A 72089-nucleotide genomic window follows, 5' to 3' on the forward strand; every position below is an offset into this window, starting at 1 on the left:
TTTCTTTCTTTTGGGCATTTATGAGTTTATAATGTCAACAATCTCACAATCTTCACATGAAAAAAACATTGGATCTCATGACTAAAATCTTAAATAGGATAATTAAGATCTTATATATAAGAATAAGGGTAGGTGTTGAAGGGTACCCTTTAGAAAATGCCATGTGTCTTTAGGGTTTCATGGAGTTTATGCCTTGTAAGTGTTCTATCATTTTGTATTTAGATATTATTTCTTTATTTCTTTGTCCTACGTGTCTATACCATTTTAAGTCATTAGATTTCAATATATATGATTCGTATTCTCATAACACACACACATAGAGATTACATTTTTGAATTATTTAAAATCTTAAAATATTAATTTAATTTCTTGAAAATAATGTAAAATATCTTAAAGATTTTGGTTGAGATTGATTTTAATTAAAATTTTTTTATTAAAAGAGTTTTAAAATTTAGTTAGCGTTTATTTTTTTGGTTAAATAAGAACTTTATAAATATGTTTTAAAATTGAGGATTCTTTTGGGTCCAATATCTACATAATTGAGTGCACGTTATTACAAAATGGTATTAGGATTGATCATCAATTTAATGTGAGAGTTTATTTGGATCTGTAAAGGGTGTTTGTCTACTTGATTCAATAATTTCAATCCTATAAATTATGATGTGTACGGATAAAAGAGAAACATCTAACGGAATTAACAAATTCATTTGGACATGTTTATTGATATTATTAAATTGTTTTTTAGCTTAATAAAAAAATAAAATATTATAATTTTTTATTCAGTAAAAAAAATCTAATATTTAATATAAATTTAAAATATGTTTATAGTAATAGTTTTTGCAAAATATTATATGTATATAAATTTATGAAAAACACTTATCATTTCAAACGATAAGGTTATTAAGATAAAATTTAAAAAATAATTATTAAAAAATTTGTTAAATATATAATTTTTCACTCTTGCAGCACCAAGCTTATGATATCAAGTGCCACGTTTTTTCCTTTTTAAACGAAGGTGAGAAAAAATCCACGTTTTTCTAAATTAGAAGGTTTTAAATATGTGGGGGGTAAAGCACGTGGATGGCACGCGCAGAACGTGGAAGCAAGCTACGGATCGGCGGAGGGCCGCAACTTGGGTGGCGGGGAAAGAACACGCGGCGTGAAGCGAGTGGAGCCACGGAGGGAAAGAAAGATGAAAAATTAATTAAAAAAGAGAGAGAGAGAGAAGGAAGGAAAGGAGTTGGGGGAAATGAATGAATGAATGAAAGGTGTCATGTGACTTTAGGGAGAGCCACCATAATCTTACAAAAACTAGAGAACAAAAGTCTTTATGCCCCCAATTTCTCTCTTTAGTCTTCACTACTATATACTATTACTTGGTGTGATTATTGGAGAGAGAGAGTCAGAGAAGAGAGAAGAGAGAAGAGAAAGAGAAGAATACATGAGAGGAGGAGACGAACCCACCTCAAGTTTCGCTTTCTAGGAGACCAGAGAGGGAGAGGGAGAGAGAGAGAGAAGCTCAGAGCAGAAGAAGAAGGAAGATGATGATGATGATGATGAGAGAGAAAGGTGGGTAATCAAAATAACAACAGAAGAAAGAGAGAGGGAGAGGGGGAGAGAGGGGGAGAGAGGGGCTCAGAGGGGGTTGGAGGTGGGGGGGCCGGTTTGTTGCATATGTGTATTTATTTTTATGTTTCTTTTTTACTTCTACCTTCTATCTATCTATATCTCTGAGCTGCGTCTGCTGCAGCTGCTGCGGCTTTCTCTTCCCCTTCTGCTCTGAAGCGAAACTCCAACTCACAACTCTCACTCGTATAAATTTTTATTTTCCTCTTTCAATACCAACTTTTTGTATCAGAAAAGCCAAGTGACAGTATTACTACTAGTATCTACAGAAGCAGACTTCCAGCAGCAGTGGTCTCAGCACTGCTGTGCTGCCCCCTCTTTGCTTTGCGTTGCTTTGGTTTTCTTTTAGAGAGGGAGAGAGAGGTAGAGAGAGATAGAGATAGAGAACAAACTCACCTAACCGACTACAGCAACAAAAACCACCCCCAACACTACAAATCTCTCTCTCTTTCTGATACAATTTCAGAGACCCCACTTACACAAAACCTTACATAGATACATAGATAGATTTTTTTCCCCAAGATTTTTGAGTGTTTTTTTCCCCTCTCTCTTTTTTCCTTGTTTGTAGATATTATTGTATATAAAGATTGGATTTGTTATCAGAATCAGCAGTTGTGGCTACTACAAGGAGACTGCCTTCAGATTCTGGCGCTTTTGCTGACTGGGTCGCTTCTTCTTCCACCGGCCGTGCCGCCGATGACCTCTCTCTGGGATTCAATGCTGGCCCAGCCGCCGCTGGAAACGCCTCCTCTGCCAGCGGCGGTGGAATGTGGTCTTCCTCCACTCGCCAGATCAATTACGGCCTCCCACATGAGATGGGCATGGTGGGTCTTCGCGACGTCTTCGTCGTCGCTCCGGCCTCCTCCTTCCACCCCAACAACCAGCACGACCCCATCATCTCCGATCCTCACGCCATCAATGGCTCGAATGCAGCCACCGCTCTTGGTGTTGGGGTCGGCGTCGGTGTCATCCCCCTCCTCACTGCCGCTCCTTGCCTCGCTCCGTCGAGCATGGGTGGCGTCGACGAAGCAGATATGCTAGGCCATCGAAGCAAAGGCGGTGGAATACAGTTGTGGCAAAACCAGCAAACCCAGCACGCCAATTATCTCAAAAAACCCATGATTCTCGATCACAATAGCTCTTCCAATTTGCTCAGCTGTGGCGTTGGTGGAGTCGGCGCTTCGGGTCCTACAACTGCGGGTGGGACGACGTGCCAGGACTGTGGAAATCAAGCCAAGAAAGACTGCAGTCATCGCCGGTGCAGAACTTGCTGCAAAAGCCGTGGTTTTGATTGCGCTACTCACGTCAAGAGCACATGGGTTCCGGCCGCTAGGAGGCGAGAGCGACAGCTCATGGTCTCCGCCACTCCCGGAGCAGGCTCTTCAGGGTCCACCTCCGGTGCTAAGAAACCTAGGCTCATCACTTCACAAACTACTACAACATCTCATACTTCCACTTCCAATACAACTCCTCCAAGAAGCTTTGATACTAGTTCGAGTCATCAAGGTCTGAATTTTCATCATTTCTTCTATATTTGATGTGATTGCAGGCGTGCTGGTGATGCAGTGAATTGAAATGGGTGTTGTTGTCTGCAGATGCGAGTTTTAAAGAGGCATTGCCGGGGCAAGTCCGAGCCCCGGCCGTGTTCAAGTGTGTTAGAGTGACTGCGGTGGATGATGGCGAAGACGAATATGCTTACCAGGCAGTGGTGAAGATTGGTGGGCATGTGTTCAAAGGGTTTCTATACGATCAAGGGTTGGAAACAAGAGATGGGTTTCCCAATATCTCAGAGCTGCATTTGGGTGGTGGTAGTGGTAGTGGTGGCGGTGGTGGGGCTAGGAATGGGGGGACTTCCTCCCCAATTCTCGACCCTCCTGATGTCTATGCGGCTTCGGGAGGAGGCCTGCTTGGAGGTTCAAGCTATGGTAACGCAATAAATTGAAATTTTCTTCAGGGTTCTAAGATGGTGGATGGATGGAGAGAGGCTCTCGGTGGAATGACATTGTAGTCTAATTCCTCTTCTATCTACTAATTATTGATAGGGTTTCGGTAAATTGTTCTTGTAGACTTGTATCTTGTTAACATATATATCTCTCTCCCTTCTCTCTCTCTCTCTCTCTCTATTTGCTTCGGCTTTTTGGTTCATGATATTCTTGTTCCTGATCGTTTCTGTTTGCCTTTCTCATTGCACAGAGAGGATCATTGATCATTTGCCGAAGAAGCTAAATTTTACTACTGTTTATAATAATTCTTGTCTAAAACGTATGTCGCTTCTGAAAAATTTGACATAATAAAACACTGTTTGCTACTTTGTATTTGCTGCCTTTTCTTTTCTTTTCTTTCTAATCCTTCTTTTTGGGTTCTCTTTTGTTCATTATGGTTTTGTTTGTTAAAGGTGAAATCTACAGTTGCAGGTATTATTCATCATCAGGAGACATTTTGGTATGAGTCTTAGCTTTTTGGTGTTACAGTTTTGTCTTGCTTGCAAGCACTGTTTTACTACTGTGTTGGAGTCTATTATTGATGGTATTTCCTTTAAAAGTCGTCCCATTCACAAAGTGTTGTGTGATCCCTAACTTGCCTTTGCATTAATCATGTCTTTATAGGTCTAAATGAACACTGTGTTGCACCAGTTCCACTTCTCGGCCTCTTTTGTTAGTTTGGTTAGTTTGGTTCATTATAAACTAGAAATTAGTGTGGAATTCATCATTATCGTGCTGCTTTAGACTTTAGCATGGATGGTAGTTGTAATGTCAACATCATTATTGCTAAAGAAGAAAAATCATTACATGGGTGTCCCTTTCAGTTCCCTTTGCTGCTTATATCGTTTTTGCAATGCGGGCAGCCTTGCAATTGCATGCATTCATGAACACATGATGCACTTGCTTTTCCTGGTGCCTTAGAATGGAAAATGTTTCCGCCCTCACATTTCAATAGTAAGCTTGTATCTAACTCTTTATGTCATCAATCTCTTAATCCTTGCAGCAGGCCTTCATTGGTTTTGGTAAACATTCATACTGAATCGTTCACCCTTTGTCCCTCATTTCCGATATCCAATGTGCTGTTTCTGTACTTGCGCCTGGATTTTAATGGTCTGGTCTTTTGCTAACATGCATCTTTGGCATTGTGCTGGAGAGTGGCTGTGTGCTTAATTTTGTTCCCTGTATGGTATTCTTTGGTGGTGACCAAGTTCTCTGCACTGTATGGAATATCTTGTGCATTTATTTTTAAATCATCTTGATGTTTTCTTTATTCACAATGTGATCTTGGGGGTGCTTTTTTGGCTTTTATTATTACTTTATCATTCTTTGAAATGCTGCAGGAATATGTCTCTTGTATTTTTGGCTCTAAGCCCGCATGCAATTGTTGACTACTGTGAGTTGAATAAATTGATATCATCTATCTGATGCATGCTTGCTTGACTAATCCTTTGCCTGATCCCATAATTTCTTGATCTCTTTGTTATAGCTGAGTATTTCAGAAATAATCAGGTTCTATTACTGATGTATGTTTTATGATTTATGGTTCAGATATCAGATTAGCTAACTAGGTGTTGTTTGTTTTATGCATGTTGCTAAAGAATGTCAACTGGTTGGTAGATGTAAAGACTGGGAATGAATTAATAGCTTTTTGCTTTGATGACTGGGTTTCTAACCCATGAAATAAGGGCAGTCCTACTGTTTCCTTTCTTGCCGTGCTGGACATTTATATTACAGACTCTCCATAAGTATTTTTCACTTTAGGTGTTTTTAGAAGTTTTTTTATTAATGACCTCATTTCTCTGTCGGGAACTGACACACTTGTCTGTCCTTGTAGCATCATTAGGATCAATTAATTGTTAAAACTGTTGGCTGGTAGAAACTTTGCTAAAAAACAAGCTGTATTTCATGATACTTGTGTAATACACCACAGTAAATCTTTCTTTCTCATCATTAATCGGTCAAATCTAATGTTGGTAAAGTGTTAGAGAAGCTAAACAATTTCTATTTTTGGGGTTTGGTAATGATCAACTTCAATTTGGCATCCAGAGGTTATGACTGTGAAATGATGAGTACATGAGCCCTTTTTTTCTTTTTCTTTTTTTAAATATTGTTTGCTTGAAAGTTTACCTCTGATAATGCTATATGCTATGATATATATTTGGTCGCTATCATGAATCTGGGTGAGTTTTTCCCCCTTTATATTATTGGTTTTTATTCTTCAGTTTGCTAATCAGTGATTTTATTTATGCATTTATGTGAGTTAACGATAAAAATGAAAGCGCTATACTATTAAAGAAGGGGTGCTTTAGTGGATTGAACTGATTTTGTTTAGCAAAAAGCATTTTCCTAGATTGCAAATGTGCCAACTGATCAACATCTTGAGGTTTATCCTTAATATGTCATAGTGAATAATTATTTGTATCTGGTTACTAACGTGTCCCTGCCCGAGTTCATTGCCATATGTACTGTTGGCTTTGTTATGTTAATGAGTGATTTATTTTTATGTTTGCATGACTTTGATTTTGGAGGGGAGAAAATGAATGCTTTATGCTACTTGAGAAGGCAACCTTGTTGATTTATTCTAGCAATCTTTCCCAAGATTTTAAATGTTAAAAGATTTCTGATCAACATCTTGAAGAGTGCCAATTCTTCCCTATTAGTTTTCAGCATGACTACATGGTAGAAAAGCTAGCTGAAACAACCAAAGCTCGAGATTTCACTAACTGCTGAAGTTAGTGATCAACATAGATGTGTATTGCCAACATAGATATGAATGACCAACATAGATATGTGTATTGCGTTCTATCAAATACAATGGTAACTTTGAGTTGTTGGCAAGGCTTACTGCCTAAGAAAAGAAAAGGAGATCTCATCAGTATGAAATCTACCAAAAGGACTACAAATTAACCCATGTTGGTTCCACTAACAAGATAAGAGTACCACTTTTTTCTACCCTTTCAATGTTAACTTTACATCTCTTTAGTCTCATGTCTAAGGTTCATAGTGAATTTCTTCCTTTTTAGTTGCCTATGCAAAGTTTATTAAAGTTTGGAACTAGGTTAATTGTTTCTGAAATTATTTGTAATATTCAGTTTCAGTTTCACACGCAAGTGTATGTTTGTAATGTCCATTTGGTGTGAGTATGCCAAATCTTATTAAAGTATGAACTGCAACACATGATTGTATGTAGCATGAACTTCACCTTGAAAGCATAATTAAAACTAGTATGGATCATTATAGATGCCCATACATAATTCTAATTTCTCTATGTTGATCAATCGTGCATCTAATGATTTATTGACAAAAATTGTGATCTATGCAATATACCAAATAAAAAATGGTGGGTTTGGAGCTAGCTGGTTCTGTTTGTTCACTGATCAGTTTTAGGATCATGGCATAATGTCCATAACAAGAGGTGCTTGTTGACTTCTGCTGTCAAAAGTTGTAATGTTCTTTGTGTTATTTTGAAAATTAAAGAAAAACCTCCATATGATATGATATTGTAGACCTTTTTATCTGCATGCAGGTTTTCACTCTTGAGTAATGTGCAGTATTAATTCTTGGAATCACTTCTGTAATGCGATTCGGGCATATATTTTTGCTATGATACTAGTCATGGTTCTATAATATCTGATATTATGTCTGATCTCTGGGAATATTTTCTATCATATTTTATGCCACATTGTTGGATTTATAGCCATCCTAGGTAGCCCATTAGATTGTGGATGCTATTTGAAAGTAGTGAATCAAAGATTATGTGCCTAGTTGTGTTCCCACTTGTGTATCCTTGGTCAGATTGAAACTTTGCAATTTTAGTCACTGTTTATAAGTAAAATTTGGTTGACTCCCTTTCTAAGATATGCTTTTTTTTCCTTTAGTTGTTCTTCTTGTCTTTGTACTGGTTGAACTACTATGCACCATTGTGATGATTATATCAGTGTTAAATATCTTGCTTTGGTTGTGGAATAAGGCTGGGAAAGTTGCTAGGGAATCACTATCAAACTGGAGGAAAATCTGAGTGTTCCATAGCTGCTAGAGGGCTTGTTTGACCAGCTTACTTAGTAATACTGTGGATCATGTCTCACATCCCAGTAGGAATTTGCCTACTGTGGATATATGATGCAGTGAAAATCTAAATGGTGCTGATACTAGTGGAAGAAATGAGATTTTATCTTCATATCATAATCTTACAGGTAGCAACAATATGATTATGCTAATTTTGATACATGGTTTTGCTGATGTTCTGATTGTTTTGGGTAACGTGTAAGCAATGAATGATGGATGAGTAGATGTGCATACATTCCTTGTGTTTTAAGCTTCTCTCGCAGTTCTCTTGTTAATGGTAGGCCTTGTGAGGCTGAATGATGATAATTCATAACCCACTGGTTTTGTATGCATCTTGAAATGGAGGGCTATACTTAGAACATCATGATATTGCATGTGAGGATATTTCAACTTGGATGTTCAGGGATTTCCCATGGGAATTGTCATCTTTCCATTGCAAGCTGCAACAAATGAGATGTATCAAACACAGGATGACTGCCATCGGAGTTGAGTTTATTTTTGTTGCATGGGGCGGATCTCCTCTCATTTACTTAAATGTCATTTTAGAATAGCATTTGATGTGTTTTGTTATCTTGCCATGGAAATTGGTGGTGTGGTCATGTTTTGAAACTTGTTTTTATTTTTCATGTTTTTTTATTGTTTTTAAAAACGGGTGAAAACAACTATTTGTTCTTTAAAAATTGTCTTTTAATTCATTTCGTTTTTAAAAATTGTTTTTTGCTCAAAGCTTCTTGAAAACAGTTTCATTTTTTAAGGAAATAGAAATAGAAAATAGTTTTTTAAACTTGGAAAGTATGTTTGTTGAAGTTTTGGAGGATTTGTGTAGAAAACATATTCTAAAGAGTAGATAAGTTCTTGAGTATGAATATATTGTTTTCTATTTTAGAGAAGTGTTTTCAAAAATTAATTTTTGAGAATCATTTGGGAAACATTTCCATGGGTCAAATGATATCTCAACTTTGTGTGTGGAAGCTCCACCATGAATCAAATTCCACTGCATCTATGCATACGCCAACACCTAGTAATTTTTGGTTGCATGCGGATGGATCTTTAGTACACACTAAGAGATAGAATGGGTAAAGGTGAAGGCTTTAGGGAAGGATTCTAGGGGTAGTGCAGCATTTCTTTGAATTTAATTTTGATAAAATAATATTCCAATGGGACTGTGGGTAGTTGATTCTTATTCAGCAAAACGATAAAAGAGAAAAGGAGTGGGTGGTCCTTGGAGTTTAATCCCAAAGGATTCTGAGTGAGATAGATGTTGATGATGACCCATGAAAAGGATAATTGGTAAAGGATGATTTTGATGGTTAAAGGAAAACCTGCGCCTTTCAGTGCCTTCATAATCTGTGGGATTTCATCTTCTTTATCAAAACTGGTATTGGGGTCTTATCAACCATCACATGGATTCCAATATCATTTTTCTCTACCATTTTTTTCCTCAATTTTATTGCCCACCCTACACTTTTTCTCTTCTTCTTTTCTTACCCATCCCATCCCATCCCCCTAAAAAAAACCCATTTCTTCTATATATATATATATATATATATAGGAGCTAGAGACCACCCCAATGAATTAATTTATGTAGTGAGTTTGGTAGCTAGTGATAATGAGATGGGTTCCTTTTCTTGCGTTGTATGAGTGGAATCATGAACCTCTTCTTTAATGAAGAATCACAATGTACGGCTAGGCTTCAAAAGGCTAGAGACCTCATGAGACCCCTACCCCCAATTCATATTTTGTTGAGGAGGTCATAGCTAGCCTCCCTCCCTCCCTCCCTCCCCTCCCATGGAAAAGAACCTTGAACTTTTTCCACCATCAACAATAAAGTACTATAATTGAAGGATATGATCATAAGGGTTTATTTATATATTGGTTTGGTTTTCTTCCTTTTCAAGCTTGTTGGTTCTAGTCCTTTAGTTTCTTCAATTGTCCATTTTTGTTCATTGAAGTTCTATTACTATTCAGAAATTCCAAGTGGGTAATTTTTCTATCACTTGTACACCAAGGGGTTTCTCATGATCATCCCAAAGTGGTAGGGGTGATATGAGCCTAGCTGAGATAGAGTTATATTTAGGCCTTATTTGAAACTCTTTCTTAAGTTCCATATTTACATAGAGGAAAAGATTTGAGTAGACATTTTATGGTGGTCACAAATGGCCACCACTAGTAAATTCCTCATCGCACATCATCTCTACGAATTCTACGGAGGTCATTAAAAGAGAGCTTTATTTATGGTGGGATTACTCTAAAGAGAAGATAATGCAAGTCTTAATGGGAAATCAATCAAACCTTTATTTTAAAAAAAGAAATTTGGGTTGTTGAGAGAGGAGTGTGAGCATTAGAAGTGACAAGAAGGGCTCCACCAACGCCTGGCCCAGACAAAGCTCAAGAGAAAATGGTTTCAGTCTTGAGACGTAATGACTGAAAATGTACTTAAAGATTTCAGTCTCACCCAAGGGTAATTATGGACCCATATTCTTGTTTACCAACTCAACAACAAGATGGTACACATGTTCTTAAATATGCCTCCCCTCAACTGCAATTTGTAACATTCTCGACTTAAATAAATGCACTTGTCCTCTCCCCACTGCTCCTTTTAGTATTCTTTTGGCTCCCATCATAATAATATGGATTTAGCGATTCAAGTCTTGCCTTCATAATTACTACTCAATACACCAACTCTTACTATATGTTTAATTATTGAATTTTTAAAGGAAATATAGAGAAAATAAAAAAAGTTCATAAATTAATTTTTTTATACTATTTTAAAATCGAACCGGATTGGCTAATCCAATCGTCGATCGGTCTAATGAGTTGAACCGACATCAAACTGGGTGAACCAACGGTTAAACTAACGAACCAGACGAACCGATCAATTCCCTTCAAATCGAACGATTCAACCCTTTTTAATTCCCCTCCCCCCACCCCTCTCCTTACTTCAGCTCCCCACCCAACCACTCTCCTTGCAACAAATCCATTTTTTTGTGGTTGTTAGCTATGAGTTTATTAAATATTACTAATAATTTTTGTGGCTCAAATCCATTATTTTGGGGCTATTAGCTGTTAGCTATGGCTCAAATCCATTTATTAGTTTAAAACTTAAGTTTTATTTTTGAACTTTAATATTTAATATTTTTATATTTTATGTTTTAATTTTTTGTTGATTTATAATTTTTGGTTGATTAAAATCTGTTATCTTTTTTTATTTATTGCATATTGAAATTTTTGTTGATTTATTTATTGCATTTAAAATTGAATCATTTCCATATTTTATTTATTATTATTTATTATTTTTTAATTAAATAATATATAAAATATATATTTATGACGTCACCAATTCGATGGTTGGTTCAACCGTAGTTCGATTGTCGATCTGACCAGTGAACTGTAAATCAATAACTTTTTTAGTTTAATGACTGGTTCAATTTTGAAAACATTGATTACGAAAAATAGGTGTAATAGAGAATAAAGAAAATAACAAGAGAATATATAGCGAATATGATTGTGTATAATCAAGGTAGAGATGGGAGATACAATATTTGAGTGAGTAATGTGAGATAGATTGAAACCAATGATTGTGAAGAATAGGTGCAAAAGTAAATAATGAGAATAACGAGAGGTTACATAAAGAATATGATTGTGTATAATTTTTTAATATATATATATCTATATATATATATATATATATATATATATTTCATAATAAAACCAGAGAAATTTATTTTTTAATAATTTTTCTTTAATATTTTCCTAGAACAAAACATAATGATAGAAATTTGAAATTTAACCAGTGATATTAGAGTTTGATCATAGATTTGAGTTGATAATAATCCTTGTAATCAAGATCTCATATACTCTTTCTAAAATCAAGTTATACATGGAAATGGTACACCAAATTAATTATTATTTACACAATGCAAGCTTAAAATAGGCCAATTGCAAGAAGCTGCATAAAAAGGAACCGTTCTAACTATTACAAAGACTTGGGAGCTGGAGCGAAAATGGAAAAAAATATATATAAATAATAAAAAATATTTGTTAATATTATAAATGTTTTTTTTAATACTTTCATTTAATGATTTAGATTTTACTAAATTTATTATATATATATATAGCGGTGGAGGAGAGAAGGTTTGAAGAAATTTGGTAAGTACATGACTTTGTTTTATATTTGTAGTAACTTAATAATTTAATTTAAATCATAAAGTAAATTAAAATGGTATGAATTAAGGTAAAAAATAACTTTAAGTAAAAATAATCAACTTATTTTTAAGTATATATTTTTATTTTACATTTTTACCCTTATTTATCCTAATTACCTCCAAAATCTCTTTTACTATCTTACCATCTTTATTATTACTCCACCTTTTTTTTTAACCCTCATTATAATTTATTAGAATAAATATGTCAATTTGATGACTTTGAATCAGTTTTAAGTTAATTTTATTGAACAATTATAATACTTAAAATAAGAATTAAATAATAAGTTTTAAGTCAATAATTTAAATATAATTTAATTTAAAAGCAATTTAAATCATTAAGTAATAAGTTTTACCGGCTTTCTTTGTATTTAACTTTTTCATTGATTTGTACCCAAACTATTTTATTTATATAGATTGTAATTGGCCTAAAATAGCAAATGGAAAAAGGGATTTGCTTTCATGATAGACTCTAAATTACAATTACCACCAAACGTAGAAACTTTCATATTGACTACACCCCAACGAATAAGTAGTGTGAAAGCAACCTTAAAACCATAAGATCCAACATAGCTTTCACCCAAGATCACTAAAATGACTTTATAAATTTCTTAAGCTAAAAAGTAAAGAACAATATATAGCCCAAAGAGGAGAGCTTCATTATCATCCCTACTCACCAAACCAGAAACGAATTTGGCATCCACATTGAATGAAGCGGGTGGTTTACATCTTGCCTTCCTCCATACGGAAAGCTTTGGTCTTCAACCTTGAATATACAATTTTTCTAACTTTTTTTAAAATTTTGTAATATTCATTACATTGGGTTCCCACTTAATTTCAATTATTGAATATTTTAAGAATGAAATAATCTCAACCTAAATAAAATCTCATTCTTTCAAACTCTATAAATGTTCGGGTTTGTATTTTTTTTTTATATTTTAATTTGTAACTTCTAACTTCTAAGGCATGTAACATTTTTAAACATAACAAGTTAAAAATCAGGAAAATGTGACTTAGATGATTCTAGAAAACGCTTCTAGTCTTTCTAACAGTTAAAATGATACAAATTTTTAAGTGTTAAAAAGGATAAAAACGGTTCCTAAAATCATTATCAAACTGCTTCTTAGTAACTTCCTAAGGAACACCTAAAGTTCATGACATGGAAAGCGGACCTCAAGCTCATAAGCCATCCAAAACTCCTTTCATAGTTCTCAACATGTCAAAACCATTAGTAAACACAATAGAGCGATGAGACCCCCAACTCCACCAAGACAGTATATTTACTCAAAGTGGGTAGTTAACCATGAAAGAAAGAGCTGTCACGGCTCACTAGGAACGGCGAGAATTCGCTCACCAAAATTTTCAACAGTTTCAGAAACCCCAATGCCAGTAAGTTCAACTTGTGCCACAGCTGCATTAATTGCGTCAATAACATCCATCTTTCCCCTACTCACTGCTTCATCCATTGGAGTCCTCTCATGGCTGAATATCATCCAATGCCACAATGATTTATATGAGAAATAAAACATGTCTTCATACCAATAATTTCCATATAAGGAAAATAAATAAACAACATATAAGATCATAGACAGCACACCTATTTAGTGCAGTTACATTTGCTCCAGCAAGAATCAGATTTTTAACAACCTGAAAAAAAAAATTAAATGAAAAAGAGAGCAATGCTTAATCCAAAAGGCTGACATATATATATATATATAAAATTATAAGTGACTATCATGCTTAGACAAAATAAATTATTACCTCAATATGCCCATTTAAGCAAGCCCAATGAAGTGGTGTATTCTTCTCCACATTAGAAGCATTAAGATCCTGCTTACATAAATGCCCCCGGAAACTTAGAAATTTTTAACAAAGGATAATTATTTTTATGAACAGCAAGGATCAAAAGAGCGAAATTCAAAAGACAGAATAAAACAATTTCTCTGCCTTCATAAAATTGTAAATAATGACAAAAAAAATTGAAAGATGCTTGAAGCTCAAGAAAATGTACAGAGAATAAGGAATTTAACCATCAAAGGTACACTAGTCGAAATTGGAGAAAAATAGAGCTTAAAACCTGTGAGGCAGAGAGAACAAAATGTTTAAACTCCACTAATTGCAATCTGCTCAGAAGATATAGGACACGAAATTCAGAATTTATGTACAACTACTCTGAACCCAAATACTAGTTTGGGCCATGAACTTAACTGATTGTGATACTTGCTCAAAAGACATAGGATATGAAGAAATTCAGAATTTATGTGATATCCGAGATGATGATTGAAGGTATGAACAGTGCTGAATCAACATCATGGGAGCAAGCCTCTCTCTCTCTCTCCCCCTATGTTGAAGATGATGATTGAGAGTATGAACAGTGTTGAATCAACATTGTGGGAGCAAGCCTCTCTCTCCCCCTCCCCCCTTCTCTCAACATAGACCAATAAAACTCATCTCAAATTCAAGATGATGATTGAGGGCATGAATAGGGCTGAATCAACATGGTGGAACATGCCTCACTCTCTCTCTCTCTCTCTCCCTCTCCCTCTCTCAAAATATACACCAATAAAACTCCTCTGACCCTCAAGATGATGATTGAGGTTGTAAATAGTACTGAATGAAATTGTGGGAACGTCTCCCTGCCCCATCCTTATCCTCTCTCTCCCCTTGTTCTCTCTCTTCCAACACCCCAACCCCCTGCCCCCTCCCTCTCTCTCTCTCAGTATACATTAAGAAAAGCTCATCTAACACCAAAGATCATGATCGAGGGTGTGAAAAGTGCAGAATCAACATTGTTCAAACAGGCCTCCCTCTCACATGGGCTAATAGAATTCATCTGATATTCAATATGATGACTGAATATATGACTAGTGCTAAGTCAATGTTGTGGGAAGAGGTGTAGTGGCTTCAGAACCCCATCATATGCAATGTTTCTATCATATGCAATGTTCTTCAAAGGTTTGAAATCATCTTTAAGGAATTCTCATATGATATATTAGATTTGGAAGTGCTTAGTAGGTAATTGTAGTCAGAGTTGCCTATCAAAAAATGTAATTGTAGTCAGAGTTGGAGACTGTGTCTTCATTCAAAGATAGTCAGGTTTAGCATTGAGAACGCTCAAAGGGTGATATTTTATCAGGTCTTTTGAGTTTGTGTTTCCTTGTTAAGATTGTGGTGTTGGGTTTGGCAATGAGAAAGGCCTCAAAATCAGATTGGTAAGGGTCAAGATTAAGCAACAAGGTGATGTTTCATCATGCCTTTTGTTTATGTAATTTCTTTCAGAGATTGGTAGTGCCTGGTTTGGTGTTGGACAGCCCCTCAGCAGGCCCAGGTTTAAGCTACTAGGTGATGTTTTATCATGTCTTTCATTACTTATTTTCTCCCAAAGATTGGTAACGTCAGGTTTGGTATTGACAATGCCCCTCAAAATCAGTTTGGTGGTTTGTATTGTTTCACCAAGTTTTTTGGTACAAACTCTCTTTCAGACTGTCCAGCTTTGTCATTATGTAATAAGTCTAACTCAAGATTTGTTACAAAATTCTGGTGCTTTTTTAGTGATTATTCACTCCTGTGTAGTTTTTGGTGCATAATCTATATTTTGACATTTCTAGTATGGTGTTGCCCAGGTTCATATGTAAAGCATGCTTTAGTAGTTTTGAATATCCAAATATTTCATATTTGTGTTTTATTAGAGGGTTAAATAATTACAACCAAGTGATGTCAAGATGGTTCACAACTCCTATTCTGAAGGTATTTGGAAACTTGGGATGATATAGATAACTGAAGTTGGATTGAGCTAATTACTTGTCATGAGCTTAGCTGTGAGGGTTTATCTTGAGGCAAAAAGGACTTGGATTCTTTCTATTATCCATTGAATTTTAAGAGATGATAAGCATAATCCAACTGCCAATACTAGTATGATGTTCTGGATATCATCAAAGAAGTGAAAAGCAGTCAAAGAGATGTATTATATTGAGAACAATGCTTCTCATGACTATGGATTATATGAGAATCCTTCCACAAGGAGAGAGGAAATCAAGTGAGTACTGTGGTGCCCAGTGCTTTGAGGGGAGTGCCGGACAAACCATATGGGTACCATCGCCGAAATAATTACTTGGAAATTTCAAAGAAGTCGCAAGAAGAGTTTTTAAGTTTTCAATTTGCTGTGGGACTTGAGCCACATCCTGTGTATTAGAGGAAAGGCTTTGCTTGTAACAGTATCATTGCATCATTTGGTAATTAGAACTCTCCAATTTCAATTTGATAGCACTATTACGTTATCATCATCATCATCATCTAGTTGTCTCCCTTCTTTTCTTTGTCCTTTTCAGGAAGAGAGAATTTTATTTAGGTAAACTTCATAGATTGACAGGATTCTTTCAGAGGCAATGAGAAGCTTAGTGGATATGGTGGAATCAAATTTTTAATTTGGTGGGTACCATGATTGTGGTGGTCAGGATTATGGTGAAGATCAAGATTAGAATTGTTTGTTAGGATAGAAGAAGAGGAAAAGAAGAAAAGAGAGAAATGACACAGATGCAGACACACACAGATGCCTAAACACATGCTTTCTTCAAGCAACACTTTTCCTTTTCCTAAAGCCTTGAATCCTTATGGTAACATTTGCTTCTGGACACACCCCTACATAGACTTTCTTCAAGCAGCAGACTTTTCCTTCACTTCCTAAAGCCTTAAATCCTTAAGGTGAGGATAGGCATGTCCGACACGTATTGCATGCCCAAATCTTTGTCACCTTATGTCATGTCTACAATGGGTACTTCACATGCTATAAAGTGTCCATAAGCACCCAAAGGACAAAGAGAGAAGGAAACAAAGCAAAGGATGAATCTGTAATCATTGTCTCATATTCAATCATAGAACAAGGCATGAAAAGAACAGGTTGTGGATAAATTATAATGTGATTAAAGTTGTGAATGAAGGGCATCAAGAAAAAAGGTTTACCATTAAACTAGTATTAGCAAGTTGAAACATATAAACATGTAAGATGACAAGTAATTTTTGTAAGATGGCTTGCTTACCACTCCACTACTGATAAGAAACTCCACAACATCAAGATGTCCATTAGCTGCAGCCATGTGAAGTGCTGCAAGTATCAGTTTAACCAGTTAGACAAAGATGAAAGTAAAGCAAGAAGTGAAATTGAAATTTTTGATAATATGAACACAAATTTTATTGATCATCACAGAAAAGGTGTTAACATTTAACCGGAGTACAAATTTCAAAGGAATTCCCAACTCAACCCATTACTTGGCAGATTTGGGAGCATTTGTGGAAAAGATTATGAAAAGAAAATCTGAACACACATTCAGAATCTATTATAGCATCATATTTATTTAATCAAGTAAAAAGGCTTAAATCATATAATGTGCATTAAGATATTTTTTTTTAAAGCATCATGTACCCCCATTTTAACATGATAGATAAATTTAGAAATTTACTTTCTAAAACTTGTTTGATGTTATAACCAATGCAATGTACATAAATTTTAAAAAATAATCAATTACCTATTAATCCCAAGAAACCCAAAGATTCACTCAAACCCACCAATTTGAGCTTGGGTTGAAAATCAGCAACCTGAAGTCAGGTTGGGTTGGGCTTGTGTCAGCTTCCTTCCAACCAACCCAACTAACATGTACAAGTTGCAGCCCTAATATTTTCTGTTAATTCCATACATGTTTGTGTATAAATCATATTATTAACTGTATTCTGCAATCATGTGAGAATTCTCTAGGTTTAGTTTCCAGAAAATCTCCCCTTGAACAAAAAACCATTTTTCGTAAAAGAATTTGATGATGACTTAAAATTTTGGTCTTTGAATGGCAAGGATTAGATCTCTAACTTCAAACTAATGGAAGTGGACTCTCTCTCTCTCTTTCTATATATATATATAAGAGCTTTTATTTTTTTAAAGTTGCTACATGGATTGAACTGGGAACTTCATCATCCCCACCTCAATCCCTTGCTGCCTGAACCTAATGAGGTTGAACTCTCTTAGAGAAGGGCCCAAAATAAATTTGATGCACAAGAGGGAGGGCAGTGCAGACACCATTTACAAGTTACACAGTGACATCATGAATGTGACATTCAACATATGTTCTACCTGCATTACTTTTTCCCAGACAACAAACTCATTGATTCAAACTTTCTAGAGAATGATTTACGAATCATAAGTAAATAGCAGAGAAAACCAACAAAAGAAACAGAAATATGGTATGAACAGAATTTTCAGGAAAATAAAAGATCATTGACCATGATTAATAATCAAAGAACAAGTCACAGTATTTGGAATATCAAGGACATATTACAAATTATAACCTGTTCTCCCTTGTGAATCCTTAGAATCAAGAGAAACTCCAGCATAAGCTATGAGTTTAACATCATCAATGTCATCATATCTAGCAGCCTGTAAAAGAAATGAAATACAAATCAATTAACTAATAAATAATGTGAACCAATAAATGTCACTAAAGACATGTAACTGAGCTAAAGATCAAATCATCCCTCAACGACAGAGAGGTTGCTACATAGAAGAAAACAGTCACCATAAGCATACCAGAAGAAGAAAATCATAATGGATTTAATTAATCAAGCAGATACACATTGAATCAATCTGCCATGCAAGCACATGCCCCAATGTGTTGGTCCCAATGGGGAGCTTGCAGTCAAGGGGCAATGTGCCTCTAGCTTTTGTGACACAAGTTAGTGGAATTTGGGTGAGCAAGAATAAATATGGAAGGTGAATGTAATAAAAATAGGAGCAAAAATGAGAAAATAGTAAAATTTAATGGCAAGGTGCAAATCAAAGAGCTGGTTTCATTGTGTACCAAGGGCAAGCTAACGGAAAGTGGGATGATATAGTTTGATCATGTGCAAGTGCAACAAAGATATTGCTGCAAGTCAACATGGTCCAATAGGAAGAAGGCCAAAAAGAAAGTTGGTCTTGGCAAAAGAAATTCTGGCATTTCATCCACACCCAGTGGGAAGAGTGAAATTTGAGGGAGAAAATATTTGTTCCATAATTTTGTAAACTAGGAAAAAATTGTGATATATTATGGGAGATATTTTTCAACAGATGAATAAATAAACTTCCCATCATGAGGAATTCCTGAAACCTCCAAGAAGTGGATTTATGGAGAGTGTGTCTCGAAAAAAGAAGGGAACCACATTTTCTTAAATAATTGAGAAGTGTGATATTGAAACCGAGAAAGATAAGAAAAGACTAGAACAAAGAAATCTCATAAGAAAACTAAGAAAGAATAAAGAAAAGTATTAGTTCATGAGACATTATCAAGTATAGATCACAATGCTTCACTTCATCTATATAATCAATCACCTTTTTTTTTTTTTTTTGGTTATATGCAAGAGAGTGTTTGTAAGAAGCGGTGCCTAACAAATGGGAGTGCAACCCATGTGCATTGGGAGTGTAACAAAAGAGGCCAAATTGAGAAACTTAAATCACTTAAAGCTTAGTAAATACTCAAACAGTCAATGAAACCCGATAAAGACAAAGGATTTTTGTCCAAAGACTACTTAGACCATAAGAAAAGAGAACAAAGAAAAGACTCTTTGGACATTCAACAATTTCTTCACCCCATATAATCCAAAACAAGAAAAAAGGAGTCATTCTCCAAACCTTCCTGCATTTTTCCCAACCTCCATGCCACCCTAATGAAACCTCTTTAACCAACCGAGGGGGATTCCAAGAAAGACCAAAGAAAGAGCACAGGAGATGCCACAGAGTGCAAGCTAGACTACAATGAATCAAGATGTGGTTGACTAACTCTTTCTCACCCTTGCACAAATAGTACCAATTCACTAAGGCCCACCCTTTCATCATCATATCCACCCTTTCCGACTCTTAATCATTGAAAAACCCCACAAAATGAGGATTCTAATGCTTTGATCCCCCAAAACCTCCTTGGAATTAACTATGCTAAATAGCTCAAGAAAGGAGGCACTCAACTAAGAACCATCACAATACACATCATGCCAGAAACTAACTCTCCTCCCATATCCCACTGCCAAGGAAGTCCTAGTTTGAAGCACCTCCTAACCTCTCTTATTGTTTTCCAAAAAACACACCCCAAGTTTGTCTCTACCAACACTAGAACACCAACCCTTTGCCGCCTCAAACTTCTCTAAGATGACGTTTCTCCATAAATTGTTCCACTAACTAGCAAACCTCCAACACCACTTCCCAAGGCTCTATTGTTTAAGTAATAGACTTTGAAAAACCAAGCCCCCTATTCCATTTTTATAGGCAATAAAAGAGTATATTGACAATGCCTTAGAAAGGGCACACCAAGGTACAGATGATGTATACGATATGTGACAAAAAAGGTTATCCAAGGAAAGATAAAACAAAAAACAAGCTCCCACTCCTTACTTGGTGCTTAACCAATCCACAAAGCCTATCATGGAATTGAGTGACAATCTATGCACACTCTTAACCTATTCCAAAAAAAATAGTTACAAGAGAATATTTAATTATTTGATCTAATTTAGCATTTTTAAAATAACCTCCTATGTCTTTCTTTCCACAGAGTCTAAAATAAGCATAAGGAAGTAGCCCTCCAAGCTTTCTTTCGTTTTTCCTCTACAAATGAACTATGCCAGCTTAGAAGATTCTCTCTAACTATAGAGTGCATCCATGTCATACCAAACAGAGAACAAGTCAACAGTCAGAACATTCTTGCTTTAACACAATGAAGGAGTACATGATCAGTTGATTCTTCATCACATTTACACATGTTACATTCATTCGGCATAAACCATCCCCTTCTTTTGAGCCAAACAATTGTCAAAATCTTTCCTCAAATGATTTCCTATGAAAAAAAAAAAAAAAACTTTCATTGGCATCCAAGGATTCTAAATAGGAAAAGGTCATCTTCCACCCCTAGCCAAGGAAGCATAGAGAGATTTGACTAAGAAGTTGCTACTCTTGGTTTTCTTCCTACTCATTCTATCCTCCTTGTTGCTTCTAATTAAGATTGTGTGCAAATTCCCTAAAAAGGCCCCCACTCCCTTAAGTTCCCAATCATTGAATTGTCTTGAAAAGTAGGGACTTCATCGACTCCCCTCCTAGACTGCTCCCACACATCTACTACCCAATCATCCTAGGTGATGGCTATAGAAAATGAAGCTAGGAAAGCATCTTCCAATGTCATATCACAACACCATCTATCTTTCCAAAATTTTACCCTTTTGCTATTCTTAACAATAAGATGAAACTTTTAACATCATTCTACCCGTTTCTAATTGCCTTCCACACCCCCATCCCATAGCCACCCCACAGATTCCTCAAACACCATCCCTCTTTCTCTTTCCTAAACTTTCCTACTATAACTCGTTTCCACAAGGATTATCTCTTGGTTGCGAGTCTCAGGCTCCACTTGCCAAGTAGTGCTTTTCCCCATCCAAGTCACCTATGCTTTTATCTTAATATACTGCAACCTAGTCACTGGATGAGAATTTTTGTCCAAGTCACCATCTACCCACACAAAGTCCCTTTGAATCATTTTGAACCTCAACCTCACCATTGTATAGATAATAAACATGGGCAAACTTCTCTTACAAATAATCATTAAAAAAAGGAATCAAATGCTTTATAACAAGCTTGATGAGAATGATGATTAGAGATGCTAACAAGAAACGACATCTACAACCTGAACTTAGATAAGAAACAATCTAATGTATAAAATTTGTTTTTCTATCATATTTTTCATCAATTTTTTGCCCAAAGATGTAACACTCCTACCCTCCAAAAAATCCAAAATGCTAGCAGGCTAGCATTAAGCCTAACAACTAGACCACTAACCTCAAAATTATCGACCTTGTTAAACATCACTCAACTCCACCCAATCCACCTCACAAAGCCCTGAATCCCAAACACTTAGAGAAGGACATACAGGTTTTTTTCACCATTCACCTATATCTAGGGCCATATCCTTTTGCAAATAAAATTGTGTCTTTTGTCTCATTTCTTCATACCACATTCCATCTTGCCTTCCCCTTCTTCTTGTGATATTTCCAACTTAAATCAAATCATTCTGCCTCACTGAAATAATGTGCCACCCTGTGAAAACTTACAAAAGAAGATGATAGAATATTTCAGCAAGGGTGGTTTAATGGTTCCATATTTTTGGTATGGGCCTACCTAGCAGTCTATGGTTTTATTTGGAGTCTCTTTATTATGATTGGTTTTAGTAATTTACTTATTCTTTTGTCAAATGTCTATTTGTTTTAACTTGATTGGGAAAAATAATCATATTTCTACTAAGAAAGATAGTCTTATTCTATTAGGAAAAAGAAGTTTTTTTTTTATTTGATAGGTGCAAAAGAGTTATATGAAACTATATATACATATGTAGTCATTAAAATATATTATTAGAATTATTGAGAGTTTAGAGTTTTTATTAGCTTCCAAGCATCTTTGAATGTGCAATTTCCTTTCTACTTAGTGTGATTTCTTAAAATCTCCGTGGCAATTTCCAAGGGATCTTGGTGTGATTTTCCAAGAATCTTTTTTCTTTTCGGCCATCCTTCATCCCCTTCTCCTCATTCTACAGCTAAAGCAACAGTTATATTGCCGATGACCACTAGATGCAATCAGACTTTGAGGGGAAAATGGACATATTTGCATTGTGATATGAAGATGATGATTCCTTCAACAAAATTGGATCCCTAAATGTTGATAATCTTCAAGACGCAAAAGAAGATTCTTCTTTTTTTTTTTTTTCATCCTATTCTTACTGCATAAAATCAATAAACTAAGGATTGAAATCGTACTTTTTATATTTCAAACCATAGCATGTTGAGAAAATAAAGCTTGTAAATGAAAAATCGATGAAGGCAGCAACATGAATGTCGTGTATGAAGCAATCATTGCAATGTTATTAAAAAAATGAATAAATAAATGAATAAAATAACATAATTACAATTTGCGGACTGAGTAACGCCACCATACTTGCTATGTTGAAGAAATGCAGAACCAGTTATGAAATACATGGCTAAAACAGATTCAATAGATATAGAAATTACAAGTTCAACATCACCATCCAATGATGAAAATATTCATGACATTTCTGATATTTTCATTGAAATCTCCGTAATTTATCAGTATTAATATCGGTATTGATATCGAGATATTTCACCAATGTTTGATTATCCTCCCCATAAATGTCATATAGAATTTCAAATCTACCAATCCATTTCCCATTCATGATAAGCCGTGGAAAGGAATCAAAATACTCGTGTTTCATCTACAATTTCCATATCATTTACTCAATGTTCTTTTTATTTTTTCCGGAAATTCTCATCCATATCATGTTTCCGTAAAATCAAGGCAGCAAAATTTTCTTTGCCATAACTGACTTCATCAAATAATCCTCAAAAGTATCAGACTATTTCAATTCTTCAGTAATGATTAAAAAAAATTAAAAAAATCATGAAATAAATTCCACAATTATAACAAGAAGAAGAAATCATCTGCAATATTGGAACAAAAATGGAAGTGAAGCCCTAACAGAGTTAGAGTAAGAACTAAGAAGAAGCGAGAACCGATAATAGAAATAAGCATATAGGCGTTTCTTGTACTTCAAGCAAGGCCTCTACGTTCTCCTGCGGCGCCGTTTCGGCTGAAGCTTCTTCGCTCGGCATCGCCTCTGCTTAGTCTGCTCCCGTCTGCTCCACTCCCAACAGTGACCCAGCATAACATTGCGCTGATTGAAGTTTGTAAGGGGCTGGGCTGGGCTGGGCCTGGCCGGACCGGGCCGATTTCGGAAATTTTAGGATTTGGCTCCGTAAAAACTAAATTTCGTTTATTAAATTTATAAATTTATAATCATGATTTATTAAAACAATATGATAATATTTTTTTAACTTGATCTAATATTTACATATTTAAGATGTGACACATGTAATTAAAATATTAAAGTTTGTTATTTTAAAATTACATAATTATGTTGATAGTTTATGATGTCTTTTAATAAATAGAAGTATGATTTGTATTTATTATATTATACATCATAGAATACATAATATTAATTTGGAATAAAAGATAAATAATTACGGAAATAGACTTACGAAAAATAATAACTAAAATAAAATAAATTATTGTTGATCAATCAATTTTTCTAAAAGTTTAAATTTATAGAATTTGAGATTGTAATATGTGTCATGCACTCTAACACATCTTCTATGACATGTTAGGTTGTAATTTGGGAAAATTGGTCGAATTGATGATTAATCCAAATCCAACCAGAATTAGAAATAAATAACCCAAACTCAACCAACTTGAACTCTAACTTGAGGTACTCAACCCAAACTCAACTCAATCTTATTTTTTAAAACTCGAGTTGAATTCGGATTGTTCAAGTTGGATTGACCCAAGTTGATCAAGTTAAACTCGTGTTGGTTGAGTTGCATAATTCAAAATATATTTATAAAAAAAACTTTTTTAATGTATTTATAAGAAATCTTAAATAACAAAAAGGACAAAATCTTAAGATAGTGATAAAAGAATAAACATAAATTTATATGTATATATATTTAGAAAAATTGAAAAACATATAATATAATAAATTATGATTTTTCTTTTCAAATTAGAAAAAGAAAATGAATATTGTTTTAAACGATAAGATGCATTATAAATATTATAAAAACATCAAATCAGATTTGAGTTAGACTTAGATTGTTTGAACTTTAACTCGAATCCAACCATGAATTTAGGTTGAGAAAACCTAAATCGAGCCAACCCAAGTATTGAAAATGTTTGTCCAAGCTTGCCTAAACATCATATTGAGCTCAAGTTGGTTTGGGTTAGTTAGCTAAGTTGCACCCCTAATCACATGTAGCCTTCACCCGTCAAACCTACCTCTAAATCCATGTACAAGAACTAATTTTCCTAAAATCTTTAAAGTTTATGGAATTTGTGTCCATAATATAACAATTATTTATTAAATTATAAAAATATTATGTTTTGAAAAGATAATTAAGATAAATAATAATTTGATTTTTGCTTATTTATTTTTAATATATTAATTTTCAAAAATTTTACCATCAGCATAATATAACTAGGGTAAAAGATATGGACATTTAATAAAAATGAAATAGTTAATGATTTAAAGAAAATTATAATATTTTTAAAAGATAAATGTTGAAGAAGTTACATCAATGTTTCATTAATAGTATAATATCTATGAGTTATTATAATTTGTTATATAAGGAAAAATTAAATCGAGAAGTATGAGTAATTGTTAGTTAGTGAAGAAAGTTTTTAATATTTTATAACCATATTGTTGGAAAGTCCAAATTAGCTTTAAAATAATATTTTTTAAAATTAAAATGTTGTTATAAAACAGTTTTCTAATTTAAAAAATTCATAATACTATTTGTTCGTCCCTATTTGTTTTTAGTTTTAAAAAACAAAGTGATGTATAAAACAATCTTTTGAGAATAAGTAAAAATTGTTTTTACATGTTTTTAAAAATTAAAGTAAAATACAAAGAATAATAAAAAAAGAAAACTATAAAAAGCAAACAAAAATGAACATGACATTATTCTTCTTCTCTTTTCATAATCCAATATTGATATAAAAAATTAGGTGTATTTTTATAAATTTCTTTAACTTAATAAAAATGTTGAATTAATCAAATTATATTTTATACATAAATTTTATTAATTTTAAAAATAATTTAAAAGCCAAAAATTGATTTAATTAGTACTAGAAAGTTAATAACATTATAAAGTCATTGACCAAATTTCATTTTAAATGTTTTGGCTGGTTTTTTCTTTGCATATAATTATATTTTTACAATTTTTTTTTTTTCACTTTGAAAATAAACTCCAAGTTGAGTAAGAATTAATACATTGAATTCATTAACGAGTTTAATAATTCTTAAGAATAGTTTGAAGCCCAAATAGTAATCCAATTAGTATAAGAAATTTATGGTAAAAAATTAGTGTAGAATGACTCAATTATTTCTTTTATATATAAAATCATATTTTCTTGATTTTTTTACGAGACAAATAAATTCTAAATTAAACAAGACTTAATGCGTTAGATTAATCAACGAGTCTAATAAATTTTAAAAACAATTTGAAATTCAAATAATGAATGTTTTAATACCAAAACTTTATGGACAAAAATTGATTCATAATAACTCTATTATATTTTTTTAAGCACATAATTATATTTTTATAAATTTTGTTACTAGAGAAACGAACTTCAAATAAAACGACACTTTGTATTGAATTTATTAATGAATTCAATTTTTTTTAAATAAGTTGAAATTAAAAAATAAATTTAATTACTACAAAAAATAATAGACAAAAATTTATATTTATTAGTCATGATTTTACTATTTCTTTTATATAATAACTAAAATTTTATCACTAAGTAAATAAATTTAAATTAAGTGAAATATAATAAATAATTTAAATTCTTTAATGATTTTTTAAAATTTCAGAATAATTTGGAATTTAAAAAACTTATCCAATTAATTGTATATCGAATCAAAATAATTCAAAATACTATGTTCATAATTAAGTACTAAATGTGTATATGTAATAAAAATTTTTACTCATTTACATGTATATGTTAAAAAGCTTAGACTTTATTCATTATTTATTTTAAATAAAATATTAATAATTATTATTACTTTAAATTATTATTATTATTCATTTTTAACAAAAAATAAAAAAATTACGCTTTTACAAAGATATCAACGTCCATATATTTTTTTTACTGTATATTAAAATAGTATATTTTTTTTTAAATAAAAAATATAATTTATGATTTTATTATAATATTAATATTCATATTTTACTAAAAAAATAACTTTTAATTTATTTTTAATTTGCAAAATAATTTTATTTTTAATAATATTTAATTAAATTAAATTTATATCATATAAATTAAATTTACAAGCATGACAAGCTATAAAGCAACACATTTTTAAAAATAATTATATAATTCTTGAATGCTACTAATAAATGTTTTTATATATTATTAAAAAATAATAAAAAAATGATAAATAGTTTTTTCATTTGTATTTAATATTTTTTTTTCATCTTTTATTTTTTCTGGTGTTAGTAAATTTTTTTAATGGTTTATCCTTTGTTTTTTTTACAGGCCATTTGACGTGGCATTAGAAAAGGGACCCTTGGAACTTGGAAGAAGAGTCCAAATTCCAAATCGGAGGGTGGTGATTGGAATGTCAAGTTCGGTGGGAGAGGTGTACACGCGTCAGGATGTCACGTTTCAACCTCCAAGCATGAGGCGGTTGAAGACACGTGGCGGTCAACAAAATGGACCAGCGCCCTTTCCAAAAGTCACACGGGCTCTTCGATCTTCTGCAGGCTCCACCTCAACCTCCAGCTCACCTCCCTTACATTCAAAATAATTTTTTTTTTATCTCATCTTTTACCATTTCATTTATTAAAATATTAAAAGATATAAAAATATAAATATTTTTGTCCACGTAAAAACCACGGAAAGGCGAATGAGTCCGAGGGACACGCTATCATATTCATAGCCTACAAAAGACAAAGGAAAATATATAAATGGGAAGGAACTGCGCTGAGTTTCGTCCACAACTCACCCCTCTTGTTAGGGCTTGGCTCCCCAATAGAGGCCCCGAGGCCCCTCTCTGCCCTCTCCCTGTGGAATCGGAATTATTCCTTGGAATCTATCTTCCTCCTTCTCTCCTCTCATCTGGCCCTTTAAAGTCTTTTCTTTTCCTCTTTCTTTTCCATTGCTATTTCGTTTCATCCTCATCATCATGACCACTGTCCTCAACATCGACGGTGACCAGCAGCTCCTCGACACTTTTCAACATCTGTCCGTTCAAGATCAGGTACTTGTTCCAGATCTGGAAAACCTAGCGAATCTAAACATATGTTTCATTTTCCGTTGCTTGTATTATAGTTAATTTTAGATTCAGTTCGTTTTTTAAAGCATTTTTTGGCTACTGGTTATTAGATTGGGGATGTTTGGATGTCAGGATGTTAGGAGTTTTTGATTGATGGATTCTTTTTGGTTCTCGAGAAATAAAGACGATTTTAGATTTTTTTTTCTTTTCTTGTTGTTGTTATCTGATTGTGTATTGAAATGGCGATTATTTTGATGTTTATGAATGAGAAAGGCTCTGGTTAAAGAGAAGAAACAAAATGAAAACGAAAATTTAATTTTGGTCTATGCTTCGTTAGTGTGCGTGCCCTAGGAATGGGGAAAAAACTTAATTCATAGGAAAAATAGGCTTACAGGTTAGTAGTTTGTGTTATGAATAGTTGAAGATCGATAATTTTTTTTTTTTTTGTTGCTTTCAAGATTAAGTTCTGGTTATCTGATTTGTGGATGTTTGGATTTTGTGATTATTTCTTGAAAATTTTCAGAGGGAAGTGAAAGAGAGTAGAAATGGGAGTCATGGGGGTGTATGTGCGATCTGTCTGGATACGATAGTGCTTCAGGAAACTGCTATGGTAAAAGGTTGCGAGCACGCATACTGGTGTGTTATCAATTTTGATATATAGTTGTCATTAGTCATTTCCATTTTGAATGGATTATTTTCGTTCTTGGCTTTGAGATGCACTGTTTCTACTGCTCTTTTATGTGTTAAGGAATCCTCGAAATGGTTATATTCGAAAATAGAAAATGTCAGAAACACTGTTAACTGTTGATTTTCACAAACTTAGATCCAGATATGATGTTTAGGTCATGGTGAGGACACAGGTGTTGTGTTCTGACATGGATGAGGGTATCAGAAATGCCAATTTTGACTTGGTAACATGATATGTGTGTGTGTTTGTGCATTGCTATATTAACACTATATTATTGGCTTTATGTTTGAGTTTGTCTTTGCATATAAAGCTGTTAAACGCTTTAAATAGATATTATTAAGTCAGGCAGTAAGTTGAGAGCTGGAGCTACTAGCGCACCCAATTCTGTTATAATTGAGGAGTCCATGCCAAACGAACAAACTAGTAACTATTAAGCTATCAAGAATTAATGCTGTGTTCACAGTTGCCAGCTTTCTACAAGATTAGCTTAGGGAACATAATAACAGCCTTTTCATTTTCTTCTCCCTTTTCCTTCTTTTGCTTTCGAAGAAAATTCTATCATGCAGTTTTGTCTGTGCGCACCTTTTTTATTGTAGGAGGCAAATGATGTTAGGAAAACAAGTGAATTTCCATGGTTATCATTTATTTGGTGTTATGCTATTGAGGAACCTACTATGGATTTATGATTTTGTTGGATGAAAGCCCTTTGGATTCTTTATTTTATATTTTATCAACTTCAACCATTTCTGAATGCTAGGCTTGTTGATTCTGATTTGATGAAGAACCCATGATTCCATGAGCCCTACATGAATATTGCTTGTCGTGTGTGTGTGTAGAACGTCATTTTGATAGAGTTTGATTGTTTTAGGATGCACTAGGATTTTCAGTTCATGAAGAAGAAAAGGAGATATTTTGGTAATGGACAAAACTAGGTTTGGAGGAGACAAAGATTAGCTAGATTTTTATGAAAAGTGTGGATATGTTTAATCTATAGATGGGATTGCATTTGAATGAAAATTTAAATTTTAACTTTTATGGTAATATAGTTGCCATCTTTTAAGCAGAGTAAAGGTGGTGGAAGTAAATTCTATTCAAGTGTTGTAAGAATTTTCCCCCATTGAATAAACAAGGGTCCAACTGTAGCACATGGGAAGTATATGAGCTACCTTCAACAAAGAAGAAAGAAAAAGGAAATAAAAACAGAATAAGCCAAGAAAACCCAAGTCTCCAATGGGGTATCAATGAGTTTCAAAAGGGCAAAACCATGCTTCCTTAAAGGGTCCAATAACCAAACAAAGAGTTAAAAAAAAAATTGTCAGATTTTGACTTCAAAATTTCTTCTTCTTTCGTATGTTGCTCCCTCTGAAAGTGCGAACCCAAGCACAGTGAGCCTTTCCTCCAATGATATACACATGAGCTACATGGAATGAACTAAAAGATGACTACTCTTAGGTGATTACTCCTGCCATTTCTCCAAACAGGCACTAGTTGACTGGAGTCCACCTCAATGTCATCATCTGGTCAACAGTTAGATCTTCTCCCACCTCTATGTCATCTGGTGGTCAACGGTTAGATCTTCGCCCTCACTGATGGCCCCATAAAGAATGCCACTTTAGAAGGCAGGCAGGTTGGCCATGCCTAATATAACTAGACAAGTAATGCTTTCCCCACAATTAAAAACCTTGAAGTAAGATTTAACTGTAAACCTGTCATCCTTATGTAGGTCCACATCCAAAACTATCTACCAAAACGAACCCTTCAGCTCCAACTCACATTCATGAAAATCCTGATAAACTAGGGACTCCAGCGACCCTTACCATGTCCACAGCTAGTAACTTGCAAGCATCTATGTGTTTGCCAAATTGAATAAATTTGGAAGGCCATTCTTTTAGGAGGCTGATAATGGGTTTAAGCAATGCTACATATTGATTTTATGTGGGAGCTTGAGAGAAGTCAATCGTGGCTATGGATTTAAAGATTTACTGTTTGGTTTCATGCTATATGTCAATTAGTGTTTGCTGAATGGATGAAATGTTTACTAATTAATTCCAAAAAAAATTGCCATAAAAAAGGTTATTCTTGTTTCATGAAATGATGTATAAAATCAGATGGGATGAAAGCACGAGTTATCCATTGTTATTTCCATCATAAGAATGAAATGCAATTTGTGTTAATTGATTATTTTTTTGTACGTTTGTTTATGTGTTGTTTTTTTTTTTCAACAGTGTGACATGCATCCTTCGTTGGGCCACATATAGTCAGAAACCAACATGCCCACAATGTAAACATCCTTTTGAATTTCTCAACATTCATCGCTCACTAGATGGCAGGTATGGTAGCAATGATCCTTTTTCCCCTTTGCTTTCTGCTTCGTAGGGACAGCAGATAATAAGCTTTCTTGCCAAATACTCTACATATATTTCAGGAAAAATAACTTTTTGCTACCAACCAAAAAATAAAAAATAAAAAAACTCAAAATGGATCTAGTTTGCTTAATTAATGCAGATTATGGAAAGGTATTTTTGTTTGCTTTTGGCTTTAGGTGGAACTAATTTTGGGAACTATTTGCACTATTTCTAATTTGTGTTGATGAGTAAATAATCAAATCATGACTCATAACTTTTTGTTATGTGGAATACTAAGAAGCAATCTGGTTTAATTTGAGAATGCTAAAATCCTTTCTTTCATTGGTGTCTAAAGTGGAACTCCCTATGTTCCATGATTTAACAGCATCCGTGATAGCATGTTCGGGGAGAGTTTATGTCCACTGCTTATGTTTCATGTTGTAATTTAACAGCATCCACGATTACATGTTCGAGGAGAGTGTGTGTCTTCTCCTTAGAGCTGCATGGTTTAAACCTTTGATTGTGGAGGAACAAGAAGATATTTATGATGAAGAGGAATATTTTTATCCATATGAAATTAATGAAGTTGATATAGATGAAGATGATCTGGATGAGGTTTACTACAACAATTTGTCAAGTATCCGAATTGGGAATCGGAGATGGGGAAATAATGGATATATTAGGGCAGGACACCAAGAAGCGAGGCCAGTCTATCGACCAAATGCTCAGAGCTCAGGTGCTAGTTCATCTCGTGATTCTGGGAGTTCAGAGGCTAAGAAAGAGACAAAGGGGCGGCGGGCAAAGAGAGCATTGAAACGTGAAGCAGCAGATAAGGCAGCTGCAGAAAAACATGAACGACATTTGGTGAGGTTGGGCCGGAATTGATTCTATCTTTAACTTTGAAGTAGAATTAATTCCATCTTTGTAAGTACTTCATAAGCCAGAAACTTTTAGACTCAACTGGCCCGTGTACATTTGCTTGAACTTGCCTTAGCATCTTTGCTGTTAAATGGCTGGAAATGCTGTTACATTGTATGCTTCAAAAATAGATATTTAATGATAGGAACTGACAATTTCTGTACCAACATTTTTTTTTTCTTTTTAAATGGTGAATATTGCTTGCCGTATTGGCTTTTGGAGTTGCTCTCTACACTCACAAATCAGATTTGGTGTCCTAAAACTGAGTTAAAGGGAAGTCTGTTATGCAGGTTGTAGCTATTTGAGGAAGCGATTAAGAAGAATTTAGCTGATTTAGGGTTAGCATACCTTTTCAAACTTAGTATCTGAGTTTACTCAGGGGAAAACACAATATGCTGTTATAGTGCATGAAATGAGTCCATGGGGTTGAAACCTCTTCTAAGGGGAAAATTAGGGGAATGGGAGGAGCCGAATTAACCGTGGGCTAACAAAGCTACCATAGTCATTAGAAGGTAAGTGAGCCCAATCTGTGAGAGATTACTAGCAACAAGTTCTTCACAATTATAGGAGTTTCTTGTCCAACTATTATCATTGAGAAGATTCTCCACTTTGGCTTAAATCTGGTACAGAATAAAGCCTGCATGACTACATATTTTGCGTAGTACAAGGATATGCTTTCCTACTGTCCAACACACAAAATTCGGTGCATTCTTGAATCCGTAGCAAAGCCATTAGATGTAAATTCAAAATAACAAGTTAAATCCGTCAAATCATTATGCCTAGTGAATTGTATGCACGCGTAACCATCATGTGAAACTCCCAAGTTTTGCACTATTTTTTCGTTAGGCGTTTCATAAATTCATAACTGTGAAACGAGATCAGCAAAAAGGATAGGGGCCAGTGGCTTCAATAATAATGGTGAATGATTGGTACTCCAGACCTAGACCATGAAAAAGATGCCCACCATTTGATTGGAATTTAGTTTTTAGTGGCATTCCACTACTTAAATAGTGTTTTGAAATAACAAAGGCAAGACCTTTTACTGACTAGTCATTCATGCCTTGCTATGCAGTCGGTTTTCCTCCAAGGCTTGCCATTCTTGGAAGTATGTGAACTTTGATTTAGGGCTGCACATGTTAGGCCTGGACTGGACCATAGAAGTTGGGCTGAATGGAGGCCCATCTGAAACCTTGCTGCACTCCAACTAGTGTTGGTACATTATGTAGATAGTGAAATGGGGTATGGGGATGGAAGTAGGGAGTAGGGAGTAAGGGAGACACATATTCTTGTCTTGGAGCATTGGAAAGAGATGATCTTGTCTTAAAGCCATAGCTACAGAGGGCATCTGCTAAGGAGAGGGAGACAGACTGTGGTGAGTGTGTATGAGGATAGTGATAATGAAAATGGGGCCAAGTGGGACCTCGACTTCCCCTAGTGGAGCAACGGGTCTTCACTAGAAGTGGAAGCTGCAATGTCAAGCAAAGCAAAACAACTCTTCCCACCCCCACTCCAAATATCTCTATCCCCCACCCACCCAACCCCCCCAAAAGGAAAAAAGGCAAAAAAAAAAGTGTGCTAAAAAACAACCATAACATCATCATCCCCCTTCATTTTCTTCCTCTCCCTTCTTCAATTCCACCTACTACCGTCTTTCAACTTGCTCAAAGCTCCTCTTTTCCACTGTAAGTTTCTCTTTCTCTTCCTCTCTTTTTTCTTTTGTTTCCATGCTTTTCCTTTAAGTTCATTTGTCTAAAACCCTTTTCAACAATTTATTAATGAAAAGTGAGATAGAGCTTCAAACAAAGGCTTCTAGTGTATTATTGATGATCGGCTTTCTTCTGTGTTTCTCTCATTCCGTAGGAGCTTTCTTGGCATTCTAGCCAAAAGGGTGACATAATTGAATTTCTTGGAATGGATTCCTATAATCGAACAACTGGGTTTTGCTATAACCCGAATTCTGATGGTGATGGTGAGGATGTTGAGTTTTCTGGGATTCTTGAAATCTTTGTTCATCATGCTCGAAACATTCACAACATATGCATTTATGATAATCAAGATGTGTATGCCAAGTTCTCTCTTACTTATAACCCTGATGAGACCCTCTCAACTAGGATCATCAATGGGGGTGGCAAAAACCCTGAATTCAACGAAAACTTGATCATGAAAATAACCCAACTCGATTCAGTCCTCAAATGCGAGATTTGGATGCTTAGCAGGGCCAGAAATTTCTTGGAAGATCAGCTTCTGGGGTTTGCTTTGGTCCCAATTTCTTTGGTTGTTGGTAAAGGAAAGGTTACTCAGGATTTTAGCCTCTCTTCTACGGATCTCTTCCATTCCCCTGCTGGAACCGTCCAATTGAGTCTTTCCCTTAAGGCCTCATTGCCCTCTGAACCATGCATCAATTCATCTGCCAATTCTTCCATAACTTCAGAAGTTGTGTTGTTGGATCGAAAGATCTCTCAAGTTAACTTGGATCCAGTTGAGTATTCCAGGATTGAATTCCCGGATATCAATGTAGTTAGAGAGAACCAGCAGATGGTTTCTGAGTACTTCGACTTAGCCAGGCATGGCTCCAGCTCAAGGCCTGGTCTGGTCGGACCCGCCTCATTTCTCCACCTTGGTGCTTCCCCTCAGCCTGTTGATGACTACGAAATGGTCGTGAATTCCTCAGAGGAAAACCGGGGTGGATCGGTGTCTCCCAATGGGAGCATCCAGAATTCCGGTTTCTTGAGCTCTACCACAACAAGCTTGAGTGATGATAGGAACTCAGCAGATTCCATAGAGAAAAAGAATCGGTTGGGTGGTGAACTCTCAAATTCCCTCAATGCCTCCATCACCACTGAACCCAATCAGAGCTCTGGTGCTTGTCCAGACACTCCAACTTCAAAGAAGGGAAGTGATGTCAAAGAAGAAAAGGACTCAAATTTCTCAAACGAGGAAGAGGAAAGCAACAAAGAAGGGAACATGGGCAGTGTCAAATTTGGCCAAGTGTTTTCAGCCCCACTTGGGAACATCAATCTTGAGGCAGAGCAGTCCGCAATGCAGCAGCAGATAGTAGACATGTACATGAGAAGCATGCAACAGTTTACGGAGTCCTTAGCAAAGATGAAGCTTCCAATGAATCTTGACAAGCCGGAACCTCAAGACCGCGGCGATGTGATTCAAAACCACACCACCAATTTAGAACTGGAGAAGAAGAAGAAGGATGGTTCAAGGGTGTTCTATGGCAGCCGGGCCTTCTTCTGACCCCATAACAACTTTCTATGCAAGAGCCATTTTAGCTGTTCACCCCATGCTTTAATTTATCAAAACTTGGGGTGCCTCTCCGCTTCTTAATCAGTAATTTATGACAGATTTCAATTCCAAGTCCCTTTCCATCACCTTCCATAACCATCTATCAAGTACTTTTGATCTTGTTGCTTATTGTGGTCTGTTCCAAAATCAGTAAGCTGTCTTGGGGTTCCCAGTTCCCTTATCCTTGGTTTCTACATCATCCCACATCAGACATGTTCTTGTTTGATAATAACTTTGTAAAAGCGAGATACATAAAAAAAAAATGCTCTTTTCTCCTTCTGCCCTATTGATGAAAAGAAGAAGATGGAAATGGGGTTGGGGAATTCCCATTGCTGCTGTGCTTGCGAGAGTCAAAATGAAGGAAAGTGGCTCTCCTTTTCTGTTCATGGGTTGAATATACTCCCTTGTTTAATTATGTCTTCTTCTGTGATTTCTCGGGAACCTTTTTGCTTTCTATCTTTTTGTAGGACTTGGGTTAGCAGGCCGAGTTGCTAATGATTACATTCGACCCGACCCAGAATAGTTTTTTGCTTTATCTTTTTGTTGCCCCATGATTATACTTGACCCGACCCGATCCAAATAGGGAGATAATTGGTATTTGAAATTTCAACATTTTCAAAAGGAAAATCATAGGGTACAAATACATTTGGACCACAAAATATGTATCGAGAGATTTAGACCGTCGAACGAGGATACAAACTAATGAGAGCTAGATGTAAAGATACGAGTAAATGAAATTAGGTTATAAACAATGAAAGAGAAATATATGTACGTGACATTATTTGATTGATGATGCATTTTCGATGAGTATTGAAAAAACACGAGCCCCATGCCTTCATGGATCATTGTCGGTATTTCCAAATTGACAGCTCAAGTACCAGCTCACAAATTGTCATGATGCCATATGCTCGATGTAGTTTCAACACCCTGATTAAACTGAGTGAAAGCAGTACATGCAAGCATAAATACACGAGTGAATTATCTTCAAAAGAGAGTACTGTGGAAGAAGGCAGGTCATGATCAAAGCATGGAAAACAAGGTAGAGTAATTTAGAATCCATAGAAGATTGTGAAGCTAATTGCTAGGTGGGTGGTGGGTGGTGGTGGTGGGGTCTGATTGAAGCCCTTTTATTCCAAAACACATGTTCTCTGAAGACTCTTACCACATGTATCCTACACTGGCTTCAAAGGGAATCCACTTTTGTGAATAAGAATCCAATATTTAGTCAAACCAAATGGGTGTTTGCCTTCACACTTGTATTGGCTTAGATGGTTAGGTTTAGGAAGATTTTTCAATTCTCTTTTCAGGTTGAAATGATAGAAATGGGATTCAAGTTTAATTATTTGTTTTCTTGGGTGTATTTTATTTTTTAGGATTAGTCGGTTTAAAAAATATAATAATCCTCATATTTATCATTATCCTCTTATCGTGTTCTTATTTGAAAAGTAATTTATTTCAGACATAAATATCATTTATCATTTAAAGTATTTATAGACAATTTTAATTTTATAAAAAGAAAATAAAAGTATATTTGTCAAAATGAGGCCCAGGGTTAAATTTCCAAATCTAAGTTTTCAATGAATCTTTTACAAGTAACCTTCTATTTTAAAAAAGATAATTCATATATGATTAGTTTGAAAAAAGAGAAAAATGAAAAAGATATTTTATTTATAAAAATAAAAGTAATAACTTCTATATAAAATATAATAATATTATATAAAAATATAAAAAATATTTTTAATATTTTATTTTTTTAAAACTATTTTAAAAATTATTATCTTATTAAAGCAAAGAAAATTTTAAGAGTTTTATTTTGTATAAAAATTACTATTATTCTCTATTTTTTATTTAAAATAAAAAATATTTACAAATTACACCTAAGCTATAGCATTGAAGAGTATAGAGTATGACCAAAGAAAATTGATTTGAAATGAAGCACATGGAAAAAAGTAAAATAAAATAAAATATATAAAGAAGAATTATCTTCTCAAACCAAAATCTAACCCCCATTTTTAGTCTAATATTGGGGCAATAATTGCAAAGTGGTGATTGAAAGTTCCAGTCAGCAGGAAAATTATTGTACAATATTTTTGTAGGATTGGACATGGGCTAGGCCTATTTTTAAGATTGGTGGGTGAATAGGTAGCTTTATTGTGCTTACATGGGCTTGGGCCAGCCAAAGTTGGGCCTAAGTCCAATGATCAATCTTTTGTTTGGGCCCAAGAAATGATTTATATTACGTTATATTTGATTCATGTAAAGTATTAGGAAAAAAATATAAAGAAAAAATTTCTCATGTTTATTTATTGTAAAAAAATATTTTTAAAAATATTTTTAATTAAAATTAGTTAGAAACTTTTACATTTTCAAATAACATTCTAGTTTCTTTTCTTTGTAATCTTTTACATTTTCTCGGTGAGATCTACTATTTTTTTGCAATATGATCATAAAAGAAGATATATGACCTACTTTAAATACTTTTACATCAAACTTTATGGGAAGGCACGTCACGATATAATTTTTATTTTTCTATGATTATTATAATTTATCATTTTTTTTTCATGTTGTACAACATCACTTAATTTTAATTATTCATAGCTTAGTTGTATACAAAAAATTAGTAAATTAATATATATTAAAACTCATATAGCCAAAAGCTATATGAAAAATATTTTATTATAAATAAAAAATTATGCATAGCTAGAAGCTATGTAATACAAAAAGTTATGAAAATGAAAAAAATTAATATTCTTTATTTTAGGCAAAAGCTATGTTGGAGTTGTTAATACATACATACATAAGTTATTGTTAATTTTTAAATTGTTAATTTTTAATTTTATACAATTTTGTGAAATTCATATAACCATAAGTTATGTGAAAATATTTTATAGTTTGAAGCTATGCATTTTTTTTTTTTTTTTTACATTTGGTTATAATAACATTATGTAAAACGTTATATGATATACAACTATGAAATCAAATATGTAGTATTATTTACATATTTTTATAATAAAAAATAAATATTTGTGTGTGTGATAAAAAATATAAATAATTTTTAATTTTTTTAATGTAACCCAATACATAACAATTTCGTATAATTTTATAGCTAAATACTATATAAATAATATTTCATAACTTGAAATTGTGCAAATTTTTTATGTTGTTACAATAAAATTTTTCATAGTAAGAAGTTATGAAGTTATGATAAAAGTATTTTTTTTATTATTTAGTTAATTTTATCTAATCATTACATTAGTTTCTTGAGTCTATAGTAATTTTTTAATTGTTTTTCTTTATAACAATATGAAATATTATTTCTCATATGTAGAAACTATGTACAAAAAAATGTGTTTTAAATAATTTATATAGTTATATATATTTCAGTGTGTGCGCATATGCACGGGAAATTATAGAGAAAACTATAAAGAGATGTCAAAGGGGCTTTTTATTTCCCAAACAGATCCTCCTACATCTATATATAAATGCTGGTTTATCAAGAATACACAAGAAAAACATTTCGAATGGTTGATTCATCGTTAGAGATGACTTAGAACCAATAGTTCATTATCTAATGGATCTTTCCATTCTTATACTTCATCCGAGAGTTATCAGTATTTATCACATCTGTTCCTATCTAATGCAAGACTATTAGATCAAATGACAAAAGACATTTTTGAAAAAAAGATGGTTATTCTCGGATGAAATGAAAATTGGAATCATAAAATTAATATTATATAAATTTTGGTAGTTAGAAGTTATGATGGAAGTTAGTTTTATAATCTCTCATGGCTTGAAGCCATATACGGGAAAAAAAAATTGTACATAACTAAAATTATGTAATTTATTGTTTAGTCATTGTTAGTTAATTATATAATTTTTTTTTTATAATCTTTATTCTTAATTTAATTTTACGTATATTTATGATTAAATCATATATATGTAGAATTATGTAGAATCATGTAAAGACGAGAAATTTTCTTAACCTACAACCATGAAGAACTATAGGAAAACCATAAATTTTCATAGTTTGAAGTTATTGTCTTATATATTCCTATAAAAATTATTGCTTCACTTATGACTTGAAGCACTATAACTTTTATATATTTTTATGGTGTAAAGTTATGAAAGAATTATGTGAGTTTTTCATTTTTTGAAAATTGAATTGTTGAAGTCATTAATTTGTTATGATTTAGATTTGAATGAATTATTGAAATTCTCATTGACATTCTTTTTTCTAGACATAATGGTTGAAAACTCTGATATTATTAATTTTACACCATGAAGAATTTAAATTACTTTCAAAGATGAAACAATAAAATATTATGTAAACAATTTATATTTTATAAATAATATTTATTTATGAAGCAATGTTCGTGTTTTAGAAAAGACGACATAATTGCTAGAGTTTTTATATTCTTATAGATTTTTTTTTAGTTTAATATTTGTTTTGGTTCTATTGAGTCTATTATTACATAAAAATTTTATGTGATTAAATTACAATACTTATTTGATTCATTATATGACAATATTATTTGATTCATTACTTAATTTTTTTCAAGTTCATCTAGTTTATAAATGATTTTTTTTTTATTGTACTATTTGATCATATATTCATAGACTTTTAAATAATGACAAAAATTACTAAACATTTGGATGTGAAATTGTTTATCTAGAGCTTAAACTACTTATCCTAAGTACTTGATGCCAAACTTATTTTGCTATGATGAAGGTTGGATTAATAATTAACAAAGGAAATATGACATCTTTGTAAGAGCTTTTAATGAAAAATTATCATTCTTGTCCAATTGGGTCATCATTATTCTCTAAAGTGAATCAACTTATTAGGAATGTGGACATGAATTAAGATACGGTTTGAGGAATGTGGACATGAATTAAGATACGGTTTGAGGCATGGTATAAAATAACTCTTAGCACTATGATGGTCATCATTTTGAAACCACACTTTACCATCATAAGTGGTAAATGATAAAGAAAGAAAGACTAATTTGACGAATAAACTTACCCAAAATAATTTTTTTTGTTAAATGTTTGTTAAAGGTGTGGTATGAAAGGACACTTGATGTGTACAAATCTCAAAATCAAACTTTTTATTGACTTTTACCAACTTACTAAAAATAAAAGGACAAAAGATAGAGATGAACTTTATTGATATAGATGATGGTTGACATATTTCACCTAGATAATTACAATTTTCTTTGTAACTCTAATGGTAATAAAAATGTTATTAAGAGGATTACCATTTGAAATATTTACTTTCTTTTATCATATCATGGTTCCTAATACATGCTAATGTTTTACCTATTTCATTTATTTTTACATGATATCAATTGCTTGATAGATATATCCCAAAATGCTTATCTTATTAATCATAGAACATTAATAATAATTGATACTATTACCATACCAAGTAATGGAAACCTGTTTAAAAACTTTCGAAGATCTCACACTATGCCACTAGTAGCACATGCTTCTAGGTGAATGCCACTTTATATTTTGCTAAATCTAGAAGAATCTTGCATGACTAACTTGGTTTTTTAGGGTTAATAATGATCTATCAACTCATTGTAATGTCATATGAATATTCATTAAAGAACCATACGTTTCTTTTACCTAGTAAGTAGCTTATTTCTACCCTTAAAAGGTAGTATAACTTGTGCAAATTATTATTTTGATGGGATAAATTTTCTTACTGTTAGGGTGAGGAAAGTTGATTCCAGAAAAACGATATGAAATTTTTTAGACAATTCTTTTATACAAGTGAATATTATAAATTGATGTCCTAAAGGATTATTAACTAATACAACTATCTATAGACTCTATACATGCTTGAAGTGTAATAAAATAGTTAAAACATTAAAAAAAAGTTCCCATAGAATAAATAGCTATTATAATGACTATTAAATGCATGGTATGTTTAAAGTATAGTAGACTTGTCAATTCATAGGATGCAATTTCTCACAAGGGGATAATACAAGGAAAAACACATGAAAAATTTAACACTTTGAAAGAGGCTACAAAATGATAGATCAATCTAAAATTAATGAACCTATATCCCTTGAAGAGGCATAAATGAAAAATATAGCCCCTTAAAAGACATATTAAACAAATAGCTTGTGAAAAGGTACAAATTGAATGAGTAGCCCTTGAAGAGATATAAATTGCATGAATAGCCCCTAAAGATGCATAAGTACCTTCATATTTGAAAGTAAAAGATAGTACATGATAAGAGGAAGATGAAATCAAAATAATATTGTCATTAACAATGCAACCAATGAACCTAAAGTTTAATACTTGAAGACATACAAATTGTTGGATACCAATGGATTGTTATACAAAAGTATTGTTGGGATAAAGTAAATATTATAGTGTAAGGTTTCCCATAGAGACCTTATATCAATTCCCATAATGATTCGATCATATGAATGATGGTCCTTGAAGGACTTGATATATATATATACACATAGATATGTTAAAATCCCTAAAGAATTTCAAATGCATGAAACAACCAAATCTTTAAAGGATTAAAATGTTTGAAATAATGATTGACAATTTGATATCACATTCTAGATCAAGTCATGATGATAATATACTCGATTAAATTACGTATTGTATGGATTAAAGTGGAGATTTGTAATTATTGCAATCTTATTGAAATTCTTGAAGAGTTCATATGAATGTTTAATTATCTAATGAAAGAATTTGAAATAAAGGATCTTTAATCAAAATTTTGTCTTGGCTTATAGTTTGAGTATTTTCAAGTGGCGTACTAGTCCATCAATTGACACATACAATGAAAGTTTTGAAGTGCTTTCATATGGACAAATCATACCCATTTAACTCTTAGATGATTGAGTGAACAAAGTTACGTTCCGTCTTAAATAAGTAAATGCTAAATTCAATTGATTGGAATGACAAAGATCTTGTAAATTTTGTTTCATTTATTCTTTTAGAGTAACTGAGTTAAGTTTGTGAGTTAATCATTTAAAATTTGGATTTATTTTATTATTATGTAATTTATATGGTGAGTAAATCCCCAACATTTAGTCATTACTAATATCTCAATGATTTTCTTTCTTATTGTAGACTTAGAGAATTAAAACAATTCAATAATTTTGTAAAATATAACTAATTGGGTGACTATTGATTGCACTTTTTTAGGAACATAATTCATTGAAATGCAAATTGCTTTATTCATTTATTTTTTTGTGATAGAGTGATTAAAATTTTTAAGGGGAAATTACATTGAATTGCACATAGTTTTCTTATTTTATTGTAACTAAATGGTTATACTTTTAAATTTAAGTTAACTACTCAAATGTGTAAATAATAATATTAAAAATGATTTTAATATGTGTCCTATAGATGTAAAAATATATATATATATATATATATATATGGGTTAATGATCATTGAGCAAATTCAATGATTATGAAAGATCAAGTATTTAAATTTATTTGGGCAAGTGCTACTCTCCTGAACATGTTGTATCTATACTTGTCTTCATGTCCATGATATAGTACCTTTGTGCTTCTTAGTGAATGTCTCAATGACTTGATGGGGTGCAATCAACTACTACAAGAAACTTGAACAAGATTTGAATTTTGAGAGTGTTGAAAATGCATTAAGATAATGATAATTAACTCTTGGATGCAAAGTGGCCAAAAAGCACAACCAACATGCATATTTATAAGAGATAATCATAGTGGACCAAGCATATTTTAGAAAATAAAGCTTAACAAAAATGGATTTAAAACTCAAAGAAATTTGGAAGTTAAGGAAAATTTGGCCATGAACATTTGAGTGCTCGTTAATTGTGCTCGAGCACTAGGAGTGTTTGAGCTCTCGAGCTTTCCTAATGGGCATTTGAACATTTTTTTTCATAATTTTCCTTATAAATATAATTTTATTATTTAATAAATTTGTAAACCCACTATATGTATTAATAATATCATTATACTAAAAAAATGTAACTATATTTATTTGATTTTTCTTATGAATGAATCTGCCATGATCTTAAGTCTTTAAGGCTAGTGTAAATCTTAAAAAGTATGTAAAGTCAAATCCAAGAATATAAAAGACAAATTGTCAATTTGTGCTAATTAATTTACTGCACTAATAATTTCCCATTTGACAATTTTTTGATAAAACAATGATTACATAAAATCCTTAATTAATACTATCAAACAAAGTTTACACATCACTAAATAAATCCCATGTCTAAACCAAACATCCTAAGCAATAGTTTTCAATCATCACATAATGAATCGTAAAATATATTGGAAACTTGTGACCAAGGAGGAAAAAATCGGTGAAATATCGCCGATATATCGCGTGTCAACGGGGGGCGAAACGACAAATGGAGGAGATAAGTTGGCGGGGCGATTTTTCACCAAAAATCACCAAAAAATCGGCGATATATCGCCGATAAATCGGCGACACAGGATAAATCGGCGATTTTATCAATAAATCGCCTGAGAATCCCGTGTGTCACCGATTTATCGGCGATATATCATCGATTTTTGGCGAAAAATCACCCCCCTCTCTCTTCAGCGTGATCTGACGGCCCAGATCACGCCCGTGTTGATCCAACGCCCAGATTTGAATCCCAACGTTAACAAAGAGATCCAACGGCCAGATTGCTTCCAAATTGTGATCCAACGGCCAAAATTAATTTTAAACGGTAACTTAAGGTTCCAACGACTATTTTGGCCCAAATTTCATCTATAAATAGCCAATTTTGCATCAATTTCATCCATTTTTACTTTGATTCTTCATTTGCTCTCTTGTTACTCCAATTTTTTCCAAGATTACTCAATTATTCAATCATTTTAAGGTATGTTTGTTTGAAATTATAATTAATTTTGTTTGCAATAATTAATTCATGTATTTTTAATTAATTAGTATGTTTACATTCAATTGTAATTATTTTGTATATTTTTATTGAATTAATTTAGGTTATGATATATTTATTTTAGATGATTATTTGTGATTTAAATTCCCATTTAGAATTACATTAAACTAATTAACTTAGCTAAATTATTTAATTAATTTAATTAACATAGTAAATTATGTAATTAATTTAATTAACATGATTAATTATGGAATATTAAATAAGCTCAATTTTTTATATTATCGCGATTTATTTTCATATTCAATTATGATTAATTTAAATATTTAGTCAATTTGTCATAAAATTACATTTAGATTTTAAAAATTAACTTAGGTAATTTATTTAATTAGTTAAATTAACATGAACTACTATATATAGAATATTAAATATGCTCAATTTTTTATATTATCGCGATTTATTTTCATATTCAATTATGATTAATTCCAATATTTAGTAAATTTGTCATAAAATTACATTTAGATTTTAAAAATTAACTTAGCTAAATTATTTAATTAGTTAAATTAACATGAACTACTATATATGGAATATTAAATATGCTCAATTTTTTATATTATCGCGATTTATTTTCATATTCAATTATGATTAATTTAAATATTTAGTCAATTTGTCATAAAATTACATTTAGATTTTAAAAATTAACTTAGCTAAATTATTTAATTAGTTAAATTAACATGAACTATTATATATGGAATATTAAATATGCTCAATTTTTTATATTATTGCGATTTATTTTCATATTCAATTATGATTAATTTCAATATTTAGTAAATTTGTCATAAAATTACATTTAGATTTTAAAAATTAACTTAGCTAATTTATTTAATTAGTTTAATTAACATAGATTTAAATTTAAGTGTATTTTTCTTGCAATAGATTTAGCATGGCTAGTGAAGGTGGTTCTGGCGTGCCAGGGCGAGATCCGGCTTGGAAGTATTGTTCAACAATTGAGGGTAATCGAAATGGAACAATTTGTAATTTTTGTGGGTTGGTAATGAAAAGTGGAGGCATCACACGATTCAAGTCTCATTTAATGCATAAGGATCCGCATAACAACACCAAAAAGTGTCCAAGAGTGCCGCCCGAAGTGAAAGAAGAGATACGATTGTTGGTGCATGACAAACAAAAAACAAAAGCAAAGAAAAATGCTGATATTGAAGAAATTCGTAGTAAATTATGTGGCACAATGGGGACGCATCATACACATTTGGTAAACGAAGATGATGATGATGATGAAGATGTTAAGGATGAAGATGTGTATATGTATCCGACAGATATGCACCCAGATGAGCGAGATGCATATCGATCTACAGTTCGTGCCTCGAAAGCATCTAATTGGGAACGTGAACAACATGAGAATATTGTAGGAAACAAACGCAAATCGGGAGAGTCTTCTACTGGTATACCGTCGATGATGCGAAAATCACAGAGTATGCGACATTCGCATCATTCACCCCCTATTGCCCCTTCGCTTTACAAGTCTTCTGCAGCAAAACAAAAAAATATCAAAAATATATTCAAGGGTGGTGCAATTAAAGAAACAATGGGACGCTTAATCAACAAATTCTTCATTTATGAGAATGCCGCACCCGCAAAAGCAAAGTCTCATCACTTCAAGAATATGATTATTGGTGCACAACAAGCAGGTAATTACTAATTTATCAAATGTTATATTGTGTTATACTTTTAGTAAGTATAGTATTTTGTGACATGTTTTACATATGAAGTGCAGGAATGGGAATCGAACCTCCATCTCCATATGAAATAAAGAACAAATACTTGGAAATGGAGTACAAAGAAATGGAAGCTTATGTGAACCAACAAAGGGAATATGGGTGCACAATAATGTCAGATGGATGGACAGGCCCACGAAATTAAGTATTATTAATTTCATGGTTTATTCTAAAGGGATCACAGTGTTCCTTAAGTCAGTCGATGCATTGAACTATATCAAAGACCATAAGTATATATATGAGCTTTTGAAGACTATTATCAAAGAAATTGGTAAGGAAAATGTGGTCCAAATTGTCATAGATAATGGGTCGGCATTCATGAAAGTAGGGAAACAATTGATGAAGAAGTATAACTTATATTGGACTCCGTGTGCGGCACACTGCATCGACTTAATCTTTGAAGACATCGGTAAAAGACCCAATGTTATCGAGATGATAAACAATGCTCGCAAGATAACTAACTTCATTTACAATCATGGTTGGTTACTAGCACAAATGAGAAAGTATTGTGGTGGAGACATTGTTCGACCAGGAACTACAAGGTTTGCTACCAATTATATTGCTCTTGACAGTTTTCTAAAAAAAAGGGTTGATTTGAAAAAATTGTTTATGAGTGATGAATGGGCACAACACAAACTCAGTCGAACAAAACTTGGACGAGAAATGGAGCATTTATTGTTTGACCATACGTATTGGGACAGATTGACAAATATAGTTTCATTATATGAGCCATTATACGTGGTGCTTCGACTTGTGGATTCTAAAGTTGTTCCCACAATGCCATTTGTGTACGAGCTTATGCACGTGATGAAAGAGAACCTTATTCGTCAAGGAACTGGAGATTGGATGTTCAAAATAATACAAGATCGTTGGCAAAAAACACTAAAACATCCACTTCATGCAGCAGGTACTTAAATACTATATATCTTTATAAGTTTTTACTTTGTATTTAAGTTTCTTTAAAAAATAAATACTAACTCTACTAAATTTTATTGTAGCATACTTCTTGAATCCAAGATTTCAATATAGGCATGGAGTTGGTAGTGATTCAAAACTACTTCAAGCTGTCCATGATGTTTTTGCAAAATTAGATCCAACTACTGAATCGCTTGGTCAATTTGGAAATGAGGTGAATAAAAAATTGTTATTTTTGTCAATAAAACAATAATTTCATTCATCAATTTATTTGAACGTTTACTAACAAATTAAATGTTGAATACATAGCTTGTACTTTTTCGAGATGCAAAAAGAGGATTTGGTGATCGAGCGGCAATTGCATCAAGGTCAACCATGGTGCCCGGTGAGTCTTTATAGGAAAAAATTGATTATTATTATTGTAAATTCACCACATAAGTATTTATATGATTATCAAATTCGTTGCAGCTGAATGGTGGTTTATGTATGGGAATCAAACACTTACATTGAGAAAGTTAGCCATCAAAGTTCTCTCACAAACTGCATCATCTTCTGCATGTGAGAGAAATTGGAGCACGTTTGCTCTCATCCACACAAAGCAACGAAATCGTTTGGCTTACTCTCGATTGGAGCAATTAGTGTTTTGTTACTACAATATGAGGCTAAAGTTACGTGATATGGAGGTAGAAAATGATCGAGTTGTTGAAAAAGATTACCTTGATCTTCTTGACATTTCAGCCGAGGTGGGTGAAGACGAAGATAATCAGTTGTGCCAGTGGGTTAGGCCTATACACTTGGATGACGAAGTTGGAAATCCTGATCCACGAATTGCCGCTCATGCGCGAGAATTTGGAGTTAATGTTGAACGTGTGTTGTTCGAAGAAGTTCACTCTGAAAGTTTTAGCAAAGATACTGATGATTCACTTCATGCGACATTGCATTCCCACCAAGAGATTGACTCCACAAGTGCTGGCCATAGTAGTAGACCTAGTGCTGCAGGTACTTCTGCTTCTGGTTACGATGGTTCAAGAGGTGGAATTGATGATGGAGGTGATAATGGGGAAGGAGATATTGATGAACGTCGACATAGTCAATATCCAATCAGCCAATTTACTTGTGAAAATGATTTCACACACTGTACACAGGATGAAGACCATGGCTCTAGAAGAGCTGGTCCAGGCATAGGAGCTATTGGGAGGCCTTATAGAGGAAGATAACGAATGATGGAACCATATAACGAGGAGTTACTTTCAAGGAGTTTTGAATCTATGAGTATGTGGACTCAATTTAGTGACTCCTCGAATGAGGCTAACGTCTACCCTCCTCATGTGATGAGTTATGGTCAACCTTCAAGTTCAACAGATGAAGAGTATGGTATGTCGCATTATTCCCCTTCCAGACAAATTCCATATCAGATGGAAGAAGATTTGGCGTTAACACATGGGTGAACTTTGAGTATCCTATCCATGTAGAGGCAGTAGGTAGGACTCAAGAGATATATGCATGGCATGTTAGAATTTATAACCAATATTATCGAGGCTCATTGACTTGGTACCAATATTGTCTCCAACAGCAAGCCGGGGTTCCTTCATCTATCAATCCCATTGAACCACATCGATCCTCATTTTGGTACTAAAGGGACATTGCAATGTAATGTGTACAAATTATTGTTATTTAATGAAATGAAGTATTTGATGTGACTTTATAATGAGAACAATTACGAAATTAACATTTCTTATAGATCGATATGATATAATTACATCTAATATCGTAAATTATATCATATATATATATATATATATATATATCAAAATTTTCAATAAAACAACTTTAAAATGTCTATTATACTTCTAATTATATTATTATGAGGTTTTTCTTGCATTTCCATGAGTTTTTAACAATTTTAAGCCTACCAATAATATCCGCCGATATATCTCCGATATATCCAAAAATATCTTCGATATATCCGTAAAATCGAATTACCGATATATCCGTGATTACCGATATTTTCATCCTTACCTGTGACCTACATATACTTAAACAATCATACTTGTGAAAAGAAGGTACAATCCAAATAATAAATAATCAAGTATCAAAATCAATTATCAAAATAAATCATCATGATCATGAATATGCTCATCAAGAACATGAATAAATCATGAATATTATCTAAGATTGAAGATCAGTCAAAATTATCCTTGCACAACATCAAGAATCTTAATCAGATAACAAATAATAAAAATTTTATAATTTCCTCCTATTTGTCACAAAAATAACAAATTAAGGTAAAAAAGTAAGAAAGTTCAAGATATGAAAAAAGAAGTGAAAATATGTTTTTATAGGTGGAAATGATGTGGGCACTTGAAGTATTTCATAGCATGCTTGAGCTCTCTTGATGATGGAGGAGTGCTTGATGTAACTTAAGTAGCACTCAAAAGGCTCATGTTGCTTTCAAGCCTTCTTCAAACATTTTTTAGCTTCTTGAATGTTTGAGCTAGCCTTTGAATGTTTGACATATCCTCTTTGATATAAGATCCCACAAAATTCATCTAAAACTCAATTAAATCATTTAGACATGAAGGATAATAATTCACATGTTAAATGCTTTTGAAACATTAATATCAGAACTTAATAAATTATGATAATAATAAATAATCTAAGTTAACAAACAAGAACTTAATTCATGCAAATTCTCCATAAACATTATCTAAAAAAGCAAGTTAATGACAAGTTAGACTATAAAACTTTCAAGTGAGGATATAATAGAAATAAAATTAACCAACATGACAAAATGTTAATTTGTAAAGCACACTCCTCCTAAATTAATGACTTTTGATTTTCATTAAATTTATTTTCATGGTGAAGGCTCTTATACCAATTGTTCTATCAAACTTTGATTATCTTGTCTAAAAACCAACTGGAATTTGATGAGGTTGACCAAAAATTTTATAGGATTCAATATCCTACCTCCCAACTTATTTTAAGAGCTATCATTTGCATTCTTGAACTTCATAGTGACATTCTTGCACCCAACATAATGCCATCATGACTTAAATCTATGATCCTTGATTTTGATACAAATTAAAAGTTTAAAATCTTGTATGACGGAACTACCTAAGAGAGAGGGAGGGAGGAAAAGTGAGCTAGTAGTATTTCTTTTATAGTATAATTATCAATTTTTTAGTTTTATTTTTCATTGATTAAATATTTTAAATTAATAAAATAAAGAGTAGTCAATCTCACACTGAACATATGATGTATGTGAAAAACAATCTATATAGTCTCCTAAAAACTTGATAGATATAAAACGTCTCGAGTCAGTCAATCATAAAGCAAATTCAATTATTATGAAAGATCAAGTACATATATGTACATGGATGAATGCTAGTCTCCCTGGGAGTTACATTACTAGTTGTTGCACTTACATTTACTTCTACAAGGCAACACCTTTGTCTTTTTAGTGAATGTCTCAACGACTTAAGGGGATGAGATTAACCACCCTGAACAAACTTGAATAAAATTTAAGTTTTGAAAATATTAAAAATGTGAGGATATAATGATAATAAAATTTAGGGGTTGCCAAATAGTATAACTATTAGGCATATTTATAGGAGAATAATCTTAGTGGATTGGAAGGATTTTAGAAATCAAGGCTTCACAAAATAGATTTGGAAACACAAAGAAATTTGGAAATTATGCAAATTTGGCCACAACCTCTTGAGCTCTTACTAAAGGCACTTGGGTGCCAGGCGCATTTGAATACTCCTAATGGGCATTTGAGTGTTCTTTCATAATTGTTCTTTAAAAATCTAATTTTCTTACTTGAAAAACTTATACATATATCCACTATATATCCTCATATGTCATTATACTCCCCAAACAACTTAACTCTATTTATTTGATTTGTTTTATGAATGAATTTCTTATGATCTCAAGTCTTCAAGTTCAGTGTAAATCTCAACAAGCAAGTAGAGTTGAGTTAAAAAAATGTACAAATCAAAATTGCCAACTTAGGCTAACTAGTTTGATGCACTAACACATTGAATTGTAAATATTTTTCTTACTTCATTGTAACTAAATGACCATGCTTTTTCATTTATGCTAATAACTCAAATGTCTAGATGATGATAATAAAATAATCTAAGTTCATGTTATTTCACTTATGGCTAGTGATAGTATTTTTGCATTTTGACAAATTTTAGTTTTCCCAAATATGAGCACCATCTTCATATTTATATGATATTTTTAATGTTAGAGATAAAGTTTTATAAGTTTCTACTTAGTTTTTTTTTTTTTTTTTTGAGTGTATGAGTATATATACTAGAATTGTAGGTGGTGTGAAGAACCATCCAAGTGCAACATGTTTTGAATCTTAATAATACCAATTTCGATACATATATATACTATAAAAAAATCAGTTTCTATTGAAAAAACTGAGATCAAATCAGTTTCTATATATTGAGATCAAATCAGTTTCTCCTTTATCTTCTATTCTTATTGAAAAAATCATTAAAAAAAAAACTAAAAATACTATAAAAATAACATTAGCACAAGAATGTGATCTTAGTTATAAACTTTACTAAATTGGTGTCATTAGAGCTTAATACCATTTTTAAAAGATATAAAATAAGATACAAAGTATGTAATAACTGAGCTCTTATCACTTCACCAACTCTATAAATAGGCCTTTTTTTAAACTTATGGTCATGACTTGTCTTTCTAAGATATTTTTGTATCCAAATAAAAATTGTTTTATATTAAAGTTTCTAAGAACATTGGCTATCTTCAATTTACATGTAATCATGAGTATCATTTCACAAATTTGATTTTTTTTAAAAATATTTTAATTAGAATTATTTAATTTAATATATAATGTATTTGAATTTGATTATCTCTCTTGTGAGTATGTCGTAATGCTTGGAATGACTTCTATGACTTGTTTTTACACAATAAAATATATTAAAAAGAATTATAAATTTATTAAATAATATTTAAATATTTATATTTATTAAATGAAAAAAAAAAATCTATTAAGACTGTTCTATAAAATAGGTTCTTACTCCACCCTATAAGCTTTGAGCTTCATTCTTATAGTTTTCAAAAAGTGTCATTCGATTAAAAGCATCATTAAAAACCCAATTCTGAAAATCTAACATTTCATCATTTTTTTTATTCTTGACAAAAATATCTTATTTTTTAAAAATAACTATTTCTTTTAAAATATATATATATATATGTAAATATTTGAAATAATAAAAGGTATTTATATATATATATAAAAAAAGTTACTCTTTAAATAATAGCATAAGAGGTTCATATTAAATTCATAATATGAAGATTATTTTCATCATTTTAATCCATTAATTCATTTCAAAATTCAAATAAATTCCAAAAAAAAAAAAAAAAAAATCATAGAAACCAACATTACCTAGCCGACATCTGTCCATAGCCACAAGCCATTCATGTGGATCACAGGCAGAGATGCCCAGAAACCAATAGAGGCCAGGGGAAAAGAAGAATTTTTTTTTTCTTTAAAAAAAAAACATATAATGACCCACAAAAAATCTGACGGTTAGATGGTAGGGATAACGCAAAAATAATGAATTACGTACTTTTCTTAAAGATATCTCTCTGGGAAAACGACGAAACAATATGATAGGGCACTGCCACATCCTCTAAGATTGTGCCACGTAGAGGCGGATTTTTGTTACATGAAATGGGCCAAAAAAAATCAGTGTCTGCCTTGTGTCCGTACATGTCTCCCACGAGGACGTCGGTTTAGCTATGCTCCAAACTTGTTGGGACCTTTGTCCATGTGGCCTCTTCCTGCTTTTAACCTTCCCATGGCCCCTCCATATCCATATCAGTCGGCTCACATTGAACACTCTGTCTTTTTTTTTTTTTTTTTTTTTTTTTTTTTTTTTTAATTTTTTTAATCAAAATTATTCAACCCACAATCAAATGACTTTGTACAACTTTTCAACAATAATTTTGTTCTAGTGGGCTACAAGGAACCCTGCTTAAAGTACATATCGAACATGTGAGAGAATGGCCGAATGGTCAAATTTTACAGCGGGTGGGTGAACTAAAAAGGGCGTGGAGTGTTAGCCAGGGTTGGAAAGAGCCCACAGCCATTTCTAACCCTTCTGTTTGGTTAGGTAACCAAAGCCTGCAGAGACAAACAAGTGGTCCACAGCCCTCCACGTGGGCATCCTCCTGTCCTTTGTCCCCATCCCCTCCAGTCTCCATTCAAAACAACCTCAGCCACCTTGCATATTCATCATGAAGGCGCGTGGGGTCACGTTTCATTATCATCCGTTGGGGGGCGCGGGGGCGGTGGGCAGTTTCTCCGTGTTCAGCCAATGATGCGTGCTAAGAAGAGGAATGACGGGTAGGATTGGAGGAAAGACCACATGCTTTTCTACTTAAGACAAAGGGATTGTTGTGGGCTTTCATTCTCTTGGTCAAGTTGGAGGGATTTTTTTTTTCTCTTAATTCCAAATGGACTTATCAGTTATCAGTGTCCTCAAGCCTGTTCCTTTCAACGTGCTAATAATGTCAATTATAGATTCATTTGTTCCATTCATTCGTTAATATTGGCTTGGGTCTAGTATACTTAGTAATTTTAGAAAATATTTTTTATTTTTTTAATACTTAAAATTTTTTATTATTCAAATATTAAAATAATTAAAAATATTTTATAAAATCAGTTTCAAACGTATTCTACATATATAATAATCATTTAATTCAATTTATGCAAAAAAAAAAAAAAAAGAACATCATTGTTTAAAATAAAAATTATTGGGTTTTTGTAGTTAAAATGGAATTTGTTTTCTATTTAAAAAAAACCATAAATGAAAATGAAACAAGAAAAAAATGTTAATAGAGTATATTTTTAAAAAGCACCTTATAATAGATATATGTTTTTTTAAGGGATCATTTTAGAAAAGGTTAAATATTGTTTTTAAAATTCTATAAATGTCGAGTTCTAAGCAAAAAAATATATATTTTTTTAAATTCACAAAATAAATATATGAGCAAAACAATTTCCAAACTAGTGCATCTAATCCACCTGAGCATCCATGTGGCTTGAGATTTTTTTTAGGTACAAAACCCTCATTAGTAACTTTGATTTTAAATTTTATTTAAACGTAAAACCTTATTTGGTATATAAAGTTTTAATCTTAAATTTAAAATTGTAGCTAATAACTAAGGTTTTCATCATTTCAAAAAAAGATAAAAATTCAAAACTACAGTTTTGTAAAATGGATACCCAAATAGACGAGAAATATTAGTTTTAGAATTATTTTTGAAGGGGATTCACTTTGTGGAATTTTGATTTATTTATTTTATTTTCTTTACATTTTCCTTTTATTTTTTTTCGGGATTTATCCACATAAGGTAAACTTTCCTACTATCCAACAATAAAAACAACTATTAATTAGTAATATTTATAGTAAAATACTAACAAAAGGATTTCTAAATATAATGTAGAAAAACATCTTAAAAGTGGTAAAATAGTACAAGGTCTTAATAGGCTTTTATGAGATGAATTAAGTTAATGGAATCTCTTAATGTATTAAAATAAAAAAAATCATCATCCTATTTCAACAATACAATAGCATCAAAAAGAAAACTTAAAAAATAAGTTAGGAGATCAGCCAATCACTATCATTGTAGGGGAAGAAAATAAAAATGTTGCTTTCTCCATCAATTTTGGAGTCTGTTTGCTGATGTCTTTAAAAAACATTTTTTTAACTTAAAAAGAGTTTTTGGAAAAAGATTTGAGTGTTTGGCAAAGCTAACGGAACATCTTTAAAAATCCGAAAAATTATTTGTAGTGATTCAAGATAGTATTTTTATTGAAAATGTTTTGAATGAAAACATTAGAAGTAATTTTTTAAAATTATAATTAATTTTTCATATTTTTAATGGTGTTTCCTAAATTTGTCTAATACTTAGATTGCGTTTGATAATGATTTTAAAAAATATTTTTAACATTTTTAACACTTAAATAATAATAAATTTAAAGTGTTAGAAAGATGAATACCCTTTTCTAGAATCACTATCAAACGAAATTTTAATTTTTTTTCAAAAACACTTTTTAAACTAAAAATGTTTTCTAAAATCATTGGTTTACAGTGATCTAGGAAGTGTTTTAAATATTAAAAAAGTTAGAAATACTTTCAAGAATCATTGCCAAACTCAAAATAAACTCAAAAAATCACACATAATATTTTCTCGAGAAATATTTAATAGGTGATTCTCTTAAAAAAATACTTTTAAAAAAACACATCTACTAAAAATATTTTAAATGAAAACATTATTAAATACAATTTTAATCTCGAAAGTAACCTCTTAACATAGTGTCTTTCTTTGGTTATGAATTCTCGGCATCATACTAAAGTGATGTTTGTTTTTTTGCTTAAATCTAAATAAAGTTTGATTTAACTTAACTTTACATATAATTTAATAATATTAACTATTAAGTTATTGAGTATTAAATATTAATAGGGTGAGGGTTATATTGAGATTATGTTTTGGTTGTTTCAAAAAATAATTTTTAACATTGAGCGAAAAAAAATATTTTGATTTTTTTTCTTGTTTAATAAAGAAATTTAAAAATAATAAGTAAAAAAAAAAAAATTTAAAAACAAATTATCTGAAGTTTAAAATTAAATTATATTGAACATTTAAATTAAAAAAAACAAATACTGATTGGGTGTCTAACCTAATATCTATTCACATTTTCTTTAATACTTTGCTATAATTTTCTTTTTTAACATTAACAATATTCTTAATACTCCTAGTTTTTAATATTTTAAGGCCATGTTTGGTTGTTGGAAAATTTGAGGGAAAATGTAAGAAAATGAAAATGGAGAAGAAAAGTTAAAAAAGAAAAAGAAAAAGTGAAGGAAAATAAAAAAATAAATTTAAAATCGATAAATTATTTTTATTTACTATTTCAGACTTATTTATTTATTTTAAAAAATTCGATATAAAAATTAAATAATTTAAAAATGCATAAACTTTCTACTAATTTTAATTATATTTGATTTTCTTTAAATTTTTTATAAAACAATCTGAGAAAATTAGAGAATGTTTGATAGAGTTTTTAAAAACTTATAATATTGTTTGGTTATTATTCTTTGTTTTTAGTTTTTAAAAACAAAGTGAAAAATAGAATAACTTTTTGAGAACAACTAAAAGTTGTTTTCATCGGTTTTTAAAAATAATAGAAAAACATACACATTTTATTATTTCTCTTATATATAGAATCATTATTTTTCGATTTCTTTTTCATTAAACAAATTAACTCCAAATTAAACAAAACTTAATACGTTGGATTTGTTAACAAGTCTATTAATTTTTAAAAATAACTTAATACTTAAATAATAAATTCATTAGTACAAAAAATTTATGAATTAAAATTGGTTTTAAAACAACATTATTATTTCCTAAATTTTTTCTATAGGCAAATAAGCTCTAAATTAAATAAGGTTTAATGCGTTAGATTCATCAACAAGTCTAGTAATTTTTAAAAATAATTTAAAACTCAAATAATAAACCTATAAATGCCATAAATTTATGGATAAAAGTTGGTTTATAATGACTGTATTGTTTCTTTTCTGCACAAAATTATGCTTTTATAATTTTTCCTACTACAAAAATGAATTTCAAATCAAGTGAAACTTTTTATTGAATTTATTAATGAGTTTAACAAATTTTAAAAATAATTTGAAATTCAAACATAAATCTAATGATTGAAAAAATAATAATAAAGGAAAACTTATATATCATAAATAATGACTTTTCTATTTATCCTATACACACCACTATCCATTTTATTATTTATTTTCTCATTAAATAAATAGATTAAAAATTAAGTAAGATGTAATTAATAATTTAAATTCTTTAATACATCCTTTAATTTTTAAGAATAATTTCCAATAAAAAAATTGATTCAATTCATTGTAAATCAAATAAAAACATTCTAAAATATTATGTTCAAAATTGAGTACTAAACATGTGTGATGTAATAAAAAACTTAATTTATTATTTATAAAATTAAATTTAATTTCATATTATCATAAATTAAATTTATAAAAAACAAGTAAGACGTTTTTTAAAACAATACAAATTCTTTCATCCCAATAGGTTTTTGTAGATCTTGCCAAACACTTTTATTTTTAAAAACTGTTTTTTGTTTTTTTATTTTGAAAACAGTTTTTAAAAACAAGTTTTAGAAAACACCTATCACCTAAATCAAAATATTTTTTTTCCCGAGCTATTAATATACAAAAATTAATATTAATTAATAAATCCACGTCATTATATTATTCCAAAATTTACTAGATGATTACACTGCTGTTAGTCGTTTCGCATGTGGTCAATACCCTTCCATCTGGCGTAAAACACAAGTGTTTGACATTTGGCACGAACTTTTGAATTGCGTGGTCAAAAGATATTTCCAAAAAAGTCTTTGTAGATTTAATAAAAATAAAAAATATTTTTTTTGGTAAATTATAATTTTGAAAATGAAAACAAATTTAATATTTTTAAGATTCAAATTTTAAATAATAATTTTAAAATTTGTATCATATTTTTTCTATTTCTAAAAATAAAAAATAATTGTCAATTTCGACTAGACATCATAACGCCTAGATCAAAGCCCGCCGGCCATGCCGTGGGGTTAGGTGAAGCATTTTTCCTCCTGCTTTGAAGAGTAACCACGCGCTTCTGATGCACGTGGGTAGCATACCTCCTCCGAACTCCTTTATGTAGAGCAACCCCACCCTAGAAAATCATCGAATTCCACAAATCTTCTACACTTCTCTCTCTGTATCCAACACAAATCCATGTCTCGTCACCGCCGTCAAGCCTCCCAAGTCCTCCCGCCGGAGCTAATCTACGGCGCGGATGATCCACCAGCAGCCACCACCCTCAGCCACGCCGGTGCAGGGGTCTCCGGGCAAGCAACCACTGGTGCAACTAACACTCGTAACAACTCCACAGATCCACCCACAACAGCTCAACCAGCTCCAGCCACTCACTTTCCGGCACCAGGGTCCAAGCCACCGGCCGGGAGAGCTGCCGGTGTTTAAACCCATTTGAGGCCGCGGGTTCCCATTTTGTCTTTCTGTTGTATCTGCCATGAGTAATATCAGAGTACTTTTGTTGAGTTTTGTAGACTGCTTCCTGTCTCTCTCACTCTCTCTGTCTCTGGAAAATAAATCGAGAAAATGAGAGAGAAGATCCGGGTTGGAATCTAAAGTTGGATGTGGTTAATGGTATGCAGAATGAAAATTCGGTTTATGAAAGCTTTCTTTAATGGTATGAAGAAATAGAGCCTGTTGGTGGGAGGAGTTTGGTTTCCAGTAGGGCTTGGAAATGGATCCATTTCTTTTCATTTATTTATTTATCCATTATCTATATTTTATTTTTTTATGATGACATGAATACTTGCAAGATCTAAGATCCGGGGACTTAAATGGGGTCTGAAAATGGTGGATCCTTCACAATAAAAAACCAATGGGACGGGGAGGGAAAAGATTTTGGAGATAGACTCCCAGGGGAAAAAGTTATACCGATGTAGCGTTAAAGCATGAAGAGTTGTTACCAAAATTATAAAGAATTCATTGGTTTTCATGAACAACTTACAAATTTGTTCAAAGAGAGGCTACCAACCCAAATTTGAGGGGATAACACCACTATTGTCTACTTCACCCATCTATAACTAGAACCCATAATGTATATAGCAAGACATGGGGTTAAGTCCATCCTTATCTCTATTGTATTATTAGGGTATATTTTCAATATTAGAATAGGTATACAAGAGTAAATTTTATTCCACTTTTATTTGTTGTAATAATAGAAAAAAACTATTCCTATAAAAAGGTGAAACCTATTTTTATTACAATTAATTTTAGTTTCTTATATTTCTTCTATGATATTTTGATATGGTTTTTATATAGGTTTTGTTTTGTTTGGTTTGGGAGTGGATAAGAGGAAACCAACAAGTTTTCAATGTTTATTGTGACCTATTTTTCTTTTTGTTTCTAATGCTTTTCAACTAGGAAATTGATGTTCTCTTCCACGGCTCAAAACATTATTATTATTGAGGCCTTGTTTTATTTTGGAAAATTCGAGGTAAAATGCAAAGAAAAGAAAATAAAAAAGAAAAGTGAAAGGAAAGAAAAAGTGAAAGAAACAAAATTAATAAATTATTTTTATATGTTTTTTTAAACTTATTTTATTTATTTTCTTTGACTATATAAAGATTAAATAATTTTAAAATGCATAATTTTTTTAAATTATTTTAATTATATTTTATTTTCTTTAATATTTTTCATAATGAAACAAAATATAGGAAAATCATTTTCTTTAATGTTTTTTTTTTCTCTTTCTTAGTTTGGAAGAATTCTATTAACTTAGTCTTTCCTGTAGAAAAAAAAAATCGTGTTTATTTAAAATATCATATTCTATTAGATATCATTTTCAATGAGATGTGATATCTTTGAAAATTAAATTTAATAGGATATGTTTTATATATATATTTGATATGTAAATAAGAATAGAAATAAAATAGAAAACATATTATATTATAATGTTTAATATTTGTTTAAAGCAAAAATTTTATTGCATCTTAATACTTGATATTAGAAATAGTTTTACAATTTTTAATTAAGTGATTTTTTTTTATTTCTTATGTAATAATATTCATGATTAAAAATTTAAAATTTAAAATATAAAAAGATTATATGATTTTATTAAATATATAAAAATGACTTGTATACATTAAATATTATATTAGCACATATATTAGTATTATTTTATGATATATTTTATACATGTTTTTTTTATATGGTTTTTTAAATACAAATTTAATTTTTTAATCATTTTTTTAAAAAATAATATCATTTTAAAAAATAATATATATATATATATATATATATATATATATATAATGCATTTATAGTCCATAGAATCTCATATCTCAACTTAGGATTATTATATCCCATATGAAAAAGAAAATAAAAAAGAAGTTGGATAATATGTTTACCACTTATTTATTCCATATTTGGTCAAATACAAAAAATGATAAATTATGAAATAAGATATGTTATCTTATAATTTTTCTTATTCAATCATTAACCAAATATGAAACAAGATATATTATATTATCTTTTATCATATTCTATACTATATCTAGCCAATCATATAAGCATGGCTTATAAAAAGTCATATTATTAGATTTAAGTCTCCATCGGAAGTTTTAAAAAATTACAAAGGTGTTTCATTGTATCTCTTATATACATCAATGAACTATTCATTATGATAAATCTAATCATTATCAAGTGACCTGATATGTATTTTTCTACAAAAGGGCTACATATGTTATAATTTAGCAGCTCGAAAGCTTATCACCTTATGGGATGTGTGATTGACTAAGTTGAATTCTTATTTTCAACTAGAAAACAATAATAGAAATCAATATTGGGGGAAGGGATTGGAGGTGATAAAATTAAGGGGTTATTCATGGAGTGATTGTTAACTCTCTTTTTCTACAAAATCCTCATTATTCTCTCATACACATGATGCTTAGTTGGTGTTTGAAGCTTGTAAATTTTTGTGTCTCATTTTATTGTTTTCATATTATACTTTGTTTCATGATATCAAAGTCCCATTTGGTTGCAAAGTAGGCATTTGAATTATTCTACATGTTTATTTCCTTTTATTAATTGAACCTACAAATAAGCTCAAATGAGTCGATCCATGATTTATTTGCCTATGGATGTGTTTGTCACCTTGTGTGTGGGTATGAAATTGCATTTGAGAGAGGAAATTAAAAAGTATGATATATATTGTGACCTAAATTCTAATGATTTAAGTTTTTAGGAAAATTGATTATCCAACAATAAAAAAAATGATAAAATTGTAGTGAAAATTAAGGTTACTAGTTAGCAGGCTAAGGTCTCGTTTGTTAATGGAATTAACCAAACAAATTGCTTCACCAACTAAAAGCGGCCATGCACTACCACCCATAGAATCAAGAAAGAGTTTTCAGTTTGCTAATCCTTACCATTTCTGAACTTGGTAAGTTTTCCTGTGTTAAGTCAAATTAAGCTACAGGCTCTAGTGTTTCCATGCCTTGGTAATGTTTTCAAGGACTTGGGCCTAGGCCATGGGCGTCATGGCAACGAGGGGGCCCCAATCCCCATTGACGGATGCATTGAAAGCTCGGGGGGTTGTGGCTAGGTTTTTTTTTTTTCTCTCTTCTCAATTTAGCTAGAATATAAAGAAGTAATCAAAGCCATAATTTTTATCTTAGTCTTAAGATTAATATTTTAATTTCTCCTTTCAGTTCATTATACTTATGTCTTAATTCTTGAAGAGTGGTTTTCCTATAGGTTGTTTGTTGTTAGAATCTTTCAATAATAGCCTTAAAACTATAAGGTTCTTCTAGTTATTTTATGATCAATTTGTGTTTGCTTCTTCTTTAAAAAATATGGTTGCACTACAATAATGTAACTCTCATCTTAATCGAGAGGCAATAATGAGATTAGCATCATAATATAATGGACTAAATATCATCCTCAAAGATAAATATAATAAAGTTAGATCAAGGTATAAATTGTAGGAATTGAGAATTTTCTACAAAACAATCTCCTAAGTGTATCATTTTTCTTTAATAAAGTACAAAGTCAATGGCTTACATAATTTGGAGACTGAATTTCCTTTTGTTTTCCCAAGGAAAGGGGATGACTATTATTACCTCAACTCTGGCCCTACGATATTTATTTATTACAAACTTGTCTACTTATTCCAAGACACTAACTGAATATCCATACATATGTAAAAAAAGATGAGTTTATATGTCTATAGTGGATATTTCTAAATTCATCCCCTCAATCTCTTTGGGTTCCTTGCTTGAGATGCTATACTCTCCATTCTTAGAAATTCACTCTACAGGATGGTTTTTAAATCTATTCTAAGGTCCTCCATAGCCATTCTAAAACTATATACTTATGTTCTCTTTCATGTTCACTTTGGGGAATAAAAGAGAGATGACACCTTGGTGAGAAGAGTATCCTACTGTCATCCTTACCTCCATTAGATGGCGTGAATTTTATTCTTATTATTCCATTAGAGAACTACTCAATATTCTCTAAATTTGTATTTTCTATGGTTTTTATGGTTTATAAGATCTTAATTCTCATAAACCTGGTAGAACAGCTTGATCCAACTAATATCTTTGGAACATGTAACGTAGACATACTAATGTTTACCTCAAATAATTAAGGAAGTATATCTCTTTATATTTAACATCCTATCTATCATTTTGACACAAGGCATCCATAACCTTAATTATACATGGTATACTAACACTATGAGATTCCAGAGTTATTCTAAACCTAGGTGACTTAAGAGTAAAGGTTAAAGCCTACACAATATATTCTTTAACTAGAACAACTACCAAATTTGAGCAATTGGAAAATATTGGGCCTTCACTAAGACTTGATTCAACCACTCCTAATAAGGAGTTGGCAAAGACATCATGCCTAGCTATCATCTCTTACATAACCAAGAATGGAGTGTTTAGCCTTAATTTAGTAAGTAGCTTAATGACCGCTTGAATCATGCCTACATGAAAATAAGCAAACTTCTATTCCTTGCACTTTATTAGCATTTTCTTATATAAAAGTGGGACATCTACAAACAAATTTGAAATAGGAACATTTTTTAATGCTATTCTTACATAATGACGCTTAAGCTTGAAAGAGCCTTCTCTCTCTCTCTCTCTCTCTCTCTCTCTCTCTCTCTCTCTCTCTCTCTCTCTCTCTCTCTCTCTCTATATATATATATATATATATATATATATTAATTATAGAAACTTATGAATATTCTAGTTATGAAGCCTATGTTCGATATCAAGCATCATGACATCTTCTATGTTATTAAATCTAGTTCATTATCTTAAATTAGTATATTCTTTAGACATTCTTTGAGATAGTGATTATGTAAGCCCTACTATTAGTCACATAGTAGCTACTTATTAGAGATGGTCTCATTGTTATGAATAGAAAATCGTGCTCTAAACTAACTTTATTTTATAAATGAGCTTACAAGCAAATCTACCACTTGAGTGTACGTCACTTAGACAATTGTTAACTCCTATGCAACTAATGTCAATTTATATTTCACAACACCATTTGGATATTATGAGTGGAATGCAATCCCATATAAATTAAAAAAAAAATGGCCCATTAGAATTCCAAAATATTATAAACAACCTATTTAATTCATATACATCATTTTCAATTGTTCATATTAATGCTGTCTTTATATTTTCTGACTTTATTGATCAATATTGGAAACATTTGAATGTGTTTCTTACAATGATAAAAAATATAGGTATGGCAGTCTTGGTCAAAAAGGTTTTGTTTTATTAAAATGAGTAATTTAGTCATAGGTATTATATATAGTTTAGACTTCAATCCTTAGAAGATATACTAAATTGGTATAAGTATTGGTTCAATGTTTGGGAACTAATCCAAAATGTTTTCTCATATGTCTTAAAAGAGTCTTTAGATAAGTTTAAATTTTCTGATAAGTCAATGAGTAATAGAAAATTCCTGTACAAGTTCTTTACCTTATATGAGGTGCCATGGATTTTAAAATAGACTTACAAAGTGTGCTCCTAATGATAAGCAACTAATTTGTGATCATGTCCCTTACTTTTAGTGGCTTATTTTAGTCAAATGAATGAAAAGGTTCAACCTTTTGACCTTACGTTTAAAGGTTATTCCTATAAGATATCTTTTATCTCCATTTCTTGTTCTCCAATGGCTACCCACGTTTAGGCCAATGGGCATTCCATCTTTATTAACCTAAATTAGAGAAATCTAGTCTTAACAACCCTTAGATTTATTAGAAGATATATTTAATTCATATACAATCCTATTATAATTCTAGTGTAAATCACTTATTTAATACATATCCTTTGCAATTGTTTATGTTGATAATGCTCTTATATTTTTTGGATATATCTATTGATAACATTAGAAACATTTGGAATATATTTTTAAAGTAATATAAGTGTAATTTTGGTTGTCTTGGCCAAAAATAAAAGATAGAATTTGCAGTAATGTTCCTAAACAAAATAAAAGATAGAATGCAATTCTCAAGATATTTAAATTATATTTTAGACTTCAATAAGGATTTTGTTAAATATTGTGAATATTTATATAAAAGGCTTAGGAAGAACCCTCCCACATGAACAGAAGAACATAATGAGGCTATAGTGACCCTAGTTTATTAAATATGGTAGTAACTTTAATTAAGTTCCAACTATGGAGATCATTGAAAATAGGAATTTTTTAGTGAAAAATATGAGGACTCTATGAGAAAATTAGTAACCTAATTAGTGTATAAATCCTAGTTTTAATGAACCTTCATTAGTGGTCCATTATGGCAAGGGAAGGAAACCACATTTCTGAGTTAGTATTCTATTTCAATTATAAAGAAATAAGCAGCCGATGCAACCATTTGGTTGTAGTATACATCCTATTAAGTTAATAGTCTAATAATTATCGGTCATAATGTGGTAATAAGAGTTATAGTAAATCATTTTTAATATTCACTTGAGACCATGGATAAACGTTTTACTTTAACTTTGTGGGCAATATGTAGACTTGCAAAAGATTTGATTTGTCATACTAGTTATCCATTGCGTTTTCAAGTTGTCAACAAAATATCCATGGTTTCAAGTAATACTTCATATATATTATATATTTTTGAATATTTTAAGTGCTTGAAATTGAAAATCAAAACTAAAAGTCATCATGTTTTGTTGTGAATAGAAATGCATTTATGTGATTGATGACACACACATAACTGCATTTACTCAACTCCTTGAGTTGTCACTTAAAAACAATAAAGAAGATAGATTTGTAGTTGAAATAGTAGCCTTCAACATAAGTAGGTAGGGAAATTCAAATTTGAAATTTGGGTAACTTAAAATTCTTTATTATAAATTAGGCTCTACAAAGTTTTATTTGGTGGAGATGTTTCTTTTATGGATCCTTATTGTCATGAATTATGATTGTTAAGACATTGAGTATTGTTTATATGTTTGCAATTTTATTATTTGTAATTGTTAGCCCAAGGGTTCTCCTAATCAGGTTTTGATGATAACAAACTATGGTTAAGTGACTAATTAGTTTGATTTGTAAAGAATCTCAGGTATAAATTTGGAAATTCATCAAAAGACCAAATGGATACAAGATCGAGACTTTTGGAAGACTTTTAATCATAGGAAACAAATGTAAGATGGATGCATGGGTGCACTTAGGTTTTACATATCTTTTCATGCATATTTGAAAACTCGGTTTATTATTTAAAATTACAATTTCATTAAAACCCGAGTTTTATCAAATGTACCTTAGGAAGAACGTTTTAAAATTGGTATATTAATTTACCTAAAGACCTTGTCTAAGTGTTAGTAAGGAAAAGAATTGAAAAAGATAGGTTTTCGGGGCCAAAAGGTTGAACCGGTTAAGACACAGGCCAACCGGCTTAATCGACTAGGGAACCGGTCGACCGGTTGCCCTTGTTCGATCGAGGTCCAATCGAGGAGTGTAAAAAACACTCTCTCTCATCCAGTAGTCTTCCTTTCCCGGTTGAGGTACTCTTCTTCCCGATCGACCTTCGGTCGAGGTTCGGTCGAGGCAATGGTAACCTGCCAAAGCATTAAATGCTCCAACGACTAGTGAACCGGTCGACCCCCAGCTCGACCGGTTGAGGCTGCTTTTTGCTTTTCTTGGCTCCCGAGCTTAGAAACCTATAAATTGAGAGCTCCACTTCATTTATGATATAGAGAACACTTGCAATCAATTGTCTACCCACTTGTTCTTGCCTTAAAAGCTTTCATATCTTTCTTGGTGCATTAAATCTTCACTTGCATATTCTTTAGTGCACCCTTGTTAGTCATCCTAGTTTTGATTTGTATTTGAACTATCATTGAGCTAGGTTGAGGGATTCATTCTTGTAAAAATTGAGTGTTAAAGCCTTCAAGAGAGTTGAATTTTGAAGAGATTGTGTAAGAGCCCATTGGAGCTGAAATTTAAGTGTAAAGAAGTTTAGAAGCTTGGTTGAAGCTTCAAGTTAGTGGAACCTTCACTCGGTTAGGAGCTTGAGGAGAGTGGACGTAGGCAAGGAAGTACTGAACCACTATAAAATCTGAGTTTGAATTCTCTAACTCTATATCTTTATTTTTTATTATATTGTGCTTGAATTTGTTGTGTTAAAAAACTTTTTGAAAAACCCAATTCATCCTCCTCTTGGGTGTTTTTCTCATTTAAGTATAACCTTTATTTTCTCAGTAATGTTTGGTCATAAAAGTCTTTTTGGATAGTGACTTGCTCTTCATTGAAGATAAAAGATTGTTGTTTCTCTAACCAGAAAGTCATAGATATGTCTAAAAAGGTTTAACTTATGACATATTAGGCTTTTACGAGGTATAAAGAAATTCAATACCTTTTTCTCAAGTTTAAATTAACTTTTATTGATTTTTTTTTTAAAAAAGGATTGCTCAAGTGGTTAGCATCGTTCAAATGGTCAAATCACTTAAACGACTTGGATCACTTAAGCAATGTAAGTCCATTTGAGCGATCATACCTATTTTGCCAAGAATTTTTCATGCAAATCGAATTTAAAATTTTTCTAAAACCAAATATTTTAGGCTTAGTTGCTTAAAAATACCTCATTATAATAGCTTGAGGGTAAGAAAAGATCATATAGAGACCTTACATTCTTTAGAGAGGGTCTCATAAAGAGAAAGTTTAAAGTGTCACACCATTCCCAATCTCCCATTCAAAGATTAGATATTTGAATATTGGTTTGAAGACTTTCATCCCTTCGATGAGGTTGAAGTAATTCATCGGAGCAATCGAGGGTTGCTGCGTTGCGAGCGTGAATCAAGTTGTACGTATTAGAGAGTAAGTCTTTAGGTTAAAGTGGTCAAGTAAATTTGTGTAACTTGATTTCGTATAGTATATTTATATTAATAGCTCTTAGACCTCGTGGTTTTTTATCTCCACAAATAGCGTGAGGGGTTTTTCATGTAAAAATTTTGTGTCTCACTATTTAATATTTTATATTTGATATTTTGTTTGAATTGTCTATAATTGATAGAATTGACTATCCCTAACATCTGGCGGGGATACTCTAAAAAGTAAAAATCATATTTTATATACCTAAAGAATTTAGGTATAACCCATTTAGTTATTTAGGGTATCCCTCATATCTCTTAGGATAAAGGAAATATTGGGTATAACATATAAATCTTTATTGGAAAATTTTAAATCATCAATTCACCCTCCCATCGGAAGTTTCTTGTTGGACTTTCGGTTTTTTAATAATATTGATGAGTATCTATAACTCTTTGGAAATTGATGTGTTACCATTCAAAATTGGTGATTGTTTGATAAAATTATCAAGCATGTGAAACTAATGCATCTTAGGTTGTGAGTCCTATGTTAAGCTTTGTTATTTATATATTGTTTTGAAATATTTGGATAGCCTGGAAGTCAAATGAGGTTTGAAATAATAATTGGAAAGCAAGAAATATAACTTGTACAACTTATAGCTTGAATAGTACTACATATTGTGCTTGAGACACAAATGTAGTGAATCCTACATTGGTTATGAAATGGAATCTATGAGAAATGAATATGGAGCAAAGTGGTAATAACAGAAAATAAAAATTGACACCATGGTAAGAGTTTATATCTCCTGATTCTTAGGGCCTAACCCACACTGTGAGGGTGGTATTGAACCTAAATCAAGATGGGCCCAACAATGGAGGCCATAGGCTTGCCTAGGACCCTTTTCAATTTGATATTTTAAAATAATTAAGAGCATTTTAAAATATTAATAATTACCTTGATGACTAAATTATCTACTTTGAGAATTTCCAAAAATATTTATTTCCCAATTGGAAACATAGTTTAATAAGAGAATATCAATCATGAAAAAATTAAAATTTTCATGAGAGTATTTTATTCAAAATTTATTTTTTGATAAAATATCTACTCTCAAATTTTAAAATTTATATTCATAAAAAATTCTTATTCTCTTGCACAATTCCAATCCACAAATATTTTATTTAGGAAATATTTTCAAAGAAATTTATTTCCATCAAATTACTAAGTATCTTTTGGTAATACCCCTTAATGATAAATTATCTCTAATGAAAAATTTCATAATATTTATTTTCTAAATTAGAAAATCTAGTGTAATAAGGAAATTTCCAATTTATGAGATTTTAAAAATCTTGAAAGCACTTTATCTAATAAAAGAACTTTAGCTCTTATATTCAAAATTTCTCATAAAATTTTCTTATTCCTTACAACTTTCTTGTTTAATAAATATTCTTATGGAATCCAATTTTTATAATAATTTATTCCATTAAAATGACCAAAATCATAACCTTTAGTAATTCCTTAATGGATAAAATATGCTTTATGAAAAAAATTTCAAAAATGTTTATTTCCTAAAGGAAATTAAACACTCTATTTTGAAAATTATTTTCAAAATATTTTATTCTCATTAAATTACTAAAACTTCTAAAGATATTTTGGTAATCCTTTTGATCATAAATTCTTTATCATGAGATTTTCCAAAACCCTTATTTATTACTTCAATGGAAATATTTGTGCTAAATGGAAATCACACTCAATTTCCTTGTCCTTGAACTTTATTTATCCAAACATAGTCCTTCATCTATCAAAGGCGAGAGCCTAAAGAGCTTAGTGCTATCCTTTTTATTTTAGGGGAAAAAGCTTGGAGAATCACCATAGGTATTGTTCTCCATCTCTTAGGGCGAGAGAACATAGAGAATCACCTAACCCAAATCAAGAGGAAATTTCTAAGAGGAAATGAAAATTTAAATAACCAACACCCAATTCTTAATAAATAATATTTGGAAAAAAAATGCTTTTCATGAAAATTTATTAAGAATACCAAAATACAAGAGGAAATAAGAATCTAAATTAGTAACACCCAATTCTTAATAAATAATATTTGGAAAAAATAATTCTCATGAAAATTTATTAAGAATACCAAAATACATTATTTTATAACATTCATTTTGACAACCTTCTTAATTATAAAATATCTATCATGAATTTCCAAAATTAACTTTTTTTTTATAATTGGAATCATGTGCAAAATGGAAAAAAAAAATTTATTTTATAAAGATTTGGAAAAATAAGAGCTCTTCCATTTTATTTTTTTTCTTAGAGATCTCAAAGATTTGAGAAGATTTCAAATAAAATTAAAATTTCTAATAATTAATTTTGAAGAAGAAAGAAAGCTTTTAATCATTTTCCAATTTGTATTTTTCTTTTAAAAAAATTTCCTAAAATACTAGGGACTATTGAGATCCCTCGTAATCCAATTCTAAAGTTGACTCAACACTTCATTAAATATAGTCAACTGCACCCTAATATCCCATGAAACTACAACGAGCTAAAGTTTGGGTTTGTGACCTACTATTCTGTTAAGATAAAGCTCTTAAAAGCATGACATAATGTAACAGATTTGAAATTTATTATTCATTTAATTATATTTCAGATTCATTTTTATCTATCTTTATTCCATGTATTATACTTTATAAGCATTCTGACTAACATTCCTTGCATTATACAAGATTTGGGTGTATTAGGGTTGCATGAAAGATCTAAGTCATGGGTTCCTTACAAATATATGATTTGTTCACAATTGGTTCATGAACTTGACCGTAAATCTCTATTGTAAATAAAATATTAATGCCTAAATACATGATAACTCTGGTCAAGAAAAACCAGAGATATAGTTACCACGACTTTGTAGTATTCCGGGTTGTTGTCCTCTAAGATCAACTTTAATATGTTTATTTGTTTATAGATTCAAAGGATTAATTATTTACTAAAAGTAAAAAAAATATCTAATTCAAATAAATCAGAATAAAATATGAATGAAAATTTCCTAAATAAACATATTTAAATTATAGAGTAATTATTGATTTTTAATTCAATTAATCAAGAATGGGGGTGCACAATCCAACTTCAAGTATAAACCTTTAAGTGAAACAAGAGTATATAATTTAATAGTCTTAAGTTAATCAAAATGCATGGTCTAACGAGATCAACCTGAGTTCCACACCTCAGAGTTGATCTGTATCCTAACTTTTAATATTTTATTCCATTGAATTACCTAATAGATGAATGAACATGAAATCTAGGTTTAGGTTTAAAGTTTTTAGGCTTTTACCACTCTGTGTAGATTTGCCTTAGGGTATATAACAATGATAAAACCTTTGATAACTAGAGATCAAGAATTACCAAGAATCCCTAGTATCAAGGAATACGTGATTGTATCATCTCCTAAGTCAAACTAACTTTAGAGGGTATTTTGATCTCAATACTAGTGTCCTAACCTTTCATTCATTCCATTATTAATCCGATTTAACCCATTGTTTCCCTTTGGATCTAACCTTAGGTTTTCATGTTTCACCCTAAGATTACTTTTTAGTCTCTTATGGGCATGTCTTCAAATACATAGGCCATAAAAGAATAAGAAAAAACCATTTTTGATTTCAAAGAAATTAAAAACAATAATTTATTCAATGATAAAAAGAAGAAAGAAAACAAACCAAGAAAAACCTTCAAGGTCTTCTTCTCTCCTCCCAAGAATTGTCAAGCCATCTCTACTCCTAAAAAGATCAAGAACTCCCTAGAAAACCTAAATATTAAGTTTTTATAGTTTCCACCAAAAAACCTAACATGTGGCATGTTCATATTGACCACTTATTTTATAAATAATTACCTAAAATGACTAAAAATAATAATAAAATAATGATTTCTAGTTGTGTGGGGCCCACTTTGGGCTGATGAAGTGCCCAAGATGCAATTCCAAAATTAGAGGAGGAGAACCATCAATGTGGCACCATGTGAATTTGAAATTGGATCATTTCAAATTCATAAGTTGAATTTAGAAATAGTCTTTTAGCTATGCACAATTATCTTCAAATGGTCATAACTTTTTCATTTTAACTCTGATTTGCACACTGTTTGAAGCGTTGGACTCCTGAATTCCAAAGCTTTGAAAAAAATATATAATATGTATAAAATAGGCTTCGAAAAGTGCTCCAAATTTATCCTCAAAGTCAAAATATATGTTGCCATCAGATTTTTGAGTTCTAAATTTTCATGCAGCTGAATCTTGCTTCATGCCTCATTTCCCATGTTTTCTTGCTTTTTTATTACTCCATAATGGTCATTTCTCATCTTTCAAACTCATGATACTTGTCTTGCCTTCCTTCATGGTCCATGAGTTTTGACTCACTTATTTCCTCATTTAACCATTTCTTGATCTTTTAAAATCTAAAGTGATTCAACTTGCACCTTTTTCTTAACTTGCACCTTTTTCTTCCCTTGAACTTGAGATAAATCTCCAAAATATAAGTTAAACTCATGGCTAAAGCCTTAGCTTTGATTTAGGTCAAGTTGGGTGATTTGAGTGTCCATTGGTACACAAATCATATCGAATATGTGTTATTAAAGCACATATTTTGGCTCTAATAATAACTTAGGCAATCCATTTAATGTTGTAGTGTACCACCTCCTAATTGGAGGGACAGTTGGTCTTAGCTATTTGGATGAGGTTCTCTTAGTGAATGCACTAGTGTGTATTGTTACACATTAGATAGGACCTACGATAAATCATGACATAAGATTATCGAGTAGTCATGACTTCACCAAGCCATTACACTTTATAGTTTCTTAACTTTGAGAGAATATTAAGTTTGTGCAGAAGTTAGCAGTGACTTTGACCTATGATGAGATCATAAACTGATCATATATTTTCTATGGATTGGGTCATTATTGAGAAAACTAGTAGCAACAAGTATTCCTAATAGATGCACCATGATATCTCATGGACTTTAAAACAGTGTGTCCTATTAGGTGATTTTAAGGACATGTGATCATGGAATCCATGGGCCTGCAGTAATTCCTTTAATGGAATTTGACATGTGCTTTTAGTGAACTACAATATGTCGTTTGATCACATAATAAGAGGATCTATAACTTAAGAATGGTAAATGTAGTCTTGAAAGATTAATAATTTTCACCTTATTGGACTATGAACAACCAATTCATAGGGAGATTGTGTATAGTGGATAGTAGGTCGCAGACTTGAACACTTAATGTCTTATTGTAGTATACATAGGGTACTTAAGTGTAGTTGACTCTCTGTAGTGGGATGTTGAGTCAACTTTAGAATTGGATTCTGAAGGAGTTAGTACTGTCCTATGGGTCCCATGGTCTCTACTTAGGCTCATATTCCTTAATGTCATAATTTATAAGGGTTGGATGAGTTTTTAGTTTACTTGTGTGCATAAAGGTATTTTAGTAATTATGTAAGGTTGCATAGGGGTAAGTGAGCGGTATTCCTAG

At 31.6% G+C, this 72089-nt stretch overlaps 5 protein-coding genes across 6 annotated transcripts; 4 read left to right on the forward strand and 1 right to left on the reverse strand.

The window, feature by feature from the left end:
• Window positions 1–1658: 1658 nt before the first annotated feature.
• On the forward strand, window positions 1659–3941 carry LOC117916582 (protein LATERAL ROOT PRIMORDIUM 1). Its single transcript, XM_034832693.1, has 2 exons — window positions 1659–3132; window positions 3222–3941. The coding sequence occupies exons 1-2, from the start codon at window positions 2394–2396 to the stop codon at window positions 3566–3568; spliced, it is 1086 nt and encodes a 361-aa protein (XP_034688584.1). The 5' UTR covers window positions 1659–2393; the 3' UTR covers window positions 3569–3941.
• An 8932-nt stretch (window positions 3942–12873) lies between these two features.
• LOC117917134 (ankyrin repeat-containing protein P16F5.05c) lies at window positions 12874–23585 on the reverse strand. Of its 2 annotated transcripts, none has more exons than XM_034833368.1 (6): window positions 23489–23585; window positions 18209–18296; window positions 16912–16976; window positions 13637–13705; window positions 13473–13522; window positions 12874–13357 (listed from the first exon to the last, which is right to left on the reverse strand). In XM_034833368.1, exons 1-6 carry the CDS (start codon window positions 23549–23551, stop codon window positions 13195–13197), a joined length of 498 nt encoding a protein of 165 aa, XP_034689259.1. In that variant the 5' UTR covers window positions 23552–23585; the 3' UTR covers window positions 12874–13194. The 2 variants fall into 2 exon arrangements, with proteins under 2 accessions (XP_034689259.1, XP_034689258.1); XM_034833367.1 differs by having other exon boundaries at window positions 23453–23585.
• Window positions 23586–27481: 3896 nt separating this feature from the next.
• On the forward strand, window positions 27482–31883 carry LOC117916166. The gene is made up of 4 exons (XM_034832061.1): window positions 27482–27750; window positions 28289–28401; window positions 30679–30783; window positions 31251–31883. Exons 1-4 carry the CDS (start codon window positions 27676–27678, stop codon window positions 31681–31683), a joined length of 726 nt encoding a protein of 241 aa, XP_034687952.1. The 5' UTR covers window positions 27482–27675; the 3' UTR covers window positions 31684–31883.
• A 157-nt stretch (window positions 31884–32040) lies between these two features.
• LOC117916164 lies at window positions 32041–35440 on the forward strand. The gene is made up of 2 exons (XM_034832060.1): window positions 32041–33398; window positions 33577–35440. The coding sequence occupies exon 2, from the start codon at window positions 33628–33630 to the stop codon at window positions 34960–34962; it is 1335 nt and encodes a 444-aa protein (XP_034687951.1). The 5' UTR covers window positions 32041–33398; window positions 33577–33627; the 3' UTR covers window positions 34963–35440.
• Window positions 35441–57390: 21950 nt separating this feature from the next.
• LOC117916543 lies at window positions 57391–57950 on the forward strand. Its single transcript, XM_034832629.1, has one exon. The coding sequence runs from the start codon at window positions 57447–57449 to the stop codon at window positions 57690–57692; it is 246 nt and encodes an 81-aa protein (XP_034688520.1). The 5' UTR covers window positions 57391–57446; the 3' UTR covers window positions 57693–57950.
• Window positions 57951–72089: the final 14139 nt, after the last annotated feature.

This window comes from Vitis riparia, chromosome 6 (assembly GCF_004353265.1).
Source record: "Vitis riparia cultivar Riparia Gloire de Montpellier isolate 1030 chromosome 6, EGFV_Vit.rip_1.0, whole genome shotgun sequence".
NCBI lineage: Eukaryota > Viridiplantae > Streptophyta > Magnoliopsida > Vitales > Vitaceae > Vitis > Vitis riparia.

Bases quoted from the DNA above. Each gene is read 5' to 3' on its own strand.
- LOC117917134 (XM_034833367.1), bottom strand. From the start codon at position 23,551: ATGCCGAGCGAAGAAGCTTCAGCCGAAACGGCGCCGCAGGAGAACGTA. The intron at 13,706-16,911 runs GTAAGCAAGCCA...TTATGTAAGCAG, and splicing joins TTCTTATCAGTAGTGGAGTG to GATCTTAATGCTTCTAATGT. The intron at 13,523-13,636 runs GTAATAATTTAT...TTTTTTTTTCAG, and splicing joins GCTTAAATGGGCATATTGAG to GTTGTTAAAAATCTGATTCT.
- LOC117916582 (XM_034832693.1), top strand. From the start codon at position 2,394: ATGTGGTCTTCCTCCACTCGCCAGATCAATTACGGCCTCCCACATGAG. The intron at 3,133-3,221 runs GTCTGAATTTTC...TGTTGTCTGCAG, and splicing joins TACTAGTTCGAGTCATCAAG to ATGCGAGTTTTAAAGAGGCA.
- LOC117916166 (XM_034832061.1), top strand. From the start codon at position 27,676: ATGACCACTGTCCTCAACATCGACGGTGACCAGCAGCTCCTCGACACT. The intron at 27,751-28,288 runs GTACTTGTTCCA...GAAAATTTTCAG, and splicing joins ATCTGTCCGTTCAAGATCAG to AGGGAAGTGAAAGAGAGTAG. The intron at 28,402-30,678 runs GTGTGTTATCAA...TTTTTTCAACAG, and splicing joins GGTTGCGAGCACGCATACTG to TGTGACATGCATCCTTCGTT.
- LOC117916164 (XM_034832060.1), top strand. From the start codon at position 33,628: ATGGATTCCTATAATCGAACAACTGGGTTTTGCTATAACCCGAATTCT.
- LOC117916543 (XM_034832629.1), top strand. From the start codon at position 57,447: ATGTCTCGTCACCGCCGTCAAGCCTCCCAAGTCCTCCCGCCGGAGCTA.